This window comes from Staurois parvus, unplaced genomic scaffold (genome assembly GCF_062004578.1).
Source record: "Staurois parvus isolate SC_StPar_1 unplaced genomic scaffold, SC_StPar_1.0 ptg001642l, whole genome shotgun sequence".
Lineage (NCBI taxonomy): Eukaryota > Metazoa > Chordata > Amphibia > Anura > Ranidae > Staurois > Staurois parvus.
The window spans coordinates 1,266,565-1,327,500 of NW_028319438.1; the positions used below are offsets into that span (position 1 = coordinate 1,266,565).

At 46.0% G+C, this 60,936-nt stretch overlaps 1 protein-coding gene across 2 annotated transcripts; it reads right to left on the reverse strand.

Annotated features, from left to right (window-relative positions):
* Positions 1–391: 391 nt before the first annotated feature.
* Positions 392–52,700, reverse strand: LOC149434899 (transmembrane 4 L6 family member 4-like). 2 transcript variants are annotated; one of them, XM_089663236.1, is made up of 6 exons: positions 52,388–52,700; positions 16,937–17,002; positions 15,209–15,372; positions 6,247–6,450; positions 2,959–2,984; positions 392–669 (listed from the first exon to the last, which is right to left on the reverse strand). In XM_089663236.1, exons 1-4 carry the CDS (start codon positions 52,568–52,570, stop codon positions 6,249–6,251), a joined length of 615 nt encoding a protein of 204 aa, XP_089519362.1. In that variant the 5' UTR covers positions 52,571–52,700; the 3' UTR covers positions 392–669; positions 2,959–2,984; positions 6,247–6,248. The 2 variants fall into 2 exon arrangements, with proteins under 2 accessions (XP_089519362.1, XP_089519363.1); XM_089663237.1 differs by lacking the exon at positions 2,959–2,984.
* Positions 52,701–60,936: the final 8,236 nt, after the last annotated feature.

A 60,936-nucleotide genomic window follows, 5' to 3' on the forward strand; every position in this document is an offset into this window, starting at 1 on the left:
ACTGCAGGAAAAAAGTCCCTGACCCTTTAAAAAAAAACAAAAAACACTCTGCCTCAAAATACCTTAGATTGTACACCCCTTGAGGGTTAGGAACTGATGTGAATGTACAATATATATGTAAAGTGCTTCATGTGTAAATTGGCAGCGCTATATAAGTACCTGAAATAAATAGATAAATAAAACGCACAAATGTGAACTAGATCCATTGGAAATCATGTAAAAACGGACTGTAGTGCGTTTCTGCAAACTGGAAATCGCGCTGAAATCCACATAAGTGTGAACCTGGGATAAAGGAACGATTACTGAAGCTAATCTGAATACAATACACAAAAATCAAAATATGAAACCGCAAACAAGTGATAATAACGTCTAGAAAAGGTAACCCATAAAGTTTGGTTTGTTTGGTTGTTTTCTATTTTATTTATAATTACTACATTCAGAGATAGTCCATTCTTTATTTACACATCAGGCAGCAAAAGAAAAAAAACGTTAAATACTGTATATATTCACTGTTTTCATTTTTAGATTTTTGTTCATTTCTGTTTCTCGCAATACTTCATGTGTCCCATCCGTTGTATTCTGTACGTCAGTCCCTCTCGGATTCTATCGCTATATGAGACAGTAGGGAGCGGCGAGGGTCATCGGGTTTGTGCTTTTCCAGAATAGATCCTTACAAAAAAATAAATAAATGTAAAAATTTTAAAAAAAAAAGGTAAAATAATTTCTTTTTTTGGCATCATGCCATCCTGAGGACAAGCCTCCGTCCCATCTGGATCATTCTAGACACAACTGTCAGTCCGTCCCCTGGCATTCATAACTAGACTGCCAACTGATGCTGAGAGCCCATTCACACTTGTCCATCCCTGTGCGTTTTCATTAACATGTGTTGTGTCACGAGTTAACATGCGTTGTGTCACGAGTTAACATGCGTTGTGTCACGAGTTAACATGCGTTGTGTCACGAGTTAACATGCGTTGTGTCACGAGTTAACATGCGTTGTGTCACGAGTTAACATGCGTTGTGTCATGAGTTAACATGCGTGTTGTCGCGAGTTACCATGCGTTGTGTCGCGAGTTACCATGCGTTGTGTCGCGAGTTACCATGCGTTGTGTTAAGGCGGCTCATTCATTTTGAATAGGCTGCCAAAGCACAAAAACAGACCAAAAGATGGACATACAGCATTTCCTGCACATTAGCCATTTCCATGCATTGTGGTGTCCTGCAGCACATGTGCGTTGAAGCTGTGTTACCTTAATGCAGGGGCGGACTGACCATTCGAGCACTCGGGCAGTGCCTGAGGGCCCGGGGTCAGTAGGGGGCCCCATGAGATGCCCCTGGTACCTTTCATTGGCTTTTTCATAGGCTTTTTTGGGTATGGGCAGGGACACAGGGGCCCTATGATCCCCTATTGCCCGGGAGCCCCATGAGTTGTCAGTCCGTCCCTGTGCAGGCCACATTCAACATCCACACCCAACCCACTACAAGACTCTGATAAGGACCTTGATGTAAGGGAGGACTCTGATAGAGACCCTAATGTAAGGGGGCCTCTGATAGAGACCCTAATGTAAAGGGGACTCTGATAAGGACCTTTATGTAACGGAGGACTCTAATAGGGACAGTGATGTAAGGGGGACTCTCTGATAGAGATATTGATCTAAGGGGGGACTCTGATAGGGACATTGATGTAAGGGGGATTCTGTTGGGGAGACTGATGTAAGGGGAACCCTGATGGGAACCATGATGTAAGGGGGACTCTGATAGGTAACCTGGTGTAAGGGGGCCTCTGATAGAGACCCTAATGTAAGGGAGGACTCTGATAGAGACCCTAATGTAAGGGGGACTCTGATAAGGACTGACTCCTCGCACCCCTCTCCTGTGTCGGACTACCCCTGTTACAGGGACACCCCCTTGGCTCTCCTAGTGGACTATAAGTGGGTGGGGACCCTCGTTACTATTTAGTGGCAAATCCACCCTCTCTGCCACCCCCCGTATTGAAGGACTGCCGTCTGTTTGTCTCAATAAAGCTTTGTGCGTCTGCCATCCACTCTGTGTGTTCTGTCCTGCCTTTCCTCCGTCACAAGGACCTTTATGTAACGGAGGACTCTAATAGGGATACTGATGTAAGGGGGACTCTCTGATAGAGACATTGATGTAAGGGGGGACTCTGATAGGGACACTGATGTAAGGGGGACTCTGATGGGGAGACTGATGTAAGGAGGACTCTGATGGGGAGATTGATGTAAGGAGGACTCTGATGGGGAGACTGATGTACGGAGGACTCTGATGGGGAGATTGATGTAAGGAGGACTCTGATGGGGAGATTGATGTAAGGAGGACTCTGATGGGGAGATTGATGTAAGGAGGACTCTGATGGGGAGACTGATGTACGGAGGACTCTGATGGGGAGACTGATGTAAGGAGGACTCTGATGGGGAGACTGATGTAAGGGGAACTCTGATGGGAACCATGATGTAAGGGGGGACTCTGATAGGGAACCTGGTGTAAGGGGGCCTCTGATAGAGACCCTAGTGTAAAGGGGACTCTGATAAGGACCTTTATGTAACGGAGGACTCTAATAGGGACACTGATTTATAACTGATTTTATATGGGGAAGCCAGTGGAGGGGATTGGTAAGCTGCAATATAATACATTTTTGTTTTTGGGTTTAATATGGCTTAAGGTTTTTTATACAGATGCAAATTTCTGGGATGACTTAGATCCCTTTTTAAGAGGTTATGCAAATCTAAAAATGGTTCTGAAACCTATATATATTGGAACACAGAGTTACAAGGAGGAGCAATAAAATCTGAATCTTTAAAAAAAAAAAAAAAAAAAGAAAGAAAGAAAAACAACTTGAGGGCTGTTGTAAAGGGTTAGACGACAGAGACAGAGACCAAAGTTTGGAAGGCATTATTGGGGTCAATGACTCAGAGATAAGAAGTCCAGGGCAATCCTCACCTCTAATGAGAGTCCTTCCGAAATGCCTGTATAACAGAAAAGTACAAACATTAACCCTTTCCCTGCCGGGGCCATTTTTTTTTTTTGCAATTTATTTATTATTTATTTCAGGTACTTATATAGCGCCATCAATTTACACAGCACTTTACATATATATTGTACATTCACATCAGTCCCTAACCCTCAAGGGGTGTACAATCTAAGGTCCCTAACCCTCAAGGGGCGTACAATCTAAGGTCCCTAACTCACATTCATACATACACATACTAGGGACAATTTAGACAGGAGCCAATTCACCTACCAGCATGTCTTTGGAGTGTGGGAGGAAACCGGAGTACCTGGAGGAAACCCACGCAGGCATAGGAAGAACATGCAAACTCCAGGCAGGTGGTGCTGTAGTTGGGATTTGAACCAATGATCCTAGTGCTGCCAGGCGGAAGTGCTAACCATTTAGTCACTGTGCTGCAATTTGTCTAATGGCGCACAAAATTAGTGTAACGGTTTATGAAACGCAAAACTTCAGCAAAAATATACTAAAGTTAATTTTAGGGCACGCAAACTTATTATTATGCAGGATTTATATTGCACCAGCACAGGGGCGGACTGACCATTTGGGCACTCGGGCACTGCCCGAGGGCCCAGGGTCAGTAGGGGGCCCAATGAGATGCCCCTGGTACCTTTCATAGGCTTTTTTGGGTGTGGTTTGAGTGTGGGCGAGGACACGGGCCCCATGATCCCCTATTGCCTGGGGGGCCCATGAGTTGTCAGTCCGCCCCCGCACCAGCAGTTTGCTCAGCGCTTTACAATATAAAAGGGAGACAATACAGCAACAATACAGTTCAATACAAGAGAGTTAGGAGGGCCCTGATCCTGGGAGCTTACAATCTAGGAGGGAGGGGCTAGTGGTACAAAAGGTAGTAACTGTGGAGGATGGACTGGTAGGAGGAATAGAGGATTCCATTATTAGCTGAGGGCAGAATAGGCTTCCCTGAAGAGATAGGTTTTCGGAGATCGCCTAAAAGTGAGCAACAGTAGTAGATATTCCGCTATGCTGGAAGGAGGAACTTGTTGTTTCAGTTGGCACTGCTGTGTTCTGGTCTGCAACTGTATGTCCTTCAGTCAGCTTGGATGATGAGACTGTACTGCAGATGCATCCCAATAGTGGTGGCTTGGAGAACTAGGCCGCAACCTGTGGCAACTATATGTAATGTTCACAACTATGTGTAGGTAGATAGCTGAGGTAACAAACCTGTCAGTGTTCACTTAGTGGATACATGGGACTCTCTCACCCGATCAATGTGGTCCAGCAGATCATAGTGGTCCATCTTTCCGGCAGATGGGGGCCCCACACAGACTCTCCGGTTCTGATTCAGCATCTTGTCTGGTCTCCTGCTAACAGATTGGACTCTGGACAGCGTGGCAGGAGGGGCAGTCAGTAGGCTCTTTCCGTTTCTTCTCCCTCTCCAACTGTGGCTCCGTGGCCTAGTTCAGCACTTCAACCATCAGCAAATTTCCTCTTCTCCCAGTCTCTCCTCTCACTCTCCTGGCCAATCTCTGGGGCTTTGATATTTATATGCCCCCGCCCACACGCTACCTCCCCCGGAAAATGCAGTCCCTGGGCACCCTGCACCAGTCAAGTCCTTCTGTTCACCATACAAGTTCCAGAGGGCTGTTTTGCCAAATATGAATGACCCTGAATGTCAGGCCACTGCTATCCAATGTCCATTTTAAAGTACCGTATCTAACACCATTTCAATGGGTTACATTTGTATGTGCGTGTATGTTCTCAAAAATGTTTTTGGGGGGGATTATAGTTGAATAGTAATACTTTTTGTAAAAAAGTTAGGATATATCTTTATATTTCATTAATGGTCATAGTTCATTGCTTCTCCGGTATTTGGACATTTCAAAAGGACTCTCACTTGAAGCTGAGCTTCTTATCTCTGTCTCAATGACCCCAATAATACTTGTAAACTCTGGTCTCTACTTTTGTTGCCTAACATTTAACAATAGCCATTGCTCCATAAGTCTGCCAAGAAAAAATTGTTATAAAAGTTGTTAAATATCTTTGTAACTTTTTTAAAATATGTAGATTTCAGAACCATTTTTAGAATTTTATGAAGCTTAAGGATAGGATCTAAGTCACCCAAAAGCTTGCATCTAACTTAATGAAGAATTCCAGGTGTGGATACACATAGCTATACTGGGCCAGCTTGTACTAATGTAACTCTGTATATACCATACCAGTGACACCCTCTAGCAGCTGGAATTTATTGTAGAAAGCACTGCTTCTCCAGTGAGCTCCACTAGCTTCCGGATCCTGTGCCAATTGGCTGCCCTGCTGCATTGTGAACACAGGAGGTCCTCTGTTCGTCATGAGCACCATTCAGAGAATGCTTTGCATTTTCTCAATGAATGCAAAGCATTCTCTGATTGAAGGAGGTGGAGAGCATGACATCACTGCCTCTACTCTTCACCTTGTCCAATCAGAGAATGCTTTGCATTCATTGAGAAAATGAAAAGTGTTCTCTAAGTGTTGCTCATGCCAACAGGGAAAAATTGGGGCAGGAGACAAGGGGCAATTGCCCCATGGGCCGCTTTGATGCCCCATAATCATACACATGACTAAAGGTTTCCCGGTGAAGTAGAGTGAAAAGTCCCCGCCGGTGTTAAACCAGGTGTGGAATGAAGACGAGGACAGAGCGCAGGCCGCCCCCCATCATGGATGGTGTATGTTGTGTTTAGGCAAAGGCCGGCTCCGTGTCCCACCGGAGATTCTCCTCCCCTGGCCAGCTCCAACCAAGCCACCCTGGCTCCCCCCTGCAGCCCCTGGCCACCCCCTGCCAGCAAGTTTGAGAAACCCGGAGGTGATGTAGCAGGCACTATCCAGCCTGACCCGCCAGGTGAGCAGAAAGTACCTGGGGTGGAGCTTCAGCCTGGGATTGGGGTTGGGAAAAGGCAAGGAAGAGGGAGTGAGGGAGGAAGGCTCAGTTGCTGCACTGTGGGCCTCTGGGTTTCTTCTTGACCCCTGAGCTAAAACTTTCCAGTCAGCCCCTAGTTCACAATGCAGCAGGAACTAGGGGACCTCAGCCTAGAACTAATGGAGTGTATTGTGCCTACCACAGTGATTTAGGTACGATATATACAGTACATAGTTACATTGGTTCAAGCTGAACCAATGTAACTATGTAAGACTATCGATACCTGGAGTTTTTTTTTAAATTATACAATAAAGGGAAATTCAAATTCCAGAATTTCTGCAATTATTGCTCCAATAGATATACTCACATTTATTTTTTTCCAAGCTTCCTTTGGCAGGTCCCACATAGGAAGCCGAAGAACCCATTAATGACCTGGATTAGACACAGCACAATCTGAATGGCACTCGCTACCATAATGGTGGAGAAAAGGACGACGTTAAACTCCACCACACCTTCGGGCAGGGAACAGCGAGTCCAGACTTCTCTTTGGAAGAGGTAACTCCGTTCCAAACTGAAAGAAGACAAGGAAAAGTCATGAATGGTCTTGAAGATGGAGTAACATTGTGTAGTGCTTAGGCTTGATCTCATGACGTGAAAAAAAAGCTGCACCACTGCATTTTAGTACTTGGCACCAGGGCTGTCTTTGAGACAGGGCAAAAGGGGCAGCTGCCCTGGGCCCAGTCAATTTTGAGGGGCCCAAAGCAGCTGGCCATATTTGCCAATTTTCCCATTTTACATACCCTTGTCCCTTGAAGACTTCCTCCTGCACTGTGTTTCAATATCTCAGTGTGAAGTGCTGTTACTTATATTGCCCAGCTCTGCCCTACTGCAATATCTGTACATCCCATGCTATCATGTCAGCATTCACATGTAAATAACCTGCATTGATATGTAAATAGCAGCAGCATTCACATGTAAATAGTGGTGGCATTCACATATATATATATATATATATCATGTCTCCCTGAGGTTCCATCTACCATCATCTCTGATGAATGTTGCCCACTGGGGAGGTAAATAGAAGCATGCTTGAAAGTCCTGCTTGCAACTGTGATCATTGAGCCTACCATCAGCCTGTTCTCTAAAGGTAAGAAAAGTGGTGCGGGTGGAGTATGCAGAGGTGGGCAGAGAAGGAATTACACTTTGGGGTGCGCAGCTGAGCAAGAAGGGGATGTACAGAGGTAAAGAAGGTGGGTGCATAGATGAGCAGAGCAGGCATGTAGAGTTAAGGTGAAGGGGTTGCAGTGGAGAGGTTGGGGGAGCTTTGGGGTGCAGAGGTTATCAATCAGTGAGCCGCAATGATGTGCTGTAACCTCTAGCAACCAATCAGTGAGCTGTAATGATGTGCTGTAACATTTAGCAGCCGATAAGTAAGTTTGAATGATGCACAGTAACCTAAAGCAACCAATCAGTGAGCAGTAACGTTGTGCAGTAACCTTTAGCAACCAATAAGTAAGTTACAATGATGCACAGTAACCTAAAGCAACCAATAAGTGAGCAGTAATGATGTGCAGTGACCTATAGCAACCAATCAGTGAGCCGTAATGATGTGCAGTGACCTATAGCAACCAATAAGTGAGCAGTAATGATGTGCAGCGACCTCTAGCAATTAATCAGTGAGTGGTATGGATGTGCAGTAACCTCTAGCAACCAGTCGCAATCGCTGCCTGATCTGCTGCAGCAAACTGATTTTGAGTCTAGCTGATGTATTTATGGTTTGTCTCAGAGCAGGTGGAGAGCGAAATTGCATGGAGGGGGGTCACAAATGTTTTCCCAGGGTCCAATCAATAATAAAGACGGCCCTGCTTGGCACTTAGTTCAACAATCAGACCTGGATGAGATCTCCAATTGCCTGACACTGTTTATCATAAAATTAATTTGTAATGACCCCAGGTGTCAGATCTCACTCTCAGGTTCCATCTCAGCAGAGGCGCTTAATTGAAGTCCACCAATCAAACCATGGAGTTTTGATGGTCATGAATGATTATTATTATTAGGATTTATATAGCGCCAACACTTTGCTCAGCGCTTCACAATATAAGGGAGACAGTACAATTACAATACATTTCAGTACAGAAGGAATAGGCGGGCCCGGCTCGTGGAGCTTACAATCTAAAGGAGGGGGAGGTGGTACAAAAGGTGATAGCTGCGGGGGATGATCTGGTGGAGGTGATTCAAGTACAGTTCTTAGGTGGAGGTGGGGTAGGCTTCCCTGAATAAGTGGGTTTTCAAAGATCGCCTAAAGGCAGACAGGGTGGGGGCTGACCGGACATACTGGGGTAGGGAGTTCCAGAGGATGGGAGAGGCTCTGGAAAAGTCCTGGAGGCGAGCGTGGGAGGAGGTGATGAGGGAGCTAGAGAGGAAGATATCTTGGGAGGAGCGGAGAGGACGATTTGGATGATATCTACAGATGAGGTTGGTGATGTAGCTAGGGGCAGTGATGTGGATGGCTTTGTATGATGTGATTAGTTATTTGAATTTTATATGTTGGGTATTGGAAGCCAGTGAAGGGATTGGCAGAGAGGGGCAGCAGTCGCTGATCGGTTGGTAAGGTGTATGAGCAGGGGCGGACGGACCATTCGTGCACTACGTGAGGGCCCAGGGTCATTAGGGGGCCCCATGAGATGCCCCTAGTACCTTTCATAGGCTTTTTTTGGGTGTTGTTTGAGTGTGGGTGAGGACACAGGGGCCCCATGATCCACTATTGCCCAGGGGCCCCATGAGTTGTCAGTTTGCCCCTGTGTATGAGTCTAGCAGCAGCATTCACAATAGACTGAAGGGGGGATAACCCGTGTAATGGTAGGCCACAAAGCCATCACAAAGCCCCTCAACAACACATTTCAGTCTTGGTCTTACAGTGTTAAAAGTAAAAATTCAGCAGTACAAGGTCTCTTCCGAATTTTGGGATGTCAGCATAGTGACGGGCCGAACACCCTCCTGTTCAGTTCACGGTCGAACGTTCAAACCTAATGAAAGTTCAATCATGAACTTCGAATTCAATGCAAGTCTATGGGACTTGAACTTGTAAATTCAAAAGTGCTTATTTTGAAGGCTTATATATAAGCCATTGGCCATAAAAGGGGCATGGGGGCTCGGGGACTGCCCTGAGGGACATGAATAAATTCCTTTAACCTCTTGCTGTCCGCCTGCTGTTTATAAACGGCAGGGCGGTGGCAGTCCAGGGGCGAGTTGCCGTTCATAAACGGCACCCGCCTTTTCTAGCTTTGCGCGCTCCCTGGGAGCGCGCAGCACCGCGATCCGGTGCCCGCTGAGTCCTCCGGACACAGTGAAACTCCGATCGTCAGACGGGACCTCTGTACGAGGTCCCGATCATGTGATCACTGATTGGCCGATCAGTGATCACATGCAAAGTAGTAAGCAAGATGTCACTTGTGACATCATTGCTTACTACGTGTGAAATCTGTGAATGAGGTCACATGGTACAAGGCTATTCACAACAGCCTTGTACCATGTGACAAGCTGTGACCAATCACAGCTCACTCAGTACTTCTCAATGACTGCAAGAATGCAGACAGAGAGAAAGAGAAATGATTGCTTTTACATCCTATATGGGTGTAAAAGCAATCACTGTAAAAAAAAAAAAAAAATCTTCATCACCCCCCACAAGTAGTATAGTGTCACCATGGTGACACTGTACTGCTAGGGCAGGGGTCTGCAACCTTTAAGACATAAAGAGCCACTTGGACCCGTTTCCGAGAGGGAAAAAAAGACTGGGAGCCGCAAAACCATTGCAACATTTAAAACAAATCCGACACTGCATATATTGCAAAAAGCGCTCTGGTCATGAAGGGGGTTTAAGGGTCCAGTAAGCAAAGGGTTAATCAGGGCCACAGTGTATCCTCATAATCACAATAATAGCCTTAGGTCAGTGGTGGGCAACCTTTTTTTTCAACTGAGCCAAATCTCGCCAAAACCACGACTGAAATTTATTTTGAGAGAAACATTTTTAAAACTGAAAATACATCCCCCATATAGTAATTCATCCCCCATATAGTAATTCATCCCCCATATAGTAATTCATCCCCCATATAGTAATTCATCCCCCATATAGTAATTCATCCCCCATAGTAATTCATCCCCCATATAGTAATTCATCCCCCATATAGTAATTCATCCCCCATATAGTAATTCATCCCCCCTATAGTAATTCATCCCCCCTATAGTAATTCATCCCCCCTATAGTAATTCATCCCCCCTATAGTAATTCATCCCCCCTATAGTAATTCATCCCCCATATAGTAATTCATCCCCCATATAGTAATTCATCCCCCATATAGTAATTCATCCCCCATAGTAATTCATCCCCCATAGTAATTCATCCCCCATAGTAATTCATCCCCCATATAGTAATTCATCCCCCATATAGTAATTCATCCCCCATAGTAATTCATCCCCCATAGTAATTCATCCCCCCCATAGTAATTCATCCCCCATAGTAATTCATCCCCCATAGTAATTCATCCCCCATAGTAATTCATCCCTCATATAGTAATTCATCCCCCATAGTAATTCATCCCCCATATAGTAATTCACCCCCCCATAGTAATTCATCCCCCATATTAAGTCCCCCCTGTGTCAATTCACTTACCTTTGCTCCGCGCGTTCCTCTTGCTGTGTTCCCGCGCCGTTCTGGTCTTCAGGGCGGACTGTGAGAGGAGAGGAGTTCGTCACTCTGCCCCGCCTACATCCTGACAGCCAATGTTTGCCAGCGGGCGCCCGGCACACAGAAGAGCTGCATTAAAGGAGCCACGGCTTGCCGACCCTATTGCCTGTCACCTGGTGGGCAGTGTGCTCCGGAGCCGCAGGAAAGGTGAAAAAGAGCCGCATGCGGCTCCGGAGCCGCGGGTTGCCGACACCCGTGCTAGGGTGACAGTATGTAAAAAAAAACAAAAACCCCATAAATAATAATATAAAAAAATAAAATAAAAATGTAAAAAAATGTTTAAAAATTATAATAATTTTTGGTTATAAACTAATTTGGCTTATATTATTTTTTTACTAAAAATATAACGGAATAAATTTTGGCCAAGATTTATGATGAAAGATTATTTATTTGCAAAATTTTATTAGAAAAACACTTTTCAAAATTTTTGGACTTTTTCATTTACATAGCAAAAAAAAATAAAAATCCCAGCGGTGAATAAATACCACCAAAATAAAGTTTTATCTGTCTCAAAAAAATGGTAAAAAATTCATATGGGTACAGTGTTGCATGACCGCGCAATTGTCATTCAAAGTGTGATAGCGCTGAAAGCTGGAAATTGCCCTGGACAGGAAGGGGGTAAAAGTGTCCGGACAGGAAGTGGTTAAATATCATGCCTGGGGGTCCCCTTAAACTACCTGCAAAGTTTCACATCTGTACAACGTATAGAACCTGCTGCAGTAGGACTGACATTTAAAATACAAAAATTACATTAAAAAAAACAACAGCATGGGGTCCCCCCCGATCCATACCAGGCCCTTTAGGTCTGGTAGGAAGGTTAGGAGGGACCCCACAGTAAAATAAAAGTGTGTGGGGTTCCTCCTAAACACCACACAATAGGAAGAAGGGTCAGCACCCCGGAGGATAGATGAATATAGTGTGTATTTATTAATCCATAGGACCCACACACCCTTTAGGCCTGGTAGGATGTTTAGGGGAACACCACCCCCCAAAATGGGGGAAAAAGCATGCAGGCCCCCCTCTATATTCCTACCAGACCCTTGATCCGAGCATAGGTCTGGCAGACCAGGAAAGGGGGAGATGAGTGTGCGCCCCTCCCTTCTGAACCGCACCAGGCCACATACCCTCAACATGAGGTGATGCTTTGGGGTAGGGGGGCTTCCCCCCAAAGCACCTTGTCCCAATGTTGATGGAGGACAAGGGCCTCTTCTCTACATACCTGGCCTGTGGTTGTGGGGGTCTGCGGGGGGGGGGGGGGTGAATTATCGGAAAATGGAAGCCCCCAGATCCCGGCCCCTCCCCTTGCAGGTGAGTATGGAGTACCCGTACCCATTCACCAAAAAAGTGCAAAATGTGAATAAAAACACAACAAAGTCCTTTATTTAAAAAAAAAGCCACAAAAATGGTTCCTTCGTTGTAATCCATCGTCAATCATGGCGTCCAGCTTTGTCACGAAGACGAAAAAAAATCTGACGCCCGCCGACAAGTCCGCACCGGCTGAACACTCGCCGCTAACTGACATTTATCGGTCAGATGTAAACAATTGGGCTGAGCTGGCAGTGATGTCACCGGTAGCTCCACCCAATTGTGCTGTCAGAGTGCAGTGCCTTGTGGTGCGCGGCGGGGCGATCAGCCTGCCAAACGCCCTTACCGTCAGTGTGTGTGCCAAACACACGAATGGCCGATGTTCAAGTCGAACCTAAATTGGAATTGAACATCAAGGACATCAGTACTCCAGCTGCACTCCAGGCACTTCACACAAGTAAAGTCGATTGAAGAGGATAATCAGAGAATGTCAGGTTAGCCAATGTGACTGTAGGGATTGTATGGAAGGCAGTTGAGGAGATTCTCCTCTTCATGATGTATTCTTATCAGCTCAGGAGTTCTGAACCAAGCCGACATTTTGGCTCTTCAGGGAATGTGTATTGTGTGCAGGGGCGGACTGACCATTCGGGTACTCGGCAATGCCCGAGGGCCCAGGGTCAGTAGGGGGCCCCATGAGATGCCCCTGGTACCTTTCATAGGCTTTTTTGGGTGTGGGCGAGGACACAGGGGCCTCATGATTTCCTATTTCCTGGGGGCCCCGTGAGTTGTCAGTCCAACCCTGATTTTGTGTTCTGAAGATTCACTATTTTATGATAGGGCAGTAAACCTGACCTGAAAGGTTCTTATCTGGGAAATTTGTATTCTGCTTTCTGCAGATTAAAGTGTTACTAAACTCACAACAGTACAATCAGTCTGTAGATGCAGTAAAGCATGCTTGTTATACTCACTGTGGAACCTAAGGGGTTAATCCTCTGCATTGTGTAAAAAGGCTGTTTGATCCCGACTTCTCTGATCCTCTCCTTCTTCCACTGTCCCAAATCCATCTGCTGATAGTACAGAGCTCTAGGAGTCACTCTGCACATGCTCAGTTTAGTGTTAAATAGTTTTTTTCTTTGAGAGAGTGCATGTGATCAGCACTGGGCCAATCAGCGTTGTCCAGACAGAGGGTCAGCGGTCATGCAACCTCATAGGACAGTCAGAGGAGAATGAAAACTCCTTCTACATGATTAACCAGTGCTTGGCCAAACACTGAAGTCACAAGAATGCTATATACTGCTGATGAGAAAAGATATTTAGAAGTTTATATTTACTAAAATAATTGCATTTCCGTGTTCTGTATACTGTGGGGGAGCAGATATAGTGAATGCAGGGTCCGGGGAGACCAGATATAGTGAATGCGGGGTCAGGGGAGACCAGATATAGTGAATGCGGGGTCCGGGGAGACCAGATATAGTGAATGCGGGGTCCGGGGAGACCAGATATAGTGAATGCAGGGTCCGGGGAGAGCGGATATAGTGAATGCAGGGTCCTGGGGAGAGCGGACATAGTGAATGCAGGGTCCTAGAAAGCCGGATATAGTGATTGCAGGGTCCGGGGAAAATGGATATAGTGAATGTAGGGTTCGGGGAGACCAGATATAGTGAATGCAGGGTCCGGGGAGACCGGAGATAGTGAATGCAGGGTCCCGGGAGACCGGAGATAGTGAATGTAGGGTCCGGGGACACCGGATATAGTGAATGCAGGGTCCGGGGAGACCAGATATAGTGAATGCGGGGTCCGGGGAGACCGAGTATAGTGAATGCGGGGTCCGGGGAGAGCGGATATAGTGAATGCAGGGTCCGGGGAGAGCGGATATAGTGAATGCAGGGTCCGGGGAGAGCGGATATAGTGAATGCAGGGTCCGGGGAGAGCGGATATAGTGAATGCAGGGTCCGGGGAGAGCGGATATAGTGAATGCAGGGTCCGGGGAGAGTGGATATAGTGAATGCAGGGTCCGGGGAGAGCGGATATAGTGAATGCAGGGTCCGGGGAGACTGGATATAGTGAATGCAGGGTCCGGGGAGAGCGGATATAGTGAATGCAGGGTCTGGGGAGAGCGGATATAGTGAATGCAGGGTCCGGGGAGAGCGGATATAGTGAATGCAGGGTCCGGGGAGACCAGATATAGTGAATGCAGGGTCCGGGGAGAGCGGATATAGTGAATGCAGGGTCCGGGGAGAGCGGATATAGTGAATGCAGGGTCCGGGGAGAGCGGATATAGTGAATGCAGGGTCTTGGGTTTCGTAACACTTTAAGACAGAAAACCTCAATAAATGTATACAGTATATAAGGACAGAAGGCTGCACAGGTTCTGCATATTGGAGTTCAGCAGTCCTTTGATGTGGTGGCTTCATTAGTTTTCACTTTTCAGTTATTTATTGCTATATTTTCAATTGGTAATCATGAGAACAACACCCTTCTTGTTCTAGGGTGACTACACGCTCTTCTCCACTGTATCTATGGAGGGAACCATGGTTGTTCCCCAGGCTGACCTTCAAAGGAGTCCTCCTCTCTTCTTCTCCATTACCTCGGAGGTAATGGGATCAATAGTTTACAGAAGAAAGATAAGTGCTTTCTTTTAAGTGTACAGAAAGTGACAAGGACACTGCATTTCTGTACTTGCTGAAAATGTTCTCAGTCTGAAAAAAAACTAATGCAAGCACAACATGTAGGGACTGGTGATCTTGAATATACAACATTTTTGTTTTGGGGTTTAGTTATACTATAAAGCCTAGGTTTAGCTAAAAACACAACCAGAAAAATCAGCACAAGGGACATAGCTTACATTTAGTGTGATGTGTCCCTTGTGTTGACTCTTCTTGTTTTAGGGGAGATCTTCATTTCCTACCCGGACTCCCCATCCCCCTGGAATTCTTCTGGTGCTGCAGGGGTTAATACACCTAAAGGACTGTCAGGAGCTCTCATCAACAGAGCTCAGCTATGCCCGCCCTTTCCTGGCAGGTCTGCCATTCACAGAAGCCCTTCTACAGCTTTTATGAATGACAAGAGATCTCTGAATGGGGGATGGGCACATGATTGATAGCTCCCCTCTCTATTCAGAGATTCTGTGTCATTCATAGAAGCTGTAGTATGAAAACATGAAGATTTCTCCTAAAACAAGAAGAATCAACACAAGGGACACATTGCACTAACTGTAAGTTATGTTCCTTGTGCTGATTTGAGCTAATCCAAGGCTTTAAGATGCTGTGATCACACTCACTCAATGAATTCTCTGTCCAATTTGAAGGGGGTGGTCCAGCGCTGAGCTCCCGTAATGAACTGGTAGTAGCACTTAGGTCCATAGATCAGGCCCAGCAGGGAAGTCACAAAGCCGTAGATGGAACCGCCCACTGCCACCACTGCAAGGGCCATAGAGACCAACATCTAGGGAAAAGGAAGAGAACGGTGTCAGGATATTTCTCTTCTACGCTGTGCTTCCTAACATGGGGTCCGATACGACGGGAAATGGAACACTCCAATGGTACCCTACATAGGTCCAGTATAAAGGGATATGGAACACTCCAATGGTACCCTACATAGGTCCAGTATAAAGGGATATGGAATACTCCGATGGTACCCTACATAGTATCTAGTATAAAGTGAAATGGAACACTCCAATAGTACCCTACATAGGTCCAGTATAAAGGGAAATGGAACACTTTGATGGTACTCTACTTAGTATCTAGTATAAAGGGGAAATGGAACACTCTGATGGTACCTTACATAGGTCCAGTATAAAGGGATATGGAACACTCTAATGCTATCCTACCTCGGTCCACTATAAAGGGAAATGGAACACTCTGATGGTGCCCTACATAAGTCCAGTATAAAGGGATATGGAACACTCCAATGCTATCCTACCTCGGTCCAGTATAAAGGGAAATGGAACACTCTGATGGTACCCTACATGAGTCCAGTATAAAGGGAAATGGAACACTCTGATGGAACTCTACATAGGTCCAGTATAAAGGGAAATAGAACACTCTGATGTTGCCCTTCATAGGTCCAGTATAAAGGGAAATAGGACACTCTAATGGTACCCTACTTGGAGTTCAGTAGGAAAGTAAATGGAACATTTTAATGGTGCCCTCCATGGAGTCCAGTATGAGTGGCAACGGAACACTCCAATGGTAACCTAAATGGGGTCCAGTATTAAGGGAAATGTAACACTTGAATGGTACCCCACATGGAGTCCAGTATAAAGGCAAATGGAACACTCCAATGGTACCCTACATGGGGTCCAGCATGAAGGGAAATGGAACACTTTAATGATACCCTACATAGGGGCCAGTATGAAGGGAAACTGGACACCCTAATAGTACCAATAAAGGGAATTGTGTGCTGCTCCAGGATACAGGGGATAGTAATCCTGCACCCCCCACTGTGAGTGCAGGCCAGGGAGGGAGCTAGTCTTGGCTCCAAACATTGGTTTAATAGAAGGTGTGTCCTGTTCGCCACACATCAATGCAGACCCGCTTGTGAGGAGATAAATGGAAGTCCATTTACCTCCTCATAAGTGGGTCTACATTGATGTGAGGTGAACGGGACACACCTTATGTTAACCCTAAGGGTACCCAACTTGGAGTCTACTAAGAAAGCAAGTGGAACACTCTAATAGTACCCTACATGGGATCCAGTAGGAAAGGGAATGGCTAATCTGGGGACATCCAAATGTAAGGGTACATGGGTTTGTTATGGAGATGTTCAGAGACAGAAGAAGCTAGTGAATAACTGAACCTTCCAACATCCAATCTAAAGTAAAACAACAGTTTTGTATTGGTCGGTTTTATGTTTACCATATCTAAGACTAGGAACATAATTGTTTTTCTTGTTCTGGTGAACATGAATGGAGAAAATAGCCTTATAAACTGTCATGATCAACATTTCTCTTGCAAAAATAGAGCTATGAAACGGGCCCCTTTAAATTATCCATAGTGTGTTCTCTTACCCCACATCGGTTGTTGCATGTTCCACGTCGGCCTACACATTGAATACAGATGGCTGGAATTAATACCTAACAGAAAAAGAAGAGAAGTCAATGAATCTAATATAACCTATTACAGAGCTCCCCAATCTTCTCCAGCCTCTGACTCCAATTCATACTTAAAGCTGAACTTCAGAATAAGCAAATATTGCCTAAATACAAGAGATGTGAGTTCTTTCTTGAATCTCGGTGTACTTTGTGTATTTCCTCCAGATCTGTGCAGTAATCCAGTTTGAAAGTTTACCTCTGTGCAGGAGCTTCCTGTAATACAGACCGCTCACTGCTGCTCTCTCTCCTTGTGCAGGGTGACTGGTCTTGTCTCCACCCCCTCCTGTAGTTTTCTGCAGGCAGTGTGTTGTACAGTTGCAAGAAAAAGTATGTGAACCCCTTGGGATTACGTGGTTTTGCATGAATTGGGCATAAAATGTGCTCTGAACGTCATCTAAGTCACAACAATAGAAGAACACAGTCTGCTGAACATAATACTACACAAACATTAGATGTTGCCATGGTTTAATTGCACATAACATGTAAACATTCACAGTTCAGGGAGGAAAAAGTATGTGAGGCCCTAGCTTAATGACTTCTCCCAGAGCTAATTGGAGCCATGAGTGAGCCAACCTTGACTCCAATCAGTGTGTCATGGAAATTTTGTATTGTTGGTCGAACTTTAAATGTGTCATGTATTCGTGTTATTCATATGTCTCTCGTGTGGCTTAATTAAAGCTCTGAAGGCTGCAATTGGGCCATGCGCATGTACAATGTATGTATTACAGTACTCAGCTTGGTAATGGATGAGATGGCAGATCTGCGCTTATAGACCGGCGTGTATACCACCACGGCATTCCATGCGAATGCTGCTGTCAGTAGACCGTGGGCCTGTATCCACATATCAGCAGCATGGTACCACGTGGGCTTCATAACGCAATGCGCAAGCGGTGTGAACTCCACGTGTAGGCTTATGCATATCTTACAACCCATTACCAACTTGAAACTGTATCTGGGATGGATGTGTTTTAATAAAGATCGTATCGGGCCCATCCAGGTACAGACTGATATTTTTAGGGAGTGCTTGTGCAGAGAATTTTACATACCAATAGAAGCTAGTAGGACAAGAAATATGACCTCAGATGGCTCATAGGGGGGAAGGGGAGGAAGTCTGCTGACCTCAGAAGGTTCATGGGGGAGGACCAGTGATAGATAATAGCAAAGGCTATGCTCCAATTGGAATGTATATCCTCTGTATAGGCAATCCCCATTGTATTGTTCGGTGGGAGGGATTGACTTTATTCATGTGGGGGGCATGTGTGTATTCTTAATAAAACAGAGAGCTGAGCCTAAAATCAGCCCTTATGTGAGTTGCAACCAGCCTTAGAGTGTCGTGTGATCATTCCAGGGTAACGGAGCTCCATCACCCACAAATTCAACAGAACCAAAGTATTTGGATGGGCAGGAATCGTGTAGTTTGGCTGCAGTCGTGGTAAGCGAGATTCGCACAGCTTTATGGGGGATTTCTGCACATCCAACTGCGAGTACTCACGGTAAGGAGAAATTCGTTAAAGCGAATTTCCAAGACAAGTGTGATGATATTGGATGTGTTGCTGACAGCTGTCCTGCCCTTAAAAAAACACACACCTGTTTTGGGTTTACTGGTTTCAAGAAGCACTGTCTGATGTGAACTATGCCTCGCAGAAAAGAGCTCTCAGAAGACCTACAATCAAGAATTGTTGACTTGCATGAAGCTGGAAAGGGTTACAAAAGTATCTCCAAAAGCCTTGATGTTCATGTGTCCACGGTAAGACAGACTGTCTATAAATGGAGAAAGTTTAGCACTGTTGCTACTCTCCCTAGGCGTGGTCGTCCTGTAAAAATGACTGCAAGAGCACAGCGCAGAATGCTGCATGAGGGAAAGAAGAATCCCAGAGTGTCAGCTAAAGACCTACAGAAATCTCTGGCACATGCTAACATTTTTGTTGACACATCTACAATAAGGAAAACATTAAACAAGAATGGAGTACATGGGAGGACACCACGGAGGAAGCCATTGCTGTCCAAAAAGAATATTGCAGCATGCAAAACTCCACGTAATCCCAAGGGGTTCACATACTTTTTCTTGCAACTGTAGGTGGGCTTGCTAGGCCCCTCCCACAGCTCTGCTCTCTGCACTGGCTCTGTACAGCACAGTGACGATGTCACTACTACTTATATAAGGCAGTAACAGAGTTTGCAAAAACAGGTGAATTTTTATAATTGTGACTATAGTGAAATACATTTCAATAAAAGTGGTTTTGCCCAGAGCTCAGCTTTAAAGTGTTACTAAACCCCGGACCCTGCATTCACTATATCCGGTCTCCCCAGACCCTGCATTCACTATATCCGGTCTCCCCGGACCCTGCATTCACTATAACTGGTCTCCCTGGACCCTGCATTCACTATATCTGGTCTCCCCGGACCCTGCATTCACTATAACTGGTCTCCCCGGACCCTGCATTCACTATATCCGGTCTCCCCGGACCCTGCATTCACTATATCCGGTCTCCCCGGACCCTGCATTCACTATAACTGGTCTCCCAGGACCCTGCATTCACTATATCTGGTCTCCCCGGACCCTGCATTCACTATATCTGGTCTCCCCGGACCCTGCATTCACTATAATTGGTCTCCCCGGACCCTGCATTCACTATATCCGCTCTCCCTGGATCCTGCAGTCACTATATCTGGTCTTCCCGGACCCTGCATTCACTATATCCGGTCTACCCGGACCCTGCATTCACTATATCTGGTCTCCCCGGACCTGGCATTCACTATATCCGGTCTCCCCGGACCCTGCATTCACTATATCTGGTCTCCCCGGACCCTGCATTCACTATATCTGGTCTCACACAGTACACACAACAGGGAAATGCAATTATTTTAGTAAATATAAACTGCTAAATACCTGTTCACATCAGCAGTTAGAGCAGTCTTGTGACTTCTATCAGTGTCCAGCTGAGCACTGGTTAAAGCTTGTAGGAGGAGTTTTTATTCTGCTATAGGAGGATGCAGAACCCCTGACCTCTGTCTGGACAGTGCTGATTGGCCCTGTGCTGATCGCATGCACTCTCCCAAGAAATAAAAAACCCTCTCTAGCAATACACACCAAACTGAGCATGTGCAGAATGCCTATGGTTTAGTCTGCCTTATCAGGAGCTAAGAGGTGGACATTTGAACAAGAGGAAGAGCAGAGAAGTCAGACCTTTTTACACAAAGCAGGGGAATAACCCCTTAGGTTCCACAGTGAGTATAACAAGCATGCTTTACTGCATCTACAGACTGATTGTACTGTTGTGGGTTTAGTAACACTTTAATGAGTAATTGTCATTCAAAGTATAAGAGCGCTGAAAGCTGAAGCTGGCCTGGGCAGGAAAGGGGTAAGAGTGCCCGGTGTGGAAGTGGTTAATCAACCCCTCGCTCCTCCGTTTACAGTGGAGCTAGCTAAATTTACCTACTAGCCTTCTCTGTACTAGGAGGGTGCTATACTAGTGTAATGCTTTATAAAAGTCCTGGATTCTTTCTTAGATACACAGAATATAACTGGATATAACATTTATAGGTAAAGTTGATCCAGGGAATATCCGATTGCCTCTCGGGGGATCAGGAAGGAATTTTTTTCCCTGCAGGAGCATATTGGATTGTGCTTTGCTGGCGGTTTTTTTGCCTTCCTCTGGATCAACTGTGGGTATAGGATTATAACTTTTTTTTTTAATGGTTGAACTGGATGGACTTTTGTCTTTTTTCAGCCAGACTAACTATTTAATGCTGAACTGATATGGACTTGGAAGCAGAAGCCCATTCAGCATCAGCCTGACATCCAGCAGTGTTCCAGCAAATGATCTCCTACATGCATTACGAGGATAGACAGATGACATATCAGGTAGGCCATCAACGCCACACCCAGGATATCAGTCTTGTGTAATTTGTTTTTATATCAGTAATAAACATAATTGAGATCTAGGTACACACAGGAAAGAGATAACAGAATGATCAGTTATTTGATAACTTTGACTTTGCACCATCAGAAGGAACTATTAACACCAAGGCAGGAATACATGGAATTACTTCCATTTCTGTTTTCTACGCAATACCTAAGGAGCATAAAGGATGTTATTAGCCTCCAGGTAGGCCTACCCTCTCCAGTAGAAGTTCCTTGATGGAGGAATTTGGAATCTACCTTGATCGATTCGATTCATGTATAAGGCCCCATGTACACGAGACTCTTGTGAACGATGGAAACTGACTACTGGAAAACGTAGGTTAAAAAACGTCTGTTTAGCCGCGTTTGCATAATGAATTTATGCACGTTTAGAAGCATTTTTAAAGAAAAGCACAGGAGAACCTCCCAAATGCCCAGAATGCACTGAAAAGTGGTAAATTATTAACTATTTCAGACAATTTCAGAGAAATACAGAGAGTAGAAGCAGAGACAGCAGTATGTGTTGATATTAGCTTAGGTGTGAGTTGCTCATTAACATTTCTTTTGTTTCCAAGGGTGGGAAAGGTGTCAGGTGGAGGGAGTCATTAAGGTCACCTGGCAGGGGGTCTGCATGAGGAATTTGAGGTGTGAATGGTCATTAACATATCTTTTGTTTCCAAGGGTGGGAGAGGTCTGAGATGTGAATGGTCGTTAACATATCTTTTGTTTCCAAGGGTGGGAGAGGTCTAAGGGGGAGCTGCTCATTAACATTTCTTTTGTTTCCAAGGGTGGGAAAGGTGTCTGGTGGGGGGAGTCATTAAGGTCACCTGGCAGGGGGTCTTCATGAGGAATTTGAGGTGTGAATGGGCATTAACATATCTCTTGTTTCCAAGGGTGGGAGAGGTCTGAGATGTGAATGGTCATTAACATATCTTTTGTTTACAAGGGTGGGAGAGATCTGAGATGTGAATGGTCGTTAACATATCTTTTGTTTACAAGGCTGGGAAAGGTGTCTGGTGGAGGGAGTCATTAACCCCTTGACGCCGACGTAACACAAATATGCGGCCTCACGGACCTGGGCTTTTTTCCGTGGGGCCGCATATTTGCGTACCTGTCTTTGTGTTGGGAGCGCGCCCCTCAGCGCGCTCCCAGCACCGAGACCGCGGTGTCACTGAGAGCACCGGGTCCCGTTCTAACGATCGGGACCCGGGACTCCCGGTTCCGGGTCACATGATCGCTGTGATAGCCTCTGATTGGCTATCACAGTGATCAGTCACTGTGCAGCCCGGCCCCCTTGTTTTTTTTCTCTCTCTCTCTCTATGAATGGAGAAGAGAGATACATTGTATCTCTCGAACTCCTGTCAGAGAGAAGGAAAAAAAAAAGTTTGTAAAAAAAAAAAAAAAAAAAGATAAATAAATAAATATTAAAAAAATAAAAGAAAAAATAAAAAAAAAATACCTAGATCAAGGTTTGATCTAGTTCAGTGCCAGGGTTAGTGTTTAGGTCAGGGTCAAGGTCAAAGGTCAGGGTCAAGGTCAAAGGTCAGGGTCAAAAGTCAAGGTCAGGATTTAAAAAAAATTGGTATCAGTGTCAGTTAATCTTAATGTCAGTGTCAGTTAGTGTCAGTGTGTTTTAGGTAAAAAAAAAAAAAAAAGACAAAAACAAAATGCGCACTATGGTTTCTGGGCTGTACTAAGGGTACAAACAACAAATAACATACACATATATGGTATCGCTGCGATCGTCAAGAGCTGGAGAATTTATTTTGGGTTTCTCTTTGGTGGTAGGTTATGGTCATAACAAGAAACACATAGCTAAATTAAAATAAAAGGATTTTTTTTACTATTTTTGGCCAGTTTTCCTTTGATAATAAAAAAAAAATCAGGAGATATCCATTACCATTTACCACCAAATGAAAGCCCAATTTGTCCTGAAAAAATCAAGGTATAATCCACCTGGATGTGCAAAGTAGTTGTGATGATATGTACGGTTTTGCTATCACATGTCAACGGTGCAGAATTGTGCTTAGGCATTTAGATTTGTTTTACCCTTAGGCGTGAAGGGGTTAAGGTCACCTGGCAGGGGGTCTTCATGAGGAATTTGAGGTGTGAATGGGCATTAACATATCTCTTGTTTCCAAGGGTGGGAGAGGTCTGAGGTGTGAATTGGTCATTACAATGTGTGACAAGCTTGGTAGGAACATCCTGTGTTCAGTGTTTTGTCCATCTGAGTACCTTGAAAATGCTTTGCATGCATTTTTCATGATGAAAACAGGCTCAGGACAGCATTGGGAACTGGAAGAGTTAAAAAAACATTTCAGACGCAAATGCTTATAAACGCGATTTGCCACGTTTAGTCATGTTTAGCTGCGTTTACAAGCATTTTGCATTTGAAACGTTGATAAAATCTACTTCTGAACGCAAGTTTTCTGCGTTCAAAAAAACGACTGGTAACTCAAATGCCTGGAAATGACTGTAACCGACGATGTGTACATGGACACATAGGAAAACATTAGGGAGAGTTCAGGGGCTGCTGAAAAAAATGCTGAACAGCTCCTGAACGTGAGTTTATCAGATGCAGTGTACATGAGCTCTAAGTTCTTAACTCAAAGAAGTCCCTTCTATTGCTCTCAGTCTCTCTAAATTCCTTTTTTTGCCTCTGGGATCCGATTTCCTGTTAGAGTGTGGCTATGTTCTTTCTCCATGGTCCCATGTATGTAGGAATGTAGCCACCCAATATTGCTCGCTCCCAAGTTGGACTATGGACTAAGGGAATTATAGGGACCATAGAGCAGAGCACATGACTGCACATAACATGCACAGCTCTTTCCAAACAAACCGAAGTGAGCAGGAAAAGGAAAGGTTTGGGAGCTCATGGAGGATGATACAAGGAGGCAGCAAAACACAGGAATGAACGACTTCTTGAAAAATAGATTCTAGGGACACCAAGTAATGGGTGTGTATGGAATCCTATCGGAGAATAAGAGTTTGATTTAGTGTCACTGTAAGGCAGGGGTCTCCTAACCTTTCAGTACGAGGGCCACACTGTATATCTACACATATTTCTGAGCCGGAAAAAAATGTATTTTGTAAATGAATGATTCAAATTAATAAGTATGTTTTACTTGGAGCTTTTTTTTGTAATCAGCATGATATGGTTTAGAACAACAGAAAAAAACAAAGGAAAGAATTTCCAAATAAACTTGAGTTCATCAAAGACCCCATCAGAGTTCCTCCATTACACCAAAGACCCCATCAGAGTTCCCCCATTACATCAGAGACCCCATCAGAGTTCCCCCATTACATCAAAGACCCCATCAGAGTTCCCCCATTACATCAGAGACCCCATCAGAGTTCCCCCATTACATCAAAGACCCCATCAGAGTTCCCCCATTACATCAGAGACCCCATCAGAGTTCCCCCATTACATCAAAGACCCCATCAGAGTTCCCCCATTACATCAGAGACCCCATCAGAGTTCCCCCATTACATCAAAGACCCCATCAGAGTTCCCCCATTACATCACAGACCCAATCAGAGTTCCCCCCCATTACATCAAAGACCCAATCAGAGTTCCCCCCCATTACATCAAAGACCCCATCAGAGTTCCCGCTTCCATCAGAGACCCCATCAGAGTTCCCCCATTACACCAGAGACCCCATCAGAGTTCCCCCCCATTACATCAAAGACCCCATCAGAGTTCCCCCATTACATCACAGACCCCATCAGAGTTCCCCCATTACATCAAAGACCCCATCAGAGTTCCCGCTTCCATCAGAGACCCCATCAGAGTTACCCCATTATATCACAGACCCCATCAGAGTTTCCCTATTACATTAGAGACCCCATCAGAGTTCCCCCATTACATCACAGACCCCATCAGAGTTCCCCCATTACATCACAGACCCCATCAGAGTTCCCCCATTACATCACAGATCCCATCAGAGTTCCCCCATTACATCAGAGACCCCATCAGAGTTCCCGCTTACATCAGAGACCCCATCAGAGTTCCCCCATTACACCAGAGACCCGATCAGAATTCCCCCCCCATTACATGAAAGACCCCATCAGAGTTCCCCCATTACATCAGAGACCCCATCAGAGTTCCCGCTTCCATCAGAGACCCCATCAGAGTTCCCCCATTATATCACAGACCCCATCAGAGTTTCCCCATTACATCAGAGACCCCATCAGAGTTCCCCCATTACATCAGAGACCCCATCAGAGTTCCCCCATTACATCACAGACCCCATCAGAGTTCCCCCATTACATCAGAGACCCCATCAGAGTTCCCGCTTCCATCAGAGACCCCATCAGAGTTCCCCCATTATATCACAGACCCCATCAGAGTTCCCCCATTACATCAGAGACCCCATCAGAGTTCCCCCATTACATCAGAGACCCCATCAGAGTTCCCCCATTACATCAGAGACCCCATCAGTTCCCGCTTACATCAGAGACCCCGCCAGAGTTCCTCCATTACATCAGAGACTCCATCCGAGTTTCCGCTTACATCAGAGACCCCATCAGAGTTCCTGCTTACATCAAAGTCCCAGTGAGAGTTCCAACATTACATCAGAGACCCCATCAGAGTTCCCCCATTACATCAGAGACCCCATCAATTCCCGCTTACATCAGAGACCCCGTCAGAGTTCCCCCATTACATCAAAGACCCCATCAGAGTTCCCCCATTACATCAGAGACCCCATCATAGTTCCCCCATTACATCAAAGACCCCATCAGAGTTCCCCCATTACATCAAAGACCCCATCAGAGTTCCCCCATTACATCAAAGACCCCATCAGAGTTCCTCCATTACATCAGAGACTCCATCCGAGTTTCCGCTTACATCAGGGACCCCATCAGAGTTCCTGCTTACATCAAAGTCCCCGTGAGAGTTCCAACATTACATCAGAGACCCCATCAGAGTTCCCCCATTACACCAGAGACCCCATCAGAGTTCCCCCATTACATCAGAGACCCCATCAATTCCCGCTTACATCAGAGACCCCGTCAGAGTTCCTCCATTACATCAGAGACTCCATCCGAGTTTCCGCTTACATCAGAGACCCCATCAGAGTTCCTGCTTACATCAAAGTCCCCGTGAGAGTTCCAACATTACATCAGAGACCCCATCAGAGTTCCCCCATTACACCAGAGACCCCATCAGAGTTCCCCCATTACATCAGAGACCCCATCAGAGTTCCCCCATTACAATAGAGACCCCATCAGAGTTCTCCCATTACATCAGAGACCCCATCAGAGTTCCCCCATTACATCAGAGTCCCCATTAGAGTTCCCACTTACAACAGAGACCCCATCAGAATTCCCCCATTACATCAAAGACCCTATCAGAGTTCCCCCATTACATCAGAGACCCCATCAGAGTTCCCCCATTACATCAGAGACCCCATCAGAGTTCCCCCATTACATCAGAGACCCCATCAGAGTTCCCCCATTACATTAGAGACCCCATCAGAGTTCACCCTTAAATAGGAGACCCCTTCAAAGTCTTCCTTTCATTGCAATTTCCATGACATCAGAGTCTCCTCCTATACAAAAGTCCCAATTAGATCCCCCCTTTCATCAGAGTCCCCCCTTACATCAGAGTCTTAATCAAATCCCCCTTTCATCAGAGTCCCCCCTTATATGAGAGTCCCAGTCAGATCCCCCCATCATCAGAGTCCCCCCTTACATGACAGTCCCAATCAGATCCCCCTTTCATCAGAGTCCCCATCAAAGTCTCTCTTATATCACGGTCCCCATTAGTGTCACCACTTACATCAGAGGGCCAGAAAAAATTTTGCAGTGGGCCAGATTTGTCATGTGGGCCATAGTTTGGAGATTTAAGGGATACTCCCATTTGATTTCTTTGAGGAAATGATTGTACCAAAAGATACTTGGGTGTATATTAATGTATTTATTTGCATCATACTATACTGTATATATGTAGCACTGCCCCCTTGAGGGCCGCTGAGTTGATTTCGGGTTCCCTGTGTCCCTGAGCCCGCCTTGGAAGCCCAACCCCTGCTGACACCATCTTGAACCTTTGACCTTTTTACCATAAAATAGACTCACACACGTTAGAGTGAAATGACACTTTGATTATTTTTTTTTTAAAATGAAATGGCAAGCACGTTAAAATAAAGCACGGTAAGGTGACAAAAAATATGTCCAAGAAATGACAGTTACCACTCTTGATAAACTCAAACTAGGGTTTCAACATAGCACACTCAACCTAGTTCTTTTGTATGTCCTGCAATTCAGAATTCAAACAGTAACTTCAGCCCTAAGATGTTTTCTCCCAAGTGAGCAGAATGGGAAGCAATCAAATTGACGGACTTGCTCATGCTGGACCCTGAGGTATCGGTGACTGGGTTTAATTCTGAAAGAGGAAGAGCTTTGTAAAAAGATGGATCATTGTCCTTATAAACTACAATGTTCAATCCTCTGCGCGCTTGATGGGGCCCTGGTTGGTGCACATAAAGATTCCAATCTCTCTTGACGCAAAGGTAGGAGTTCTCCAAAGAAGATGAACATAAAGCGAGGGAAGCTGCTCCTTAAGTGATGCTGAATTAGGATGGTGTCCCTTTAACACTCTTGAGGCGAAACCATAGAATTAGGCTGAGATTTGGAGAAATAAAGAGGGGGCAGAACACACTTCTGTAGCAGAATGGGAAGGTACCCTGATGAGTGGTGCAAACTGAGTCTGAGGCACCAAGGCAGCTAAACCTGCAGGGTGCAGATATTGCAGTGGGCTTTTGTGATTTAGTTGGTTGAGATTGTGTAATGATTAGTAGGCTGCAAGGCATGATGGGCCAAACAATCTAGGCCGTAACATTTGTAGGATGGAGAATACTAAGCTGAGAATGGAGTATTTGAGTTTAGCAATATCTTTTGTAACTTAATTAATAGATCATTTGGGTAATGCATTCTCTCACCCAAATGGTGGGTGGGGTCAGGTAGCTGATAGTCTCTTTGAAGATGGGGGCCCAATCACTACAGATGACAGCACTCCAGTCCACCCATTCGCTAGGTGGCCAATCCAGCTCCCCAGGAGTCAGCAGTCTCCAGCTCTTCCTCCCTTCTTAACTCTCTCCCTGCGGTTCTGCCCCAACCCAGACCTCCAGCGTCCCGCTCAGCTTTCCTCTCCAGCACCCACTGTTCACCTCTCCCACCAGTTCCCGGGCTTTGGTATTTATCTGCTCCCGCCCATCAGTCAGCTCCTCTGGGAAATGTAGTTTGCCGTCTCCACAATAAACAGCCTTCAAGCCCCAGAAAGCTCTTCTTTGGCAGAGTCTGGGCTGCAGAATGCTGCCATCTTGTGTCCATTTACCATCCTGCACCGAATATTTCTGCAGGGTGCTACACAAACATATATATATATATATATATATACATATATATATGCTCTTATTCGTCTTGTGCAATCTGTCCTTTATGACCTCACAGCGCTGCAGTTTAGAGCTCAACTATTTTAATTCCTGTGGCCAAAACTTTAAGTCTAGAGACAAATAAATGGCTGCACATGTCACTTGTGATACATCTCAAAACACAACGAGAGTCCCAATGTACAGGCCACCCCTCTTTGATGCATTTCACCCTTATGGGCTTAGTCATAGAGTTCTAGAGATGTGATACAAAACTTAAAGGGCCCGTTCACACCGCGTTCATAACTCACTGGGCGTGCGATCTGCTGCAGGTGTCAATGCAAGCCTAACGATACCTCAAGTGTAGATTGCACACGCAGTGCTGTTGCCTGCACCAGATCACATAGGACTGCAGTACCATGCGTTTCATTAGGGGTGTGTTTTGAAAAGTAGTTTTTGGTGAGATCCAATGAGATTGCAGCCTATTCCAACGAATGGGTTGAAAATCACATTGCACTGAGTGGCACAGGAGCCCAGACTGCGATTCAGGTGTGAACCAGCCCTAAGGTTGGATTCACATCTTTGCATTTTTTCTTGATGCGTTTTCTGTTCAAAATATAGTATGCCTTAAATCAGGGCCTTGAAATTTCCACTCGCCTGCTCGCCAATGGCGAGTGGAAATTATGGTGGGGGCCAGAGGCGGACTGACCATTTGGAAACTCAGGCACTGCCCGAGGGCCGGAGGTCGGTAGGGGGCCCCATGAGATGCCCCTGGTACCTTTTTCATAGGCTTTTTTGAGTTTGGGCAAGGACAAAGGACCCGAGGGCCCCATGAGTTGTCAGTCCGTCCCTGGTGAGGGCGAGTGTGTCCCCCAGGGCAGTCTTGCTGAGCAGGCTCGGAGCTCAGGCCTGATCTGTCATTGGCACTGGGAGCCGTCAGACTGCTCAATAGCTGAGGGCAGTGAAAGCAAAGGAAGGAGCGTGTGCTGTGCTCTCTGCCTCCCCCTAGAGTGCAGTACCCGGCTCTGTGAGTGAACAACGAAGTACTGCAATGTTTTATAGGGCTCTGTGTGTGTGTGTGTGTGTGTGTATGTCTACCTAATTTCAGCTCACTCTGTTCACATGATCCTCTATGTCAGCCAGTGGTGGCTTCAGGGGAGAGGAGAGAGCACTTAACAGCGTGCGTGTGTCTGCGTATGCATGTACATGTGTCTGTGTGTGTGTATGTACATGTATGTGTGTGTGTACATGTGTCTGTGTGCATGTACGGGTGTGCGTGTTTGTATGTACACGTGTCTGTGTTTGTATGTACATGTGTCTGTGTATGTATGTGCATGTGTATTTCTGTGTATGTACATGTATCTGTGTGTATGCGTGTCTGTACGTGCCTGTGTGTGTGTGTACATGTTTCTGTGTGTGTGTATGCACATGTCTGTGTGTGTGTACAATTGTCTCTGTTTGTGTGTGTTTGTTGGTGGCGAGTAACTCTTAAGGCCTGGCTAGTAGCTCAGGACTTGAAATTTTAAGCCCTGCTTTAATGCATGTGTTAAGAATTGCACCAGTGCACATCATAATGCATGTCAACGCATGATACCACATGCTAAAGGTAAACGCTGGTTACAACATTTTTGGTCGTACAGCTTCTTATTAACAATGTACCTGAAAGGAATCCTATCCCAGCTGATGACTGCTGGTTAGTGTAATGTGGTCAGTGATCCTGGATACTCGCTATTTCAGTGCTGCAGAGATAAGAGGCTGTGGCTGCATCTCTGAAGAACTGTGTCCTCTCCTTTCTGTCCATTCACAAAGCTCCTAGTATTATTTTTCCCAGAATGCAAGATGTTTTCTGATTGGAGGAGAGGGGTCCTGCCATGTATATGCCCCTCCTCTATTCAGAGAATGCCTTGCATTTTGGGAAAATAATACAAGGATTCTTGTGAATGGAGGACGGGACAGGAAGGAGAGGAAGAACAGTGCAACCTTTCACAGTCACAGCCTCCCATCCCTGCAGTGCCAGAAGATCACAGCAGATTAATACACTAGCCAGGATGACCTGGGATTGCCTTCAGTAGGGTCACATTCAGGGGCGGACTGACAACTCATGGGGCCCCCGGGCAATAGGGGATCATGGGGCCCCTGTGTCCTTGCCCAAACTCAAAAAAGCCTATGAAAAAGGCAGCAGGGGCATCTCATGGGGACCCTACTGACCCCGGGCCCATGGGCAGTGCCCGAGTTTCCAAATGGTCAGTCCGCCCCTGGTCACATTATTAGAGCAGTGCTACATACCCTACATTTTTTTTTGCTCGATATCTGCTTTATTTTATTTATTTTTTTAATTTTTAATTTCAGGTACTTATATAGCACCATCAATTTACGCAGCGCTTTACATATATATATATATATATATATTGTACATTCACATCAGTCCCCAACCCTCAAGGGGCATACAATCTAAGGTCCCTAACTTACATTCATACATATACTAGGGCCAAATTAGACAGGATCCAATTCACCTACCAGCATGTCTTTGGAGTGTGGGAGGAAACCGGAGTACCCAGAGGAAACCCACGCAGGCACAGGGAGAACGTACAAACTCCAGGCAGGTCGTGTTGTGGTTGGGATTCAAACCAACGACCCTAGTACTGCCAGGCAGAAGTGCTAACCATTTAGCCACTGTGCTGCCCAATTGTACCATTATATCCATTGATTTGCATTATGATGCATATTGACATTCAATACAATGAATTACAACGGATGTTAAAAGGTGAGACATTGTAGACTAGCCAGTGGCGGACTGACCATTTGGAAACTCAGGCACTGCCCGAGGGCCTGGGGTCAGTAGGGGGCCCCATGAGATGCCCCTTGTACCTTTCATAGGCTTTTGTGGGTGTGGTTTGAGTGTGGGCGAGGACACAGGGGCCCCATGATCCTCTATTGCCCGGGGACCCCATGAGTTGTCAGTCCGCCCCTGAGACTAGCATGCATGGTTTTGATGTACTTCCATTGATTTCAATGGAAAATGCACCCAGCCAGCCTCTGTGTTGGAATCAACTTGTTGCGAATCAGGCAAGTGTTACCATAAAATTACATTTCCTGACGACAAGCGATTACCATCTCCCTTGTGGCTGAGCCTCAGAAAAATGCAGAACAGGAGGCTATAATGAACTGCCAGAGCAACATCTAAAGGAAATCTAGAGAAAAACTGATAAAACATTCTCTATATCTGTTTTGTAATACAAGGTTTTTTAAAAATGACTTTTCCGATATAATCTGCGACTGGCTAAGATGTTCAAAAACAGCTGAAGAATGACAGCAAGGTTCCTGCAGTTAATATGATAAATAAATGGCGTAGCGCTAAAAAAACCATCAGCATATAAACAAATATCATGTGAAAAATAATTAATAAATGAATTAGTGATTGATCCTCCAGGGATCTAAAGCATAATAATATGTGTCACAAACTGTGATTAAAGTTCCTGCAGTTGGTTGACTGGTTTTCCCAGAGGTTGAAGGCAAGTTACAAGCATCCCCTGCATGGTCCTTGCATGTACTGTGCTGAGCTCACCGGAAAAATGCTGCACAGGCTTTCGGGAGCGGCTGCGGGAAAATGCTGCGGGAGCCGGAAAACGCTGCTTTTAGGGAGCGGCTTTATTTATTTTTTACTGCCTCTAAACGAGCTTACATGTTATCCCTGTTGGGAATGCAACAGCATGTACTATAATGTACTATATACAGTATTCTGTGGTAATATCACTTGACCAGTAGATGGCACTATACACTAAAGGTTACTAGTTGTGTATGTGTAAAACATGCTGCTTCTTTCTTCTTCTCTATCATCTCTTCAGGAAGTAATGTGTCTGTAACATGTCTGCTGTGAAATGTGCTCTGTATGTTTGTAACTTAAGCCACACAAGTAAAGCCTGAATTCTGCTATCACTACCAGTGTCTTCTATAACACATAACCAACAGGTTATGGGCCCAGCTCCAGACACTGGAAAAAGGAAAACTACAAGCAAGTGCTGCATTTACAGTCCAATTCACTGAAAGATGGCAAGTGCTTTAGATATGAAGTTTACAATAGCAAAGCTCAACAACACCAACTACCAGCTATGGAAGTTTAAGCTTGAAATGCTGTTATCCAAAGATGACTTGTGGCAGGTACTAGATACACACAGACCCAATGACAACCCGGAAGAATGGGACAGAAAAAACAGGCAAGCAAAAGCAGTCATAAGTCTGTTAGTGGAGGACGATCAACTCATTCATATAAGGAAAGAAAGCACAGCTAAAGGTATATGGACTGCATTACAAAAACTGCATGAACGTGCAAACCTAAACAGTAAACTATATCTGCTGCGCAAACTGTATAAGATGAGGCTGGAAAAAGGGCAGGAAATGGGTGAACATGTAAATGCTATGCTAGAAATTGTGGACCAGCTGGTTGCAATAGGTGAAGAAATAAAAGGCAACCATGTTGTGGCGCTACTTTTGTGCAGCCTTCCAGAATCATACAATGCCCTTATAAATGCTCTAGAAACTAGACCGGAAACTGAACTGACGCTAGAATATGTTAAGGGAAAATTAATTGATGAATACAGCAGAAGAAAGGAAAATTTGCATAATGACGAGAACGAGAGACCAGAGGCAGCTCTGAAGGTGCAGGAAGGCATAAGACAAAGCAAAGAAAGCAGGGTATGTTTTCGCTGCAAAAAGGCCGGTCACCTGAAAAAGAACTGTTCAATCTGGAAAGCTGAGCAGTGAAAGCGGGAGCTACCCACAAGAGAAAGAGCTAAAGCGGTCATGAAAGAAAATGAAAGTGCATCATGGAGTGGTACTTTTAAAGTGACTCAGAATAGTACCTCACATGGATGGTACATTGATTCAGGGGCAACAAGTCACATGACAAGTGACGAGACATTCTTCACAGAAATTGATTTTTGTGTAAAAGATAAAGTCTTCCTAGCAAATGGGAAAAAGTATTACAGCAGAAGGTAAAGGTCAGGGATTTCTGAACTGCAAAGCACCATCAGGGGGCAAGCAGAGCATCCTTGTAAAGAATGTTCTATATGTTCCAAGCCTAGAAGGAAGCCTCCTATCAGTTAAAACCCTTGAAAGCAATGGACTCACTGTCCAGTTCAGAGGTAATGAATGCACAATTCAAAATGGAAAGCAAATTCTAGCAAGAGGAAGATTAAATGAACATCTGTACAAACTCATCACTGAAAGTGAGAAGGCTAATGCGGCAACTCATAGCCCACATGACAAGTGCATCCACCTGTGGCATAGAAGATTGGGGCATCGAAACCCAGAAGCTATAAAGGACTTTGCAAAGAGAGGTCTATCAGAAGGCATGAAAATATTGCCTTGCCACACACTCAGCAAGTGCACGTGTTGCATCAAAGCAAAGGCCACCCGAACCTCTCTTCCACAGACCAGTCAGAGTAAAACCATTAAACCCATGGAACTGATACACAGTGATGTGTGCGGACCAATGAAAACCATCACACCTGGCGGGAACAGATATTTACTGACTTTCATCGATGATTATTCCCGGTACACAATAACGTATCTAATGAAGCACAAAAGTGAGACATTAGAAAAACTTCAAGAGTTTGTAGCTATGACAAGCAACAAGTTCCAAAGGAAACCCGATATAATACGCACTGACAATGGAGGGGAATATATGAATAAAGAGATGGAATCATACCTAAAGAAACAAGGTATTATACACCAAACAACCGTACCATACACTCCTGAGCAAAACGGTGTAGCAGAAAGAAAGAATCGCACTCTTGTAGAAATGACCAGATGTATGATTTCGGACGCTGCCTTACCTAACAAATACTGGGGACAAGCAATAATGACTGCAACATACCTACAAAACAGGCTCCCATCAAAAGCTATTGAGAGTACACCATATGAAATGTGGAATGGATCAAAACCTAACGTAGGACACATCAGAGTATTTGGCTGTAAAGCATATGTCCACATTCCAAGTCAGAAACGCTCCAAGTTGGAGAACAAAGCCATAGAAGGCATTCTGGTTGGCTACAGTGAGCAGAGTAAGGGATATAGAATCCTTTGTCCAAAGACCAACAAGGTCACAGTAAGCCGCAGTGTTTATTTTAATGAAAGTGAAGAACCAGATAATACAATTCTTGAAAAATGTGGAGAGGATTTACATGCTGAATCGGCAAGAGACACTGATTCATGCGAAGGAGGACAAGACCCAGAACAAGAAGTGGAACTTACAATCAACGAGCCAATAGAATCCACTGAACAACAAGAAATCAGAAGATCCTCTGGAATAACAAAAGGGATACCACCCCCCAGGTTATCATACGCTGCTAAAACACATCAAACACAGGAACCAACATCCTGGGAAGACATAGAAACTTTGCCGAGAAGGGAAGCCGATCATGGAGAAAAGCAGCTGAAGAAGAAATAAAATCACTTCAAGAAAATAAAACTTGGTCACTAACAGAACTCCCTCCTGGTCGCAAAACCATCGGAAGCAAATGGACTTTTAAAGTAAAATATGATGCAGAAGGAAACATCCATAGATACAAAGCAAGATTAGTTGCCAAGGGATACTCCCAGAAATTTGGAGAAGATTACGATGAGACATTTGCTCCAGTTGTGAAACATTCTACTATAAGAACACTCCTTAGTATTGCTGCCGGAAAGGGAATGCAAGTAAAGCATCTAGATGTCAAAACTGCCTTTTTGTATGGAGACATCAAGGAGGATCTGTACATGGAAGAGCCACCAGGATTTGAGAAAGAAAAGAACCTTGTATGCAAACTGCAAAAGAGCATCTATGGGCTCAAGCAAGCAGCGAGAGCATGGAATGAAAAAGTGAACGAAATACTCAGAAAAGAAGGGTTCTCAAAAAGTAAAGCAGATCCATGTCTGTATTCAAAGAATCAAGAGAACAAATGGACATACATCCTAATATACGTCGATGACATCTTGACGTGTTTTGAACAAGAAGGGGACTATGACCAAATAGTTCACAAACTGAAACAAAATTTTGAAATTAAAGAGTTGGGGAACATTACTCACTACCTAGGAATTCAAATAGAGCGGGAAGAGGATGGAAGCTATCTTCTTAACCAAAGTCAGAAAATTACAGAAATGTTAGAACAGTTTCACATGCAAGATGCAAAGGAAGTGAAAACACCAATGGAACCAGACTATCTAAAAAAAACAATGGAACAGAAAACTTGTTAACTAACAATGATTATTACCGCAGGGCAATCGGAAAATTGCTATACATCGCCACCATGACAAGACCAGACATCGCCCTAGCAGTGGGGATACTTTGCAGGAAAGTCACAACACCGTGTCAACGCAACTGGAATGCAGTAAAGAGGGTAATGCAGTACCTAAAGGGAACAAATCGGATGAAGCTGCGACTTCCAGCATTGTCAAACCCAAAACTGATTGGATATGTGGACACCGATTGGGCTGGAGACACCACTGACCGCAAATCTACAAGTGGTTACATCTTACAGTATGGACAAGGAACCATAAGCTGGTCTAGTCGGAAACAAGTGACTGTTGCACTCTCTTCAACTGAAGCGGAATACATAGCAGCAGCACATGCATGTCAAGAAGCCATTTGGATTCGTCAACTTCTACTAGACATGGGACTGAATATGTCACAACCCACACCCATCTTTGAAGACAATCAGGGATGCATAAAGCTTACACACTCTGAGAAGATTAACCCAAGAACCAAGCACATTGATGTAAGATATCATCTGCTCAGAGACATGCAAGAACAAGGGGTTATTGACATCCAGTACTGCCCATCAGAGGAGATGACTGCAGACGCACTCACCAAACCTTTGCCAAGGGAACGTTATTGTTTTCTACAAAAGAGACTAAATGTCATATAATTATGCACATGCCGTTGAGAAGGGGTGTTGGGGATGCAACAGCATGTACTATATACAGTATTCTGTGGTAATATCACTTGACCAGTAGATGGCACTATACACTAAAGGTTACTAGTTGTGTATGTGTAAAACTTGCTGCTTCTTTCTTCTTCTCTATCATCTCTTCAGGAAGTAATGTGTCTGTAACATGTCTGCTGTGAAATGTGCTCTGTATGTTTGTAACTTAAGCCACACAAGTAAAGCCTGAATTCTGCTATCACTACCAGTGTCTTCTATAACACATAACCAAAAATCCCAGGGCAAGAATGCAGACCTGCGCCCCTTCCCCCACTGTTCATGCATGCCTTAGAATGGGTTTACTGCTCTGCCACTGTGCACAGGGCAGCTGTCCCTCCTGCCCACCCCTTGTGCCAACCCTGCCCATGTGTCCATGCACACACATAGGCATTTAGAAGAGTTTAGAGGCATTTATTTATTTCAGGTACTTATATAGCGCCGTTAATTTACACAGGACTTTACATACATATTATACATTCACATCAGTCTCTAACCCTCAAGGGGCGTACAATCTAAGGTCCCTAACTCACATCCATACATACACATACTAGGGACAATTTAGACAGGAGCCAATTCACCTACCAGCATGTCTTTGGAGTGCATTTAGAGAACATTTAGAGACAGAAAAAGAAACTGTTAGTGGATCTAGGAGTTTTGGCAGAAAAAAATATTTGACACCTGCAAATGAATCTAAAGTGCCTAACCACTAGGAACAGTTAGCACCTAACAAACAAAGGATTTCCCAGCAACACTTACCAGCCAGCCTGCAAAACAACCAATTTGGCTGTAACAGTTTGCATTAAAAACAGAGGGTTTTGTTTGCACACATTTGCAAATACATGTATAGGCCACAGTCCCACGTCAAGGATCCTCTGTATACTGCGGACCTAACTCTAAAATTTCCAGAGCCTCCATAGTGGGAGCACATATATCAATGGATAGGTTAAGGGCAGGTGTGCCTGGAGGAGCCCATCCCTCCCTAAAGGTACAGGGATGCGAGTGACGCCCAGCTACAGCAAACTGACAGCAAAGGCATCCAGTGCGTCCCTGCATCCAATTCAGCCAACTGTAGAAAAAAAATGGCAACCGTCCCAAACTATAACCAGCCTTAGCAGTAAGGTACACATGGAAGGGCGATGCACATTGCAAACAAACAAAGGATTTCCCAGCAACACTTACCAACCAGCCTGCAAAACAACCAATTTGGCTCTAACAGTTTGCATTAAAAACAGAGGGTTTTGTTTGCACACATTTACAAATACATGTGTAAGCCACAGTCCCATGACAAGAGTCCTCTGTATACTGTAGACCTAACTCTAAAATTTCAAGAGCCTCCACAGCAGGTGCATAGAGTTAGGTCCGCAGTATACAGAGGACCCTTGATGTGTGACACCAATACAGTGATCAGTGCTAAATAAAAGCACTGACGCTGTACTAATGACACTGGGCAGGAAGGAGTTAATGTGAAAGGCGATCAAAGGGTTAACTGTGCGCTGGGAGTGTTTTACTAGGGGGCGGGGATGCTTCACAGTAAGCACACTGATCAGGATGGCTGTACTGTGCAGTGTGCCTCAGCTGGCAGAGAGGAAGATTGTAAACAAAACAATCTTCCTCCCCGTCAGAGATGCTTGGTAATCACTGGGCACCGGTGGGTAATTACCAACCGGGACCCGGTGATTGACATCCGTGGCCGCGAATGGCAGCTTGGGTAGGGTGCTCTCATGGCTTGTGCTGGCACCCAACCCGGAAATGCAAAAATCATGTATATATATGTACAGTATATATATATATATATACAGTGGGGATCGAAAGTTTGGGCACCCCAGCTAAAAATTTGTATTAATGTGCATAAAGAAGCCAAGGAAAGATGGAACAATCTCCAAAAGGCATCAAATTACAGATTAGACATTCTTATAATATGTCAACAAAAGTTAGATTTTATTTCCATCATTTACACTTTCAAAATAACAGAAAACAAAAAAATGGCGTCTGCAAAAGTTTGGGCACCCTGCAGAGTTAACATCTTGTACTGCCCCCTTTGGCAAGTATCACAGCTTGTAAACGCTTTTTGTAGCCAGCCAAGAGTCCTTCAATTCTTGTTTGAGGTATCTTTGCCCATTCTTCCTTACAAAAGTCTTCCAGTTCTTTGAGATATCTGGACTGTCTGTCACGCACTGCTCTTTTAAGGTCTATCCAGAGATTTTCAATTATGTTGAGGTCAGGAGATTGTGAAGGCCATTGCAAAACCTTCAGTTTACGCCTCTTGATGTAATCCCCCGTGGATTTCGAGGTGTGTTTAGGATCATTATCCATTTGTAGAAGCCATCCTCTCTTTAACTTCAGCTTTTTCACAGATGGCATCAAGTTACCATCCAAAATTTGCTGAAATGTTATTGAATCCATTTTTCCTTCTACTCGTGAGATGTTCCCTGTGCCACTGGCTGCAACACAACCCCAAAGCATGATTGATCCAACCCCATGCTTAACAGTTGGACAGAGGTTCTTTTCATTAAATTCTGTGCCCCTTCTTCTCCAAACGTACCTTTGCTCATTCCGGCCAAAAAGTTCAATTTTAACCTCATCGGTCCACAGAACTTGTTTCCAAAATGCATCAGGCTTGTCTATATGTTCATTTGCAAAGTTCAAACGATGATTTTTGTGGTGAGGACGTAGAAGAGGTTTTCTTCTGATGACTCTTCCATGAAGACCATATTTGTACAAGTATCTCTTTATAGTGGAATAGTGTACCACAACTCCAGTGTCTGCCAGATCTTTCTGGAGGGATCGTGCAGTCAAACGTGGGTTTTGAATTGTTTTTCTCACAATCCTGCGAGCTGTTCTGTCTGATATTTTTCTTGGTCTTCCAGATGTTGCTTTAACTTCCACTGTTCCTGATGACTGCCATTTCTTAATTACATTCCGAACAGAGGATATTGACATCTGAAAACGCTTTGCTATCTTCTTATAGCCTTCTCCAGCTTTGTGAGCATCAACTATTTTCAGTTTCAGTTTTCTAGACAACTGCTTAGAAGAACCCATGGTGCTGATTGTTGGGGCAAGGTCAGATGAGTCTGGGCATTTAAAACCTTTGAGATTGACATCATTTGGTCTGCCCAGACGATGATTGAGAACAATCCATGACACTGGCAGGTCTCAGCTTGGCAAAGGGGGCAGTGCATGCTATAAATTCTGCAGGGTGCCCAAACTTTTGCAGACGCCATTTTTTTGTTTTCTGTTATTTTGAAAGTGTAAATGATAGAAATAAAATCTAACTTTTGTTGACATATTATAAGAATGTCTAATCTGTAATTTGATGCCTTTTGGAGATTTTTCCATCTTTCTTTGGCTTCTTTATGCACATTAATACAAATTTGTAGCTGGGGTGCCCAAACTTTTGATCCCCACTGTATATATATATATATATATATATATATATATATGTGTGTGATTCTGCACACAGGTGCCACCCTGTAGCAGTATATCTCCTATAGGGCGGTCCTTACGTGGTTACAGAGAAGAAGGGAGGTGTTATATAGTCCCAACAGAGTATTATGTGGTCCGAACACACTCCCTTTCCTAAATTCTCACATATACCCAGTGAAGTGACTGGCCTCACTCCACCATGAGGGGGTGAGATGAGGTGATACACAGAGAACAAACAATTCCTCCAGCATAGGTTGTACCTGTTTATCTTCAGTCCTCTCTTCTCTACAGCTCTTCAAAGTCCAGAATTATTACAGCTTGTCTGAGCTTTCAGAAAACATGGAGTGGAGAGCTGAAATAACACTGTGCAGAGCTCAGTGAGAGGAGATTAGAGGGAAGAGACACCCCTTTCACCCTTTCACACAGCACACAGGAACAGAGCTAAGGCTGTCAGTCGCAGACTGTGTGCTGGAGCTCCCTCCCTTGCAGGGGCGGACTGACAACTCATGGGGCCCCCGGGCAATAGGGGATCATGGGGCCCCTGTGTCCTTGCCCAAACTCAAAAAAGCCTATGAAAAAGGTACCAGGGGCATCTCATGGGGCCCCCTACTGACCCCAAGCCCTCGGGCAGTGCCCAAGTTTCCAAATGGTCAGTCCGCCCCTGCTCCCTTGTCACTTTTTTTCTCTTGGTGTCAGGAAAACTTGTCAGAAGTGACTAATGCTGATAGAAGAGGAATGACACGGCAGACAGAAATGACAGTACTCTGGATTGGGACAAGTACACACTATAGAGGGATATGCTTTGTTCATTTTTCACATTTCTGAGGGTTACAGCTAGAGATGAGCGAATCGAAGTAGGCGAAGTGGAATTCGAGTCGAATATTGGAAAATTTTCGATTCGCGCCGAATCCGAAAAATAGCCTACTTCGGACGCGCGAATCGAAATTTTTCCTAAAATGGCGGCGGACATGTGCGGCGACGGAGCGGGGATGTCTGGGAAGGCGCGCAGACAAGGCGCGCTGACCCATAATGCATTCCTTAATGACATGTGATCGCATTAGCCAATCAGCAGCCAGCCAGCCAGCACTGTGTAATGGTCGAGCTATAAATAGCGGCCATTTTAGAATTCTTCATTTGCCTCCAGTCATTCAAGAGAGGCAGACCGCTCTGTATTAGGGACATAGTTAGGGCCACAGAAACGTTACTTGGGGACAGAGAAACGTTACTTAGGGAAAGAGAAGCATTACTCAGGGACACAGAATTGTTAATGAGGGCCACAGAATCGTTACTTAGGGCCAAAGAAACGCTAGTTAGGGCCACAGAATTGTTACTCAGGGACAGACAGAATTGTTACTGAGTGCCAGAGAATTGTTACTTAGGGCCACAGAAACGTTAGTTAGGGCCACAGAATTGTTACTCAGGGACAGACACAGAATTGTTACTGAGGGCCACAGAACTGTTACTTAGGGCCACAGAAACATTAGTTAGGGCCACAGAATTGTTACTCAGGGACAGACAGAATTGTTACTGAGTGCCAGAGAATTGTTACTTAGGGCCACAGAAACGTTAGTTAGGGCCACAGAATTGTTACTCAGGGACAGACACAGAATTGTTACTGAGGGCCACAGAACTGTTACTTAGGGCCACAGAAACATTAGTTAGGGCCACAGAATTGTTACTCAGGGACAGACAGAATTGTTACTGAGTGCCAGAGAATTGTTACTTAGGGCCACAGAAACGTTAGTTAGGGCCACAGAATTGTTACTCAGGGACAGACACAGAATTGTTACTGAGGGCCACAGAACTGTTACTTAGAGCCACAGAAACGTTATTAGGGCCACAGAATTGTTACTCAGGGACAGACAGAATTGTTACTGAGTGCCAGAGAATAGTTACTTAGGGCCACAGAAACGTTAGTTAGGGCCACAGAATTGTTACTCAGGGACAGACACAGAATTGTTACTGAGGGCCACAGAACTGTTACTGAGGGCCACAGAAATGTTACTCAGGGACACAGAATTGTTACTGAGGGCCACAGAACTGTTACTTAGGGCCACAGAAACGTTAGTTAGGGCCACAGAATTGTTATTCAGGGACAGACACAGAATTGTTACTGAGGGACACAGAATTGTTACTGAGGGCCACAGAACTGTTACTTAGGGCCACAGAATTGTTACTCAGGGACACAGAATTGTTACTGAGGGCCACAGAACCGTTACTTAGGGCCACAGAATTGTTACTCAGGGACAGACACAGAATTGTTACTGAGGGCCACAGAACCGTTACTTAGGGCCACAGAATTGTTACTCAGGGACAGACACAGAATTGTTACTCAGGGACACAGAATTGTTACTGAGGGCCACAGAACCGTTACTTAGGGCCACAGAACCATTACTCAGGGACACAGAATTGTTACTGAGGGCCACAGAACCGTTACTTAGGGCCACAGAATTGTTACTCAGGTACAGACACAGAATTGTTACTCAGGGACACAGAATTGTTACTGAGGGCCACAGAACCGTTACTTAGGGCCACAGAATTGTTACTCAGGGACACAGAATTGTTACTGAGGGCCAAAGAACCATTACTTAGGGCCACAGAATTGTTACTCAGGGACAGACACAGAATTGTTACTCAGGGACACAGAATTGTTACTGAGGGCCACAGAACCGTTACTTAGGGCCACAGAAACGTTACTCAGGGACAGACACAGAAACGTTACTCAGGGACAGACACAGAAACGTTACTCAGGGACAGACACAGAATTGTTACTGAGGGACACAGAATTGTTACTGAGGGACACAGAATTGTTACTGAGGGACACAGAATTGTTACTGAGGGACACAGAATTGTTACTGAGGGACACAGAATTGTTACTGAGGGACACAGAATTGTTACTCAGGGACAGATACAGAATTGTTACTCAGGGACAGACAGAATTGTTACTGAGGGCCACAGAAATGTTACTTAGGGCCACAGAAACGTTACTCAGGGACACAGAATTGTTACTCAGGGACAGACACAGAATTGTTACTCAGGGACAGACAGAATTGTTACTGAGGGCCACAGAAATGTTACTTAGGGCCACAGAAACGTTACTCAGGGACACAGAATTGTTACTCAGGGACAGACACAGAATTGTTACTCAGGGACAGACACAGAATTGTTACTGAGGGACACAGAATTGTTACTGAGGGACACAGAATTGTTACTGAGGGCCACAGAACTGTTACTTAGGGCCACAGAAACGTTACTCAGGGACACAGAATTGTTACTCAGGGACACAGAATCGTTTAATTAAAGAGTATTTCAGACAACATGCAGAGGAGTGGCAGAGGAGGCAATGTTTTAGGAGCGAGCAGACGTGGCAGCAGAGGAAGGGGTCGAGGCAGCACTATTCGCAGCCAGAGGCTAGTGCTCCCGGTGTCATCCAGTACAGTGAGGAAGAGCTAACAGAGGGCGGTCAGGAACGGGGGGAGACATCCGCCTCTTCAGCAGCCAGGCGAAGAAGTAGTGGCGAGGAGAGTGGCTCGGTAGCCGGTGTAGAGACAGGTCTGTCTCCTGACCCACACGCAGCCGAGAGGGCTAGTAGTGAGGCGGAGACCCTAATTGATGATGATGAGGCTGATCGCACTTGGCAGCCTCGTCGTCATCAGGCTATTGCTTCCGCATCATCAGGAGAAGAGGGTGGCAGCTTGGCAGCGAGCAAAACAGTCGGTGGGTTGTCTCCATCGCCACACTCTGCCATGTGCCACTTTCAGGTCTCCTCACACACTGCTGGTGTGTTGAATTTTTTGACATAGGGTGCTGGCAGATTACGGGCCTCCCATAGCTGCTGCCAGGCCCCTAATCTGCCATGGGCCCCTATACCGCCTCCTCATGCTGCTGCCAGGTCCAGAGTCTGTCATGGGTCCCTGTACGGCCTCCCATTGCTGCTGTCTCCATCGCCACACTCTGCCATGTGCCACTTTCAGGTCTCCTCACACACTGCTGGTGTGTTGAATTTTTTGACATAGGGTGCTGGCAGATTACGGGCCTCCCATAGCTGCTGCCAGGCCCCTAATCTGCCATGGGCCCCTATATACCGCCTCCTCATGCTGCTGCCAGGTCCAGAGTCTGTCATGGGTCCCTGTACGGCCTCCCATTGCTGCTGTCTCCATCGCCACACTCTGCCATGTGCCACTTTCAGGTCTCCTCACACACTGCTGGTGTGTTCAATTTTTTGACATAGGGTGCTGGCAGATTACGGGCCTCCCATAGCTGCTGCCAGGCCCCTAATCTGCCATGGGCCCCTATACCGCCTCCTCATGCTGCTGCCAGGTCCACAGTCTCTCATGCCATGTGCCACTTTCAGGTCTCCTCACACTGCTGGTGTGTTGAATTTTTTGACATAGGGTGCTGGCAGATTACGGGCCTCCCATAGCTGCTGCCAGGCCCCTAATCTGCCATGGGCCCCTATATACCGCCTCCTCATGCTGCTGCCAAGTCCAGAGTCTGTCATGGGTCCCTGTACGGCCTCCCATTGCTGCTGTCTCCATCGCCACACTCTGCCATGTGCCACTTTCAGGTCTCCTCACACACTGCTGGTGTGTTCAATTTTTTGACATAGGGTGCTGGCAGATTACGGGCCTCCCATAGCTGCTGCCAGGCCCCTAATCTGCCATGGGCCCCTATACCGCCTCCTCATGCTGCTGCCAGGTCCACAGTCTCTCATGCCATGTGCCACTTTCAGGTCTCCTCACACTGCTGGTGTGTTGAATTTTTTGACATAGGGTGCTGGCAGATTACGGGCCTCCCATAGCTGCTGCCAGGCCCCTAATCTGCCATGGGCCCCTATATACCGCCTCCTCATGCTGCTGCCAGGTCCAGAGTCTGTCATGGGTCCCTGTACGGCCTCCCATTGCTGCTGTCTCCATCGCCACACTCTGCCATGTGCCACTTTCAGGTCTCCTCACACACTGCTGGTGTGTTCAATTTTTTGACATAGGGTGCTGGCAGATTACGGGCCTCCCATAGCTGCTGCCAGGCCCCTAATCTGCCATGGGCCCCTATACCGCCTCCTCATGCTGCTGCCAGGTCCACAGTCTCTCATGCCATGTGCCACTTTCAGGTCTCCTCACACTGCTGGTGTGTTGAATTTTTTGACATAGGGTGCTGGCAGATTACGGGCCTCCCATAGCTGCTGCTAGGCCCCTAATCTGCCATGGGCCCCTATATACCGCCTCCTCATGCTGCTGCCAAGTCCAGAGTCTGTCATGGGTCCCTGTACGGCCTCCCATTGCTGCTGTCTCCATCGCCACACTCTGCCATGTGCCACTTTCAGGTCTCCTCACACACTGCTGGTGTGTTGAATTTTTTGACATAGGGTGCTGGCAGATTACGGGCCTCCCATAGCTGCTGCCAGGCCCCTAATCTGCCATGGGCCCCTATACCGCCTCCTCATGCTGCTGCCAAGTCCAGAGTCTGTCATGGGTCCCTGTACGGCCTCCCATTGCTGCTGTCTCCATCGCCACACTCTGCCATGTGCCACTTTCAGGTCTCCTCACACACTGCTGGTGTGTTGAATTTTTTGACATAGGGTGCTGGCAGATTACGGGCCTCCCATAGCTGCTGCCAGGCCCCTAATCTGCCATGGGCCCCTATACCGCCTCCTCATGCTGCTGCCAGGTCCAGGCGAACGTAGTCACACAGGGGAGGAACTTCTCAGTGTAATGAACAGAGAAATCGACAGATGGCTGTCTCCGCGCAAACTGAAAATCGGAACCATGTTGACCGACAACGGAAAGAACATGGTGTCTGCTCTGCGTCAAGGAAGGTTGTGCCATGCGCCATGCATGGCTCACGTGTTCAATCTGGTTGTCAAGCGGTTCCTAAAATCCACCATCCCACTGCAAGACATCCTTAAAATGTCACGTAAACTTTGCATGCATTTCAGCCATTCCTACACCGCAAAGCACACCCTCCTTGAGCTGCAGTGGCAGAACGGAATTGCACAGCATCGCCTGATCTGTGACGTTGCAACAAGGTGGAATTCAACCCTACACATGTTAGACCGCCTTTACGAACAGCAAAAGGCCATCACCGATTTCCTGATGTTACAAGCGGATAAAGGTACTCCCTGTGTAACTTCGATGTCAGCCATTGGCAGCTCATGCGTGACACCTGCCGCTTGCTCAGGCCCTTTGAGGAGGCCACGCTATTCGTGAGTCGGCAGGACTATGGGATGAACGACGTCATTCCTCTGTTGCACGTCCTGGAACAAATGCTGTTAACAATGGCTGGTCAGGGTGCGGTAGACGTGGCGCACAGATCTCAACGCCACATGACCCCTGTGGGGGCAGGACAGGAAGAAGAGGAGGAGGTAGAGGAGGACATTTGTGCTCAGGAATTATTGAGTGAAATGGGTGGTTTTTCCACTCAGCGGACAGGAGTGGAGGAGCAGGAGCATCTGGTAGAGGAGGAGGAGGAGGAGGAGACAGAGGACCCAGACGCACCGTGGCAGTATGCTGTGGAGATGGAGGCAGGGAGTCCCTCGCATTCCTTGGCACAAATGGCCCATAGCATGCTCGGTTGCTTGCGTAGCGACAGCCGAATAATAACCATCAGACAGAGGGATGACTTTTGGCTGTCCACCTTGTTGGACCCTCGCTACCGTTCAAAAATGGTGGCCTTTTTCACACCTGCTGAGAGGGAGGCCAAAATAACGTACTATAAAAACCACCTATGTAGTCAGTTGGTCTCTGCCTTTGTGCGCCAACGTCCATCCTCAGACACTGTGGGCCCTGTGCGCTCGCGTTCCGCTGCCATGGCAGCAGGGGAGGGGTGGGGTGGTAGGAGCAGTGGCAGCTCCACCAGCAGCGGCTGCCTCAGTCTGCAGTCGATGATGAGTAGCTTTCTTCACCAGCGCAGTGAGGAAACTACTAACCAGCCGCAGCAGCAGCAGCATCAGGTGGACCTGGAGCAGGAGCTCAAACAACAGGCTTGGGCCTACTTGGACAGCACCCTGCCAACCGAGGTAGACAATCCCCTTGACTACTGGGCAACGAAACTTGACCTTTGGCCCCAACTAGCTGAATTTGCCCTTGAAAGGCTGTCATGCCCGGCCAGTAGCGTGGCATCGGAGCGTGTGTTTAGTGCGGCAGGAGGTATTGTAACTCCGCGGAGGACACGACTGTCCACCCAAAGTGTGGAGAGACTCACGTTTGTGAAAATGAATCAGGCGTGGATTAGTCTGGATTTCAAACCACCAGTTCCTGACACAACTGACTAAATCCGCCATGAATCATGCCCCAAACATGTGCCACTTTCAGGTCTCCTCACACTGCTGGTGTGTTGAATTTTTTGACATAGGGTGCTGGCAGATTACGGGCATCCCATTGCTGCTGCCAGGCCTTAATCTGCCATGGGCCCCTGTACCGCCTCCTCATGCTGCTGCCAGGTCCAGAGTCTGTCATGGGTCCCTGTACGGCCTCCCATTGCTGCTGTCTCCATCGCCACACTCTGCCATGTGCCACTTTCAGGTCTCCTCACACACTGCTGGTGTGTTGAATTTTTTGACATAGGGTGCTGGCAGATTACGGGCCTCCCATAGCTGCTGCCAGGCCCCTAATCTGCCATGGGCCCCTATACCGCCTCCTCATGCTGCTGCCAAGTCCAGAGTCTGTCATGGGTCCCTGTACGGCCTCCCATTGCTGCTGTCTCCATCGCCACACTCTGCCATGTGCCACATTCAGGTCTCTTCACACTGCTGGTGTGTTGAATTTTTTGACATAGGGTGCTGGCAGATTACGGGCCTCCTATAGCTGCTGCCAGGCCCCTAATCTGCCATGGGCCCCTATACCGCCTCCTCATGCTGCTGCCAGGTCCAGAGTCTCTCATGGGTCCCTGTACGGCCTCCCATTGCTGCTGTCTCCATCGCCACACTCTGCCATGTGCCACTTTCAGGTCTCCTCACACTGCTGGTGTGTTCCATTTTTTGTCATAGGGTGCTGGCAGATTACGGGCCTCCCATTGCTGCTGCCAGGCCCGTAATCTGCCATGGGCCCCTGTACCGCCTCTTCATGCTGCTGCCAGGTCCAGAGTGTGTCATGGGTCCCTGTACGGCCTCCCATTGCTGCTGCCAGGAGGCAGCAGGGTCGCAGCAGTGTCAGTGGAGGCAAACGGCCACGGAGTAGAGCACCAGCTCCACTGCAGCCTACCACCACGGCCAGTAGTGGTGCCGGTGTGCACGGAGGAAGTAGCAGTCAGCCAGTGAGGAGTAGCGGGGGCAAAGTTTCCTACTCGGCGGTGTGGCAATTTTTCGTCAAGCCGCCCGAGGAAGTAAACGTAGCCGTATGTCGACTATGTGGCCAGAAAGTCAAGCGTGGCCAGGGGGCCCATGTTGGGACTACAGCGTTGCATCAGCATATGCAGCGTCGCCATTCGGTGGCCTGGGAAAACCGTGATAAAGATACGGCGGTTCTGCCTGCCCCAGCCCAGGGTTCCATTTTGTCATAGGGTGCTGGCAGATTACGGGCATCCCATTGCTGCTGCCAGGCCTTAATCTGCCATGGGCCCCTGTACCGCCTCCTCATGCTGCTGCCAGGTCCAGAGTCTGTCATGGGTCCCTGTACGGCCTCCCATTGCTGCTGTCTCCATCGCCACACTCTGCCATGTGCCACTTTCAGGTCTCCTCACACACTGCTGGTGTGTTGAATTTTTTGACATAGGGTGCTGGCAGATTACGGGCCTCCCATAGCTGCTGCCAGGCCCCTAATCTGCCATGGGCCCCTATACCGCCTCCTCATGCTGCTGTCAGGTCCACAGTCTCTCATGCCATGTGCCACTTTCAGGTCTCCTCACACTGCTGGTGTGTTGAATTTTTTGACATAGGGTGCTGGCAGATTACGGGCCTCCCATAGCTGCTGCCAGGCCCCTAATCTGCCATGGGCCCCTATATACCGCCTCCTCATGCTGCTGCGAAGTCCAGAGTCTCTCATGGGTCCCTGTACGGCCTCCCATTGCTGCTGTCTCCATCGCCACACTCTGCCATGTGCCACTTTCAGGTCTCCTCACACACTGCTGGTGTGTTGAATTTTTTGACATAGGGTGCTGGCAGATTACGGGCCTCCCATAGCTGCTGCCAGGCCCCTAATCTGCCATGGGCCCCTATACCGCCTCCTCATGCTGCTGCCAAGTCCAGAGTCTGTCATGGGTCCCTGTATGGCCTCCCATTGCTGCTGTCTCCATCGCCACACTCTGCCATGTGCCACATTCAGGTCTCTTCACACTGCTGGTGTGTTGAATTTTTTGACATAGGGTGCTGGCAGATTACGGGCCTCCTATAGCTGCTGCCAGGCCCCTAATCTGCCATGGGCCCCTATACCGCCTCCTCATGCTGCTGCCAGGTCCAGAGTCTCTCATGGGTCCCTGTACGGCCTCCCATTGCTGCTGTCTCCATCGCCACACTCTGCCATGTGCCACTTTCAGGTCTCCTCACACACTGCTGGTGTGTTGAATTTTTGGACATAGGGTGCTGGCAGATTACGGGCCTCCCATTGCTGCTGCCAGGCCCGTAATCTGCCATGGGCCCCCGTACCGACTCCTCATGCTGTGACGTTGCAACAAGGTGGAATTCAACCCTACATATGTTAGACCGCCTTTACGAACAGCAAAAGGCCATCACAGATTTCCTGATGTTAAAAGCGGATAAAGGTTCTCCCTGTGTAACTTAGATGTCAGCCATTGGCAGCTCATGCGTGACACCTGCGCTTGCTCAGGCCCTTTGAGGAGGCCACGCTATTCGTGAGTCGGCAGGACTATGGGATGAACGACGTCATTCCTCTGTTGCACGTCCTGGAACAAATGCTGTTAATAATGGCTGGTCAGGGTGCGGTAGACTTGGCGCACAGATCTCAACGCCACATGACCCCTGTGGGGGCAGGACAGGAAGAAGAGGAGGAGGTAGAGGAGGACATTGGTGCTCAGGAATTATTGAGTGAAATGGGTGGTTTTTCCACTCAGCGGACAGGAGTGGAGGAGCAGGAGCATCTGGTAGAGGAGGAGGAAGAGGAGACAGAGGACCCAGACGCACCATGGCAGTATGCTGTGGAGATGGAGGCAGGGAGTCCCTCGCATTCCTTGGCACAAATGGCCCATAGCATGCTCGTTTGCTTGCGTACCGACAGCCGAATAATAACCATCAGACAGAGGGATGACTTTTGGCTGTCCACCTTGTTGGACCCTCGCTACCGTTCCAAAATGGTGGCCTTTTTCACACCTGCTGAGAGGGAGGCCAAAATAACGTACTATAAAAACCACCTATGTAGTCAGCTGGTCTCTGCCTGTCTGCGCCAACGTCCATCCTCAGACACTGTGGGCCCTGTGCGCTTGCGTTACGCTGCCATGGCAGCAGGGGAGGGGTGGGGTGGTAGGAGCAGTGGCAGCTCCACCAGCAGCAGCTGCCTCAGTCTGCAGTCGATGATGAGTAGCTTTCTTCACCAGCGCAGTGAGGAAACTACTAACCAGCCGCAGCAGCAGCAGCAGCAGCAGCAGCATCAGGTGGACCTGGAGCAGGACCTCAAACAACAGGCTTAGGCCTACTTGGACAGCACCCTGCCAACCGAGGTAGACAATCCCCTTGACTACTGGGCAACGAAACGTGACCTTTGGCCCCAACTAGCTGAATTTGCCCTTGAAAGGCTGTCATGCCCGGCCAGTAGCGTGGCATCGGAGCGCGTGTTTAGTGCGGCAGGAGGTATTGCAACTCCGCGGAGGACACGACTGTCCACCCAAAGTGTGGAGAGACTCACGTTTGTGAAAATGAATCAGGCGTGGATTAGTCTGGATTTCAAACCACCAGTTCCTGACACAACTGACTAAATCCGCCATGAATCATGCCCCAAACATGTGCCACTTTCAGGTCTCCTCACACTGCTGGTGTGTTCCATTTTTTGTCATAGGGTGCTGGCAGATTACGGGCCTCCCATAGCTGCTGCCAGGCCCCTAATCTGCCATGGGCCCCTATACCGCCTCCTCATGCTGCTGCCAGGTCCAGAGTCTCTCATGGGTCCCTGTACGGCCTCCCATTGCTGCTGTCTCCATCGCCACACTCTGCCATGTGCCACTTTCAGGTCTCCTCACACACTGCTGGTGTGTTGAATTTTTTGACATAGGGTGCTGGCAGATTACGGGCCTCCTATAGCTGCTGCCAGGCCCCTAATCTGCCATGGGCCCCTATACCGCCTCCTCATGCTGCTGCCAGGTCCAGAGTCTCTCATGGGTCCCTGTACGGCCTCCCATTGCTGCTGTCTCCATCGCCACACTCTGCCATGTGCCACTTTCAGGTCTCCTCACACTGCTGGTGTGTTCCATTTTTTGTCATAGAGTGCTGACAGATTACGGGCCTCCCATTGCTGCTGCCAGGCCTGTAATCTGCCATGGGCCCCCGTACCGCCTGGTCACGCTGCTGCTGGGTCCACAGTGTGACCTGGGTCCCTGTACCGCCTCCCATTGCTCCCACTCTGCCATGTGCCACTTTCAGGTCTCCTCACACTCCTGCTGGTTTCCATTTTGTCATAGGTTGCTGGCAGATTACAGGCCTCCCATAGGTGCTGCCAGGCCCCAAATCTGCCATGGGCCCCCGTACCGCCTCGTCACGCTGCTGCTGGGTCCACAGTGTGACATGGGTCCCTGTACCGCCTCCCATTGCTCCCACTCTGCCATGTGTCACTTTGAGGTCTCCTCACACTCCTGCTGGTTTCCATTTTGTCATAGGTTGCTGTATGGCCTCCCATTGCTGCTGCCTCCACCGCCACACTGTGGCTCCAAACACTGGTTTTGGCCCTGTGACTGGCCAAATGAGTGAAGTGTGCGGTGATTCTATGATCGACGGCACTCATCTGCATGTCATACTGACTGACAGTATTATTTCTCTTCCCCAGCAGACTCCAAGGGCATTTAAATTAAAGGTACAGTGTTCTGCACTAATATTAAGTCTCTCTGAAGCCTAGAAACACCCTTTTTTAAGTTAAATTCACAGCGAATATATTCGACTCGAATCGAATATTGTCCACGAATTCGCCGAATCAGTCGAATCGAATTTTTGAATACTTCGCTCATCGCTAGTTACAACCATTTTATGAAGGTTAAAATAAAAAAAAAGAAAGTGTTAAAAAAAGGCAAATCTGACAATATGTAAGCAATACCTGGTCAATTCTGTTGTTGGGTTTTATATGTCATGCTTACATTTTCAACAAGCAGGTGGCGCTGTAGGTTATGTTTGACATGTTTACCTGCCTAATCTTAGCTACTCCAATCTTAGATCCTCCCAGTGTACACACCTTATTGCTGAATTACTGACCAGCACCCTCCCCCTGTTCAAAGGGACGCTGGTGTTCTGTTCCCAAAAACTGATAAAAACAGATGCTACACTGGAGCTTAGCCAAAGGGCCGAGAAGCGGTAAAGAATACAGCTGTTTCAGGCTTTTTGGCCATCATCAGTGCAGCGTATGAAAACCATGGCTTCTGTGGAGTAGGGCTTGGGACTCAACAAGACAGGATATCTATGCAGGTTAGGGTGAGAAGGGACTAAAGCCATTAAAACCTCCTCCAAAGGAAACATCACTACAAAGCGTAAACGCAAAATCCAATCAGTGCTTCAGCCCTGAAACACCTGACTTGATAGGACTGACCCTTTAAATTCCCCAAATGCCCACCCAGCTCTACTCACCAGGAATCCACTACCGAAGAAGCCGCCGAGGTAGAGAACTTCATCCGTGAGTTTTTCTCCGGGATTGGTCACGGCTTCTGTACTCCAGCCAGGGAACAGGAGTAAAATGTTGCAGATGATACATAGGGCACAGAACGGGTACAGGGAAACCCCGATAAACTTCGCACAGTCACCCGTACACATGACGTCCCAGCTCTTCCAAGAAGCTTGATTGAAGAGAAGAGAGATAACCCTCTGGAATGGTCACCGATGGCCTCCAGGAGGCAGAGAGATGGCAAATGCAATCAGAAGGGATATATGGCTCTCTCTACTGTACTTCCTTATTGCTTTCTGCATCACGTCAATGTAACAAAGTGAAGTTTGGACTCGGGATTATCCCGACACCATTACATTGACTCCAGGAAACACGGCAAACCTGCATTTCAAATGGTTAAACAGTTCTTTTTTTTCCATTAAAATAATAAACACAGGGCAGTTTGTTTGTGAAAAACAGTAATGGTGTCACACAAACTGCCCTGATCCTCCTCTTCTCTGGTCCCTCGATGGTGCTTCTGGCCCCTCCCCCTTGCCCAGTGCCCTCAGTTGCTTTCTCTGGGGGTCCTTGTGTGTCCTGCTCATCTATGGGACACACAGAGATTGGCTCAATCCTGCCCCCCCACACACATACACTTCCTCTTCACTGGCTGTGATTGATTGCCATTGGCTCCTGCTGCTGTGTCTCAGCCAATAAGGAGAGAGAGACCCAAGAGATACGCTGCTCTCATGCCCTATGCTGGATTGAGAGCAGACTCAGTTAGGTATTGGGGGAGGGGGGGGGGGGGTTGAGGTGGAGCTGAAAACGCTCTTTACAAACACTTTAAAATGAGCAGTTTAAAAATAAATAAATAAATATATATATATATATATATATATATATATATATATACACACTGTATATATACAGTATATACAGACACTATATTGCCAAAATTATTGTCCTGCCTTTCCACGCACATGAACTTTAATGGCATCCCAATCTTATTCCGTAGGGTTCAGTATTGAGTTGGCCCCGCCCTTTGCAGCTATAACAGCCTCAACTCTTCTGGGAAGGCCGTCCACAAGTTTTAGGAGGGTGTTTATGGGAATGTTTGACCATTCTTCCAGAAGCACATTTGTGAGGTCAGGCACTGATGTCGGGGGAGGAGGCCTGGCTCACAGTCTCCGCTCTAATTCATCCCAAAGGTGTTCTATGGGGTTGAGGTCAGGACTCTGGCCAGTCAAGGTCCTCCACCCCAAACTAGCTCCTCCATTTCTTTATGGACCTTGCTTTGTGCACTGGTGAGCAGTCATGTTGGAACAGGAAGGGGCCATCCCCAAACTGTTCCCACAAAGTTGGGAGCATGAAATTGTCCAAAATGTCTTGAGAGTTCCCTTCACTGGAACTAAGGGACCAAGCCCAACCTCTGAAAGGCAAGCCCACACCATAATCCCCCCTTCACCAAACTTTACATTCGGCACAATGCAGTCAGGCAAGTACCGTTCTCCTGGCAACCACTAAACCCAGACACTTCCATTGGATTTCCAGACAGAGAAGCATGATTGGTCACTCCAGAGAACACGTCTCTTCTGGTCTAGAGTCCAGTGGCGGCATGCTTTACACCACAGCATCCGACGCTTTGCACTTGGTGATGGAAGGCTTGGATGCAGCTGCTCGACCATGGAAACCCATTCCATGAAGCTCATCTGAAGGCCACATGAAGTTTGGAGGTCTTTAGCTTTTGACTCTGGAGACAGTTGGCGACTTCTGTGCACTGTGCGCTTCAGCATGCGCTGACCCCGCTCTGTCATGTGACGAGGCCTACCACTTGGTGGCTGAGTTGCTGTTGTTCCCAGTTGCTTCCACTTTGTTATAATCCCATTAGCAGTTGAGCGTGGAATATTTAGTAGCCAGGAAATGTCATGGATGGACTTATTGCACAGGTGACAACCTATCACGGGACCACGCTTGGAGTCACTGAGCTCCTGAGAGCGACCCATTCTTTCACCAATGTTTGTAGAAGCAGTCTGCATGCCTAGGGGCTTGATTGTATACACCTGTGGCCATGGAGGGGATTGGAACACCTGAATCCAATGATTTGGAGGGCGGGGCCAATACTTTTGACAATGACAAGATAGTGTGTATGTGTGTATATATATATATATATATATATATATATATATATATATATATATATACACACAGTTAAGTCCATATATATTTAGTCACAGGCACAATTTTAGTTTTTTTCGGTATAAATATTATAGCTATAGTTATATATGGGCTGAAAGTGCACACTCTCAGGTTTAATTTAATGGTATGTACATCAAAATTGCAGAAAGGGTTTAGGAATTACAGCTCTTAAGAGTAGCCATTCCCCCTATTTCAAGGGACCAAAAGTAATTGGACAATTGAATCAAAAGCTGTTTCATGGCCAGGTGTGGGCTACTCCATTATTTCTTCATCATTTAACCAGGTAAAAGTTCTGGAGGTGCTTCTAAGTGTGGGATTTGCATTTGGAATCTATTGCTGTGAACCTACATCATGCGTTCAAAGGAGCTGTCCTTGTAAGTGAAACAGGCCATTGTAAGGCTTCAAAAATGAAACAAATCTATCAGTGAGATAGCAGCAACATTAGGAGTGGCCAAATCAACAGTTTGGTCCATTCTTTGGAAAGAAGAACGCACTGGTGAGCTCAGCAACATAAAAAGGAATGGACATCCATGGAAGACAACAGTGGTGGATGATCCTCTCTATGGTAAAGAAGAAACCATTCACAACATCCAGACAAGTGAAGGACACTCTCCAGGAGGTGGGCATATCATTGCCAAAGTCTACCATCAAGAGAAGACTTCACGAGAGCAAATACAGAGGGTTCACCACAAGGTGCAAACCATTCATAAGCCTGAAGAATAGAAAAGCCAGATTAGACTTTGTCAAAAAACATCTAAAAAAGCCAGACCAGTTCTCGAAAAGCATTCTTTGGACAGATGAAACTAAGATGAATCTGTACCAGAATGATGGGAAGAAAAAAGTGTGGAGAAGGCTTGGAACAGCTCATGATCCAAAGCACACAACTTCATCTGTAAAACATGGTGGAGGCAGTGTGATGGCATGGGCATGCATGGTTTCCAGTGGCACTGGGTCATTGGTGTTTATTGATGATGTGACAGAAGACAGAAGCAGCTGGATGAATTCTGCAGTGTTTACAGATATACTGTCAGCCCAGATTCAGCCAAATGCAGCAAAGTTATTTGGACGGCGCTTCACAGTACAGATGGACAATGATCCAAAACACACTGCAAAAGCAACCCAAGAGCTTTTGAAGAAAAAGAAGTGGAATATTCCGCAATGGCCAAGTCAATCACCTGATCTCAACCCAATTGAGCATGCATTTCACATCCTGTCAGCAGGGATATGCTGGATTTAGTTTCCCCGCAAAGCAAGGAATAATATTCAGCACATCCATTAGTGAGATCAGCACACTGTACACATATAAACACTGGTTAGGCACACAAAAAAACCTTTGATCGCCCTAGATATTTAACCCCTTCCCAGTCAGTGTCATTAGATCACTAATTAGATCTTTTTTTGTTGATAGCGCAAAAAATAAAAAATGCAGAGGTGATCAAATGCCACCAAAAGAAAGCTCTATTTGTGAGAAAAAATTTATATAACTTATATATGTGTACAGCGTTGCATGACCGCGCAATTGTCAGTTAGAGGAATCCAGCGCCAAAAAGCAAAAAATGGGCTGGTCAGGAAGGGGGGCACATCTTCCCGGAGGTGGTTAATAAAACAGAAAAAATGCAGAAAAGTGGGAGCAGAACATACTTTGTAGTATATATATTGATAGTGAGGTGTCTAAATATGGTACGCTTAGGTGACGTAATATTAATTCTCTGGGAAAAAGGCAGCACAGTGGCTAAATGGTTAGCATTTCCACCTGGCAGTACTAGGGTCATTGGTTCGGATCCCAACCATGGTACTGTCTGCCTGGAGTTTGTATGTTCTCCCTGTGCCTGTGTGGGTTTCCTCATGGTACTCTGGTTTATTCCCACACTCCAAAGACATGCTGGTAGGTTAATTGGCTCCTGTCTAAATTGTCCCTAGTATGTGTATGTATGAATGTGAGTTAGGGACCTTAGATTGTTCGCCCCTTGAGGGTTAGGGACTGATGTGAATGTACAATATATATATATATATATATATACACATGGAAATTGACGGTGCTATATAAATACCTGTAATAAATGTTTAAAAATTTGCGTTCTTCCTCTGAATTTTCAATTGTTTTTATTTTACGTCAGTTACTTTGTGACAGTTTGTAGATTGGACTTTGTCTCGTTGTTTCTTGAAGACGGATATGGCTCCCAATCAGGAATGCCCTTATCTTTATACTGCTAATGGTCAGTACTTTTACCTTGGTTACCTTTGATCACAATGATTTCTCATATACAATATGACGCATGCTGGGCAAGTCCCAGATAATCTGCGGAGCATTTTATGGTCATTTCTTGTCTCAGCCCCGGTTCACACTAGTGCGGGCTGCGCGGCCCACGTTTGCGCTGTGCACACTTTTCATTTGCATGCACCTTTTTTGAAATCCGTCTTTTTTTATTCTGCGGTTTCCGTGCGGTTCCTGCATCCACGATCGTAATGTGCTACCCATTTTTAAATATTCTTCCAAAATATATTGACATATATTTGAAATGCTACAATTTTGGCCGTATTCAACATATATATATATATATACACACACTGCATGTTGAAATGCGTTTTTATTACAAAATATATGAAAAATATTTTTAAAAATACACTTCAAATATAGTGTAAGTCTTTAAAAATACAAATCTACATTTTTGGAGTGCATTTACAAATATATATAAAAATATGTTAAAATGACTTTTTTATATGTAAAAAAAAATCTGACGAATATATTTATAAAATATATATTTTTCAAAATATGTTTTTTTTTTAATGTATTCTTCAGATTTTTTTTAACGTATAAAAAAGTCATTTTAACATATATTTTTACATATATTTGTAAATGCATTCCAAAAATGTAGATTTGCATGTTTAAAGACATACAGTATATTTGAAATGTATTCTTAAAAATATTTTTCATATATTTTGTAATAAAAACGCATTTCAACGTGCAGTATATATATATATATATATATATATATATTTTTTTTTTAATATGGCCAAAATTGTAGCATTTCAAATATATTTCAACATGCAGTGTGTATATATGTGTGTGTGTTTATATATATATATATATATATATATATATATATATATATATATTTATACAGTGGGGCAAAAACGTATTTAGTCAGCCACCAATTGTGCAAGTTCTCCCACTTAAAAAGATGAGAGAGGCCTGTAATTGGCATCATAGGTAGACCTCAACTATGAGAGACAAAATGAGAAAAAAATCCAGACAATCCCATTGGCTGATTTGGAAAGAATTTATTTGCAAATTATGGTGGAAAATAAGTATTTGGTCACCTACAAACAAGCAAGATTTCTGGCTCTCACAGACCTGTACCTTCTTCTTTAAGAGGCTCCTCTGTCCTGCACTCATTACCTGTATCAATGGCACCTGTTTGAACTTGTTATCAGTATAAAAGACACCTGTCCACAACCTCAAACAGTCACACTCCAAACTCCACTATGGTGAAGACCAAAGAGCTGTCGAAGGACACCAGAAACAAAATTGTAGACCTGCACCAGGCTGGGAAGACTGAATCTGCAATAGGCAAGCAGCTTGGTGTGAACAAATCAACTGTGGGAGCAATAATTAGAAAATGGAAGACATACAAGACCACTGATAATCTCCCTCAATCTGGGGCTCACCCCGTGGGGTCAAAATGATCACAAGAACGGTGAGCAAAAATCCCAGGACCACACGGGGGGACCTAGTGAATGACATGCAGAGAGCTGGGACCAACGTAGCAAAGGCTACCATTAGTAACACACTACGCTGCCAGGGACTGAGATCCTGCAGTGCCAGACGTGTCCCCCTGCTTAAGCCAGTACATGTCCGGGCCCGTCTGAAGTTTGCTAGAGAGCATTTGGATGATCCAGAAGAGGATTGGGAGAATGTCATATGGTCAGATGAAACCAAAATAGAACTGTTTGGTAGAAACACAACTCGTCGTGTTTGGAGGAGAGAGAATGCTGAGTTGCATCCAAAGAACACCATACCTACTGTGAAGCATGGGGGTGGCAACATCATGCTTTGGGGCCAGGGGCAGACTGACAACCCCTGGGGCCCCCAGGCAATAGGGGATCATGGGGCCCCTAACTCAAAAAAGCCTATGAAAAAGGGTACCAGGGGCACCTCATGGGGCCCCCTACTGACCCCGGGCCCTCGGGCAGTGCCCGAGTTTCCAAATGGTCAGTCCGCCCCTGTTTGGGGCTGTTTCTCCGCAGAGGGACCAGGACGACTGATCCATGTACAGGACAGAATGAATGGGGCCATCATGAGATTTTGAGTGCAAACCTCCTTCCATCAGCAAGGGCATTGAAGATGAAACGTGGCTGGGTCTTCCAACATGACAATGATCCCAAACATACCACCCGGGCAACGAAGGAGTGGCTTGGTAAGAAGCATTTCAAGGTCCTGGAGTGGCCTAGCCAGTCTCCAGATCTCAACCCCATAGAAAACCTTTGGAGGGAGTTGAAAGTCTGTGTTGCCCAGCGACAGCCGCAAAACATCACTGCTCTAGAGGGGATCTGCATGGAGGATGGGCCAACATACCAGCAACAGTGTGTGCCAACCTTGTGAAGACTTACAGGAAACGTCTGACCTCTGTCATTGCCAACAAAGGATATATAACAAAGTATTGAGATGAACTTTTGATATTGACCAAATACTTATTTTCCACCATAATTTGTAAATAAATTCTTTCCATATCAGCCAATGTGATTGTCTGAATTTGTTTTCTCATTTTGTCTCTCATAGTTGAGGTCTCCCTATGATGCCAATTACAGGCCTCTCTCATCTTTGTAAGTGGGAGAACTTGCACAATTGGTGGCTGACTAAATACTTTTTTGCCCCACTGTATATGTGTGTGTGTGTGGTGTGTATATATATATTGAATACGGCCAAAATTTAAGTATTTCAAATATATTTCAATATATTTGGGAAGAATATTTTTAAAATATATTTCAAATATATTTTTCTTCCATGTGGGTAGATGCATGGGGGTGCATTCTGAATGTCTGGCACCCCCCTGCATCTTGCAAGAGAAGTACGATGTGGCTGTGAGTGGTTGAGTGTGTGTTAATCACATTGATTGCCGCACCCACAACCAGCTCGCAGTGTTCAGACTAGTGTGAACCTAGCTTCAAAATTAGATTTTTATCTAAAGCTGAAGTTTAGCAATTTTTTTTACTCTTTTCTCTTTACAACTTTACTCAACTTTACTTCCGCAGCGATTTGCAGAAACACACAGCAGTCCATTTAACATGATTTCCTATGGGACACATTCACATCTCCGCATTTTCACCCGATGCGTTTTTTGGAAAGGGTCAGGGACTTTTTTGAACACAAAAAGTTGCATTTTTGGTTCATTAGACTGTAATAGAAATGCTGCAGAAAAGCAAGCAATGCGTTTTTTGCTGCGTTTTGCCGTGTTTTTGATGCATTTTTTAATTCCTTTTTTATTTGAAATCTGCCTAGCAAAAAGGACATTTTTGAAAAAATAGAAAAAACACTTCAAAACACATAAAAAAAATGAAGCAAAAACGTGTAAAAGCCGCAGGTGCAAAAACGCAAAATGCAATGCAGAAACGGGTCAAACGCAAACTGCATAGGTGTGAACCTAGCCTTAAGTATACTACATACCTGTAGTGAAGGATGGCCCACGATGTGCAGACAGCTGGATTCTTTAGAAATCCTCATTGCAGGGATGCCCTGTCCTCTTCCTGGTGCTGAACTGCCAGTATTGTGGGAGATAACAGGCTCAGCTGCCCTAAAGATGATCCAATGGGGACACGCCCCCTCCTACTCTCTCCTCCAATGAGTAAAGTACTTTCACAGATTATACTACTTGTAACACAATCTGTGAATGGTGTAGAGAATCTTGTTGTTATTGGAGGAGAGGGCAGGAGGGGGCGTGTTGGATCATCTTTAGGGCAGCTTAGCCCAGAGCTCTGAAGCTGTTAACCCCCACAGCACTGGAAGTTCAGCAGCAGGAAGAGGACAGGGCAGCCCTGCAGTGAAGATTTCTAGAAAATCCAAGAGCCTGCACATCGTGGGCCATCCTTCACTACAGGTGAGTTATATTCCTAAAGCTGTAGAAAAAAAAATATTTTTAACTAAACTTCAGCTTTAAACCCCAATTGGACTTTTTATTTTCATATGAAACCTTTTTAAATCAACACTCCAAGTACATCAGTCTTATAGTTTACTTCCTATAGAAAGCAGCCACAGCCTAAGTAGAAAAGCCTGTCCCCTACTCCAAGAAAGAAGTCCTGCTCGATGTTTGGAAGCAGTAGTCTCTCTGTAGAGGTTCAAAAT

Excerpts from the sequence above, each read along its gene's own strand:
- LOC149434899 (XM_089663237.1), bottom strand. The coding sequence starts at position 52,570 with ATGTGTACGGGTGACTGTGCGAAGTTTATCGGGGTTTCCCTGTACCCG. Across the intron at positions 17,003-52,387 it reads TCTTCGGTAGTGGATTCCTG|GTATTAATTCCAGCCATCTG; the intron begins GTGAGTAGAGCT and ends TTTTTCTGTTAG. Across the intron at positions 6,451-15,208 it reads TTGGACAGAGAATTCATTGA|TTTGGAACGGAGTTACCTCT; the intron begins GTGAGTGTGATC and ends GTCTTCTTTCAG.